General features: G+C 38.6%; 1 protein-coding gene across 2 annotated transcripts; it reads left to right on the forward strand.

Annotated features, from left to right (window-relative positions):
* The first annotated feature begins 3,894 nt into the window (after positions 1-3,894).
* Positions 3,895-33,210, forward strand: ZNF326 (zinc finger protein 326). 2 transcript variants are annotated; one of them, XM_082314281.1, is made up of 13 exons: positions 3,895-4,035; positions 4,522-4,596; positions 10,826-10,952; positions 13,027-13,432; positions 16,159-16,357; positions 18,120-18,154; positions 19,102-19,189; positions 21,126-21,240; positions 22,289-22,436; positions 22,760-22,859; positions 24,231-24,361; positions 25,328-25,423; positions 32,202-33,207. In XM_082314281.1, the coding sequence occupies exons 1-13, from the start codon at positions 4,020-4,022 to the stop codon at positions 32,364-32,366; spliced, it is 1,701 nt and encodes a 566-aa protein (XP_082170407.1). In that variant the 5' UTR covers positions 3,895-4,019; the 3' UTR covers positions 32,367-33,207. The 2 variants fall into 2 exon arrangements, with proteins under 2 accessions (XP_082170407.1, XP_082170408.1); XM_082314282.1 differs by lacking the exon at positions 4,522-4,596 and having other exon boundaries at positions 32,202-33,210.
* The last annotated feature ends 38,879 nt before the right edge of the window (positions 33,211-72,089 follow it).

Genomic DNA, 72,089 nt, shown 5'->3' on the forward strand with positions numbered 1-72,089 from the left:
CCATTTTGTTTTGCTTTGCTTAGCTTAGATTTTTTTCCTTTTTGGAGTCCTGCAGGGAGGAAAGAAGGAGCCTTTGTTTCAAAAAGCCTGAAACCAACAGTGGCCCATTGATCATAATTAAGTCTAAAATAATACGCTTTTGCTGACCTGTTTGTATTGAATCCAAAAAATTGTATGTTATACCTGCTGTAGCCTTGATCTGCCCCCAGATCCAGTTTCTTCTCCCTGAGCTTCTGGTTCTGGAACAATAACTTTAAATGCCCAAATATACCCGTGTGTTTGCAGGGCTGCATGTGAAAGCACCTCCTCTTCTGTCTGGTGCCTGAAGTGCTTGTTGGTATGAGAACAAATTTTTCAAAATCAGATATTCTCTTTGTCACGTACCCTCTTTTCTTTGACAGACTGCTGTCCCCATAACAACCACCTCTGTTGTCAATAACTTCCTCAGATCGTGCAACAACACACAGGATAGCAGCAATTCTCGTAATAACACTGGGGAGTTGCACACAAATTATAAGTAACCTTGCCATGATGTGCATGGGCCCAGTTCAGAGCTTCCTGAAATCTGTATGAATCTCTCTGCTGATTTCAGCGATCCTTGGTTTCTTCAGAGGCTGCTTCTAACCTTTTGAAGTCAGATTTTTAATATGACAAAATATAGAGGCTTAACCCTGTGACTCTTGGTAGTCTAGCATGCTCTAATGAGTAAATATGCTGACGGATTAGTCACCAAACAAGTGTGCTTTAGGAGAATAGTGGAGAGATTCACAAAAAGGATGCCTTTTTGGCATCAAGTCCTTTATCCTACAAACGAGGAGTGTTAGGTGCCTTGGTCTTGGTCCTGCTTCTGCCCATTCTCAGTCTGGGTTTTTACAGAGACCCACACACGCAGGTAGCGTGCATAGCCCGATCCTGGTTCTAAGGATGTGTGCTCAGGGAAAACCCCCTTCAAGGGTCTCCCAGTACCTGTCTCCCAGACTGCTCATTCGACTCACCAGCTAGTCTGGCTTGAAGTTCATGAGCAGATCACGTGCACAGACACAGAACAGAGAACACAATCACATGGGAAATAGTTAAAATCAGAATTTGAAAGGAAGATAGGACAGACAGTGGCAGTCACAGGGCTCAGCCACACAAACATTCTGACCAGTGTGCTTACATACCAACGGTCCTTTTTATTCCCCTTCTCCAATCCACCTCAATCTTTTTTGTTCTTCCCTGATCTACCTTTGTTCCTCCCTTCCTTGTCTTTGGGCGTTTCCCTAAACATCTCATAATGATCCTGTATCATCTTAACAGTCTCCTCTTCAATCCCAGTGTTTCCCTCTCAGGCACCTCACTATAAATCCTCTTCTCCTTTATGCAATAGTCCTCTTAGGTTGCATAGCCTACCAGAGAGTTTCATTTGTTGAATCTCTCAGTAGGTTTTGCACCAGGGCAACAGCTAAATCATTCATCTTTGATAGTCTTAGGAGGAGCTGATTCAGATGTTTTGCACCAGGGCAACAGCTAAAACATTCACCTTTGATAGTCTAAGGGGCAGCTGATTCAGATGAATCAGGTTTTCTGGATCTTTGTGTTTATTTTGAATAACCATTAGCCAGATATTGTTACAGTAATCACAAATCTATCTATTCTGCATGATTTCCTCCCTTCAGAGCTGCTTATTCACTAGCATTTTCATTAGCCATCTCATTTGGCCCAGCCAGATGCATTGGAAACGGGTGAGAATCCACTTAGCGCATTCCTCAGCAACTCATCCTGCAGCATGCATTGAGTTGTCAAGCAGAGATGATACTTTACAATTTTGACTGCTGCATGTTTCAGGCCACCTGGGAAAATCAGTTTATTCCCACCACATTTGTATTGAATTGCTACCTAGGATAGCCTCTGGCTTCTGTGCACGTATATGCCATTTTTTAATTCCTCACATTTTTTATTTTCCCTACAGCAAAATGCATAGAGCTGTGCCCATGCATTTTCTTGCACAGGAAAAATCTTCAAATATGTTTTTTTCTTGAGAAGAGACGTCTGTGCCAGGTTCCGGTGAAGTGGCAGGCAGGCCCTCGGCAGGCTTGCTGAAGCAGATGCCCAGTGGCACCCGCGGCGGGTGCCTTCCAGCGGGAGCCCCTCTGACCGTAGAGCCCATACGCTGGTCTGCTCCCATCTGCAGGGCAGCGTCATGCTGCTCCTTGCTCCTGTTCGCAAGCACAAGACTACAGATCAGGTTGAGCAGCGCTGCACACGGCAGTGCAGAAAAGGCTGCAGAAAAGAGGCTGCTGTGTTGCAAACATGAGGCATACAGCCCTGAAGGTATAGGAAAATGCCTATTGTATAAATCTCATGTTCAATGCAAGAAACTTGTCTGGTCTGCACGAGGGTGCATGTGTAAAGGGATGGGTGCACAAACAAGTCTGTATAAGGGCTATTTGGACTTTGAAATCACCGCTCTGCCCAAGCATAACGTATCTTTGGCTGCGAAGTCAGCGGTGAAGCCGAAGGAAAGATTCCCTTTGGCGGGGAATAACCATTTTCTCTGCCTGTATTTCTCCTGCGATGCTGGGGAGAGGAGGGCGCTGAGAGCTACCGGAGGAGAGCTGGTCAGGGAGAACTGCCAGCTGCGGGGCTTTTCCCTTGCTGTAGCTGAAGTCTGCGGTTCAAGTACATTCGCATCTGCTGCCATCCAGAGCTCGGGGAGGGAAACTGTCTGACTACTCTGCCAGGCTTAGGTTTTAGTTTAATAAAAAACTTGGACTCTGCACCTGGGTGAGTCAAATCTTCCTTTCCTGCAATGGGGTTTTTATTACTGTTCAGATGGGGAGAAATTGGACGTTTTTGATGCCATCCTGTCAGCCACCCAAGACCAAAAGAAGCCCTATTTCCCTGACAAGATCAAACCCCAGGAGACAGTGGCTTTGCCCACCCTTACAGCCTGAAAGTTCACCCACAGCCTGTCCTCAGAGACATATTCCCAGGTTTCTGTACCAGATCTGCTCGTGGCTCTGTCCCTCACATGCTCTCCCCCCCCCCCCTTTTGTTTCTTTCTTTCAGGGTTGTATAAAATGTTAAGAAACTATAAGGAATGAAATGCTTCTCTGCACATGATCTTCATGCAGGACTTTGGGGTTTTTTTTGCACGATGATGTGTCTAGGGTGAAGTCTGTTTCTTCCTCAAATCTTTGGCTGTGTAAAGCAGCACAGTGTTATCTCAGAACTAACTGAAAATGGAAGTCTGAGTTTACTGTTAGCCTGTTCCAGTGTTTCAATGCAGGCTGTTACAGATGCTAGAATACTTTTTCTTGGGATTGACAGATGAACCGGTGTCAATACATGTTAGGTTTGTCAAAGGGGAGCATTACAGAGGTGACACTGCTTAAATAAGCATTTTGTTTTGGAAAACCATTTGGTTTGCACAACCCAGCAGCAGCCCCCATTGGGAGGTGGCGGGGCCGCGGGACAGGGTTCCTCACGCCCAGGGCTGTGGAGTTGCGGGGACGCCACCCAGGGCTCACGCCCGCCAGGCACTGCCTGACTTCTAGCTCAGCATAAGGGCAGATTTTGGTAGTTGTTAACCGAGGGGAGTGTTTTCTGCAGTGGCCACTTCACCGGGCCCCAAGGGGGTGGGTGTGTGTGACGGTGAGGGTGCGGATGTTTCGCCACCGCTAATCCTGGGGCGGCTTCAAGCATGACAGGACCCGCCACCAGAACGCAAAATGGCGGCTGCCAGGGCCCAACATGGCCGCCGCGCAGCCTCCCTCGTGACACAGCCGAGGCGGGCAAGCTGCGCCAACGGTTCACGCGGCGCCGCCGCCGGTCCCGGGCCCCTTCTCCTTGCAGGCCGGCCTGCTCACGTGACGCGGCGCCCGGGCCAATCGCCGCGCTCCGTGGCCGCGCTGCCGCGCACGGGCCCCGCCTCGCCTCGTTGTGGTGGAAGGCGCCATTGAGAGAAGCCGGAGCCGCCGCCGCCTGGCTGCGGCCGTCAGCCGTCCGGGGGAGCAGGGCCCGCCGCCGCCGCCGCCATGGACTACGGGGAAGGTGAGGGCGCACCCCCAGAGCAAGGGTAGGGCCCGGCCGCCGCCAGCGCTGCCGCCGCGGTGCCCGGCCGCGTCTCAAAATGGCAGCGGCTGCTTTGTTCCGCGCAGGACGGAGTTCCCCCTCATCCACCTCCTCCTCCTCCTCCTCGCCGCTCCTCCCGGGTCGGGGGAGCTGCTGCGGCGGCGGCCGGCGGCGGGAGGGCTGCGCGGGAGGAGGGCCCTCCCGGGGGGCGGCGCGGGCGGGCGGGCGGTGCGGGCGGGGGCGGCCCTCCGCGGGGCGAGGGGCGAGCGGGGGGCGAGGGGGAGGCGGCGGGCGGGGGCGGCGCGGGCAGAGACGGGGGGAGCTCGGGGCGAGCTCCGTGAGGGGGTCGTGTCAGGAGACTGGAGATCCGACAGGAGAGAGAGCCGCCTCTTGTTGCGGCTCCCTGTCTCTCCCCTCCAGCTCTTGCTAAGCACTAAGTCATTCTCACTGACCCATCCTCTCCAGCTGAAGACAGAGATTGGAGATTCCCAGATACCCCCATGCATTGTGGTGTGAACATGCCCAGTGGGTCAGTCTCAGGTATGAGCTATAAATACGTCTAACCTGTAAAAAGCGTTGGGGCTGAGCAGTCAGTGTTGACAAAAACGAAAAGCAAACGGGTTATTAAAAGTACGTAACATAGTTTGACTGCACATGTTGTTTTCTGGAGGAGTTATAACTGGCTGGGAGTGAGACTTGATTTTCATCTTGGGCATGTCAACATGAGCTCCTGCACGTTCCAAATCAAAATTGTGAGATCAAGGAGTGGGGATGGGGGGGGAATACAGACTTTTCTTATGATGATGCTTTTTGCATAAATCAGTATTTTGTTTTCTTATGGACTACTGTATTTGGTTATTACTACTTCTGTTGAAAAGAAAGAGGATGTTTTCCCCTTTTATACAGACATGGAAAAAACAGAACCTGGGACTGCTTGATTTTTATTTTTGTTTTTATTTTCTTTTAAAGTTTACTTTAACTAAGAGTTTGGGAAGGAATATAGAAAGCATATAAAATAAATGTGATACAGCAAAAGCTAGCTCTTGTTTTTACACTATCAAAAATACCACATAGATACAACAAAAAGGAATGCACATATTTTTGTAAGATGGTTAAGGTTATGAGTTTAGTAAGACTCAAGAAATGATTTGACATCTCTTGCCAGCATGCAAGCAAGTACTAAAAGGATGTTAATATAAAAACTACCATAAACTGTACCCAAGCTTCATTTACAGATGTCATCAAGTAAGTGCTTGCTGTTGGATCTCTTGATACTCTTGCTGGCCGTTATACGGAAATAACACATTGGATTACAGATGCATCTTTGATTGCAGTATGATCATTTTTATGATGCATTCCTTGAGTCTTACCTTTTTTACCAATGATATTATTTTGCATTTATCTTTATTCATAGTAAAAGAAATAAATTAAAGCTATGGCCCTGTTTTTTAATCTTCTGTATTGATTCCTAATTAAATGTCCTTTAGATTTTTAGTAGAAAAGGTTATTTTTAAGTGGCGGTTGAAGTATCTTATTGGAATATTCACTTTAGCCATTAACCAGAACCTGCTTTTCTGAGATCTCATGATGGCAGTATTAAAATGAATCCAGGCTCATCCTATGGGAAATAACCAATCAAATGTATGTTGTACAATTAGATTGTTCCTTTCATGTACCTCTGTAATAATAGTTTTCATCGTGATAATTAAGCTTTCTATTATTCATAATTATTAAACAAGTTTAATTATGATGTATGCAGCTTGAAACGTTTAACGTTAATGTTTATGCATTGTATGTACATTAGTAAGGCATGCATAAAGCTTTGTCTTATCCCAATTCTGTACGGTGGGCTAAAGGCTATTTTGTAGGGGTCCAGTAGATGGCAATAGAGGATGGATGTTGAGAGTTCTCATCTTTGCCCAGTTTTCATTTGAGTTCTTGGCAAGGTTCTTCCTGTTGGAAACTTTTGGCCAGTGTGAAGCACTTTTCATTGGATGGCTGATGACCGCTCTAATTCCACTATTGTCCCTTGCTAATGACTTGGTTTGAGACAGAGATGACATGGCCTGTAGAATAAATTCTGTTAATATTATTAACAGAAATATTATTAACTCTTCATGTTAATATTATGATTACTGTAATTATTGTCCTTTTAATCTGGAAGGGGAAATAGCTTTTGCTGCTATTCCTAAAATTCATCTACATTGTTGGATTGGTTCCTTGTTTTGCCTGGGACTCCATGGTGTGTTAAAACTTCTGTATGACAAGGTTGTGATCTTAAAGGGGGCATGCTGTTATTAAAAATGTAATGTGCCTGGAAAAAATGTTGCTTACTATTGCACAATGGATCCTTAAGGTTGTTGTAGTCATGGTGCATTATGAAATTTAGCTTGTTTCAAGCCAGTACCTCTGGGTTTTTTTTATTGTTTAAAGGTTATTTTTATTTTACTGAAGTTTATTTTTTTCATTTATTATTTATTACTGCAAGATCTTTCTCCTTTCTCATCTTCCTAGCCTTTTTATGTGCTCCACGTGGAGAACACTATTGAAAATGATTTTGTTTCTTTGTGCTGTGAATATGATCTCAGTGTTCTCTGATCTTAAGCTTTTTCTTTTAAATCAAGTCCTTTGTACCAAGGGATTCTGAGTCTTATCTGCTACATGTTTAACTTCCTGGTTCTTTTCCTAAGGAAAATTTGATTTTTCTTTGCTGGCTATTGAGGTTTATTTTGCAGCTATTTTAAATGATCTCTCCACCAGTTGTGGCTTTCTTTAAGCTGAAGGAACACATATACATGAACATTTTAATTTGTAAATTGAACTTGTCTTTCAGTGTCCCATTCTTTATTTTAGAGGTAATGTATTTTTTCGCTTTTGACGTAACTCTTCTTCCCTCTCCCCTACTGCAGTAGACTTTAAGTATGATCTAGAAATGAAAAGTGACATTGTTCCGTGCAATACTATTTCTGTACTTCAGTTCAACAGCTCATTCATCCACACGGTATTTATGCAAGAGGCTGCAGATACCAAAAACTGATCTATTCCTTCAACAAACTCTTGTTTCAGGTACTTTGTCAGTGCCTTCATCAGTTCAGAGATTTACTCTTTCATTTTTAAACTTTAGGAGCAAATATGAACCACTTCTCTCTCCCCTCCCTCCCCCCCCCCCCCTTTCACTTTGTAGTATTCCTAGATACACAGATACAATATTTCTTCAAAGGTTTCTTTGATAAACAGTTACTATTTAAACCTAAAGGAAGTACTACACTTCTGCATTTTCAATTTGAGACATTGCGATACAATTCCTGGTGGTTTTTCTCTAGTGCTTAAGCACATGTTCTCTTAGCATGTGAAACAATTTCACATTTGGTCTGAATAGTTTGCACAGATGGGCAACTTCTGCATATCTTCACCGGCGGTGACAGCCAGAGCTAACATAACAGTGAACAGGGAGCAGGCTACAGGCAAATTGTTCTGTGCAGATACAGCTTTTTTCTAATGCTCCATGTCCATCTGTCTAGCTTTAGTTAGTAGAAGAAGAATCGGAAGTGTGAAAGTGGCCAGTGCAAATGGATTTTGATGTCTGTGGTTGTGAGGTTCGTCAACTAATAAGCAATTTACCTTGAGATTGTAATAATTAAAGCTGTGCAAGTGATTATTATTCAGCTGCTACATTCAAAAATCGAAATCCTTTTATTTTGGTTCACCTAAGTGAATATTTACTGTCTTCTTGTACGTTTTCCCCTTTTTAGGATAAAGCCGATCTGGAGAACAGACTTTCAAAGTAAAGCAAAGCTTAATGCCTGAAGAAATACTGCGCTTCTTAGTTTGAATGCACTATCTTTGTTGAGCTCTGGGCATGAGGCGTAAAATCTATAAATCTTTGGTAAAGTTTGCAGCTGACAAAATGACTGAACCAGGAGGCCAGTGGCTGGAATGATAGGTTAACTGCTCAGCAATCTGAAAGAGTTAATGAAATAGTTGGAAGGAGATCATAAGATCACCTTCATTAGGTCAGGTCAAAGATGCGTCTGTCCCACCTCACCAATATCCTGTATGTCACTGTCTGTTTGGAGATGTGGAAGGAATAATACAAGTACTCCTTTGGTATATTTATATGCCTTCACTGGTTTGCAGCTTGGGGACTTTCTGAACCAGAGACATAGTCTTTGTGTTTGACATCCTTTGAATTTCTTGTCAGGGGATTTATCCAATTTCTTTCTTAAATCCATGTAAATTTTTAGTAACTTCTTGTCACAGAGCCGTTCCAGGACTTAAGTATCTGTTTTGTGAAAAAGGATCCAATTAATTTTTTTAGCTTGTTATTTTTAACTTTCATTTGCTACCTCCAGTTTCTTGTGGCAGAAAATCATGCAAGTGATCATCCCTCTTCGCTTCTTTGTACCTTTTGTATCCCCTGTTAAACCTTTTCAAACATGAGTGTTTTGTAATGCAGGTAAATGCAATGCAGTGACTCTGGAAAGGATGAGTAAGTTGTTCACTGTTAGGGAGGAGGTGATGATGTCCGAAAGGCAGTGATTGGAGGATTTAGGGATGGGCATAGCTCTACAGCAAGACTGTTGATGTTAGGTAACATGAATCGTGGATGAGTAAGGAGAGTGTTGAGCAAAAGTGGATGTCAGAAGTTATTGTGTGATTGTAAAACATATTTTAGTATTTGCTTTCATGCTAAAAATTTTAAACTAAAAATTGATTTCAAAACTATGCTTCAAACCATTTTTTCAAAGAGTTCTTTTGCGTGTGAATGTTTTTGTGTTTTTCCCACTAACAAACTTCTGGCATATGGACAACACTGGTCACTACTTATTACACTGTAATAGAACTTGATTGTATTGTTGAATGATTTGACTCACCTCTTCAACTCTTAACCTAATTACTTTTGTGCCATCAGGAGGTCTGTAGATAATAGGGAGCAGGTGAAACTAAGATAAATTATTGGATGCTTTCAGGTCAGATATTTCAGTTTTCAGAATGTCAGTGTCTTTTGATTAGATATAGTGTATTTAAAAAAAAATACCTTGGATCTGAGATTGACCATGGGATCATCTAACCTTAACTTCTGTGAAACTGAGTTTATTTTATTTACTACCTTACTCTTTTTACTGGCCTGCATCTTTATGAACACAATCTTGAGGGTATTCCTCTGGATTAGGTGGTAGATCATTCAGTCACACTAGAGAGGAATATTAAATGCTTCTATCAGAAGGCTCAGCTGTTTCTTTAAAGAGTAACTTTTTGCAGTTTAAGTTGATGCTGTGTGTTGCTACATGATTAGTATTTTGAAAAGCTTTTTTTGTGCTTTGCTGCAGAATCTTTATTGTATGTTCGGAAAATGGAAAGGTGCAGTGTGACTTCCATGTTCAAAGTTTTCTTTGTTTCAGAAGTATCACCTTTAATTTTTTAGAAAGTACCTATGATTATTAGAAGAAAAAAATCATCAGATCTCAATTTGTTGGAGTGTCTATTCAAGCATGCTAAGAACAGCTGTGTAAAAGTGATACAGTCAGCTCAATACCATTTGCAGAATTCTTGTTGTTGACAGATGTAAGAAAGTCGATTACAATGGCTGCCTGGTGCTAACAAGAAGCAGGTACAAACAGGAAATAGTATGTATACTTATTTTCATCGCTACAGTTATTTTCATGAAATGATGTGCACAGAGAATTACTATGTTTCTTTAAACAGGAAAATTTCTTCGGACTTCAAGTGTGCTTATTGTCCTGTTGTCTTCTTGAAAAGTCAATCATTTAAACTTGGAGATTTTGAAATGTATAAAATACTCTCTCTTGCTAGACTGGACAAGTCTTTGTGTGTTGTATTTTTGTCCTTCCCGTGTTCCCTGTATTTTTCTTCTCTGAGTTACCTTTTTTGTGAGGCTTGACTTGCCAGGCTTTCTTTGTATTATCTAAATGTTAGTGTTGGTTCATACCGGGAGGCAGTTTTGGTCACTAGAATGCCAGTGAAGTGTAAATTGTGTATGCTACAGGAAGGCAGTGGATCATACTTGTTATGCAGATCTATGACAATTTTAGTGCTTTGAGTTTATGAGTGGTTATCTACCCAGAACTTTTACATAGGACTTCCAATGTTGAGAAAGAAGGTGGTTCTTTTGCCAGACTTCATTACAAGATAAAGATGTCATGAAGTGACATCAGTTCAGCTATGAAATACCAACATCTTAGTGCAGTTATTGAACTGCAACTCAGTGCTGATTTGGGTGGATTTTTGTTTGTGCCAGATGGGAGAAAATTTTTTTCTTTGACTGTAGCCTATATACAGTCTGCACTGCAGCGTGACAGCTTGTACCTTGACAAAGACCTTGGGTCAATGTGAGTGAAGGTTTCTTGTGGTGTTGGATAGAGAAAGCAGATGCCTGTGGGCTGTGTGTATTATTAAAGGGAGGGAAGTGGTCTTAATTCTCAATTAACTTCTGACATATTCTACATCAGGCTTCTTCATTTAATTCTCTTAATTTAACTTGCGTCCGAATTCCAGCTGATGGAACGATAACCCCGAGTTATCCACTACTGGGAAAAAATATGAACTGGATTTCAGTTAAGAGGTGCTCAGATAATGACAAAGACACATGGCTTCCCTAAGCACAGTGTCGAAATTGGTTTCCAACTCGCAGTTTTGTGTATAAGCACTGTGGCAAAGAGTAAACTTTTTACTTAAGAATTTGAACTAGATTACTTAATAAGACTTCTTGCTTGCTTTCTTTATAAACATTTTTCTGCTCTTTTTTTAGACATGGACCGTGATTATGGGCATGGAGGCTATGGTGGCCCACGATCCATGGACTCTTACCTTAACCAATCCTATGGGATGGAGAGTCATGGAGGTGGAGGCGGAGGAGGTGGTGGTGGTGGTAACAGGTAAAATAATCCTTCAGTTGTCCCAAGAATTCATCAAATCCAATTTAAGTTTAATTCATTCTGTCTTCTAACTTAAGTGTTCCTGAGGCATGTTGTTACGATTTTGTATGAACGCTTCTGTTCTGAGTCTTCATGTTTCATAAATACTAGCAAATACTAAACTGTAAGAGCTGGATTCTGGTAATAATCAGCATTTTTGTGGAAAAGTTTGACCGTGAAACAATGCGTCTTTGAATGAAAATGGAAAAAGTTTATTTTTCAGTAACGGCTAGCAATTTGTAGCTGATTGGCTTAATGTACCATTTCTGACATAGCAGACTAGACCTAACTGGTTTAGTGCCTTAGACTGAATCTATCAACATTCCGTTTTCAAGGAACATTTAGGGTATGTGTTCTTTGGTTTGAATGTGCAGTGCTCAAATGATCTTGGTATTGAATCTGAAAGTCATGTCCAGATTATTTCATTGGCAGGTACTGATTACACTCAAAACTGTGTGCATGTTCTGGGCTGCTTTGTAAGATGGATTGGTCTAAAAATAAAAATTCTGATGCAGTGGTCTTAAAGTTGTGTATTTAATGCTAGGATACTATTACTGTTGCTCTTTCAGATAAAAACAGTAGGGAGCAGCTGATTTGATTTAGGTCTTAATATCATATTCAAAGGAGCATGCTTTTCAGAGTAGTGATTCTATCTTGGAGGAAATAAAATGTGAAGAAAACTTAGATAATCTGATGGTTTTCTTGTGTGCGCCCTTGAATTGTTGTCTGGCTGTAGCCAGACTACTGTATGATTCTTGTCTGTAGTCACTGTGGTGCCACTGGGCAAGGACAGTACTAAGTAGGGAGGCTGGAGAAGTGTTGTGTTTTGCTGCACGGTTCTGTTAAACATTTTAGTTAAGTATAATTTGTTTAATGCTGAACATTAAGATTGACTTAAAAGTCTGAGCAGAGATTCAGGAATGAGCTGTACCTACCATATAGTAATCTGCATATGATTGAGGTTGAATGAATACTTGAACACCAAAATGTCTCTTGCCATGTAACGTTAATATTGTGCATGGGCTCTTTCTGTAGATAGTGTCATTTTCTGTGTAGCTTTGGGTCTTCTGAGACTAACATATTTTAAAATGAAGGCATTCAGTTTACTATAGATACAGTTAGTAATTTGAGTCTGTTCTAGTTTATATTTTATCAGTCAAGGGGTTGTCTTTCCCAACTCCTGCTGAATCACCCTATTATAACCCTGCAGGGACACTAAAGTGTTTCCCTTCCAAGTGGTTACAAATATTGATCATTTCTATCCTGACCCTCCCTCCCAGGTAAAGCAAACTCTTGGTAAATAACTAAAGATTTCAGCTCCTTGTTACTCTGCTCTGAAATTCCAAGGACTGTTTTTGTGTCCACTGTGCATGCATTGGGTAGACTTTCAAAATCCTGAGTTGCTAGACTTAATGGTCTGCAAGTGAAAGATGGATACACTGAAGATCATGAACTCTTTGTTTGGGAGACTGAATTTTACAGGGAAGAAAATTTCCAAAAAGTAAAAAATATGAGTGGAAGAGCACGTGTATTGTTCCTTTAAAATTAGAACTATGGGGTGTTTGAGACTCACAACTGTACCACTAAAAAAAAAAAAATTTTTTTTTTTTTTTCCTCAGTTCTGAACTAAGCCACCTTTTAACTGCTGTTTAACTGTTAGGATATGAGGGCATGATTTTGAAGAAAGGAGAGTTTGACTAGCCTATGAATGTCTGCAGGTGATTATTTTCGTGAGACTAGGGCTGGGCTCTAATAATGTTTTAGTAAATAAATGTTGCTGAAAATTTTAACTAAACAAAGTTCAGGCATACTGAACTTTAGAATTGTTTGTAGCAAAAATGGCTCAGATAGCTTTCTATCTGGTCATAGTGTGATTTGCCCAGCCCTAATCAAGATTAAACAATAACACAACTGTACGGACCAGTATAGTAATAAATTGATTTTAGTTGATAAATGTCAACTGATAACTTGTCTTTTGAAATGTATAACATTAGTAAGCTTACTTTTTTTTCTCCTCACTGTGCAACTTTTCCAGGTTTGGACCTTATGAGTCTTACGACTCCGGGTCTTCTCTGGGTGGGCGAGATCTGTACAGATCTGGCTATGGTTATAATGAACCCGAACAAAGCCGCTTCGGAGGTAGTTATGGTGGTCGATTTGACAACTCCTACCGGAATAGCCTTGACTCTTTCGGAGGTAGAAACCAGGGCGGGTCTAGCTGGGAAGCACCTTACTCCCGTTCAAAATTGAGGCCTGGGTTTATGGAGGACAGAGGAAGAGAGAGTTACTCTTCCTACAGCAGTTTTTCTTCACCCCATATGAAGCCTGCACCTGTAGGCTCTCGGGGGAGAGGAACGCCTGCTTATCCTGAAAGTGGATTTGGAAGCAGAAACTATGATGCTTTTGGAGGACCATCAACAGGCAGAGGCCGAGGCCGAGGAGTAAGTACAGAATCTTTTCAGATTCTTTTCACTAGACACTCTTTTAAACCCTTTCAAGACCACTGCTTTAAAATGAATGCACTGTTCAGTACAGTGTGGGGTTTTTGTCCAAGCAAACTATCATGGTTGACAATGTTGTTTATCCCCTTGAAGCTGTCTTCAAGTAGAACCCAGTCCCTCTTTCTGTTGAAAGTAATGAGTCATAGAAGACTAGTTGATAAGGTTTGTTAAATCTCTCCTTTTGTTTGAAAGGTGAAGATAAAAGTAGTAGGTTTGGTCTAAAAGGGATTAAAAGGACTTGCATTTTTCCTTGTAAACACCAGCATCTTTGCTGCTGGTGGGGAAATTCTTGAATATTGTAAAAGTTTTAATTCAAAGTCTTTTGAAGTTTTGAGTAGCTTAAAGGTGCAATGTATAAGCAAAAAATAAAACTCAGGTTGTGAATGCTAGAGTAGTTTTTGTTTCCTGTAAAGGTAAAAGTTTAGCTAATTGTTTAATATGTTGAACACATGCTTTATCGAACATCAAGTCGTCTTTTAAACTTAATTCTTACTCTGACTTGTGTATTAGAAGGGCGATGGGGAGGAAATGGCAAAGGTGGGTGGTTAGCAGTTACAGTGGTTCTTTTTCAAAATTAAAGCATGGTTAAAGGGGCATCATCAACTTGCAGTCAGGTCCTTTCACAGAGTTGAGATTAATTTCCAGGTAGTGTGCCTAGTCCTGTTACTTGTATTAATTCTGTTTTGAAGACTTACATGTTCTAACTCCTTTTCGGTGGATTCCTTTCCAGTGTAGGATGTAAAAACTGTATGTCCAAGAAACAGCAAGATTAACTGTACACAAAATAGTGGATCACAGTTTGGAGAAGTAATGCTTGATGTTAAATGAGCGGGGGGGGGGGGGAATAGAACAGAAGAGAATTAAAAAAAATCCTGACAGAAGAACTAACTTTAAGTTGATGGTGTCCCTTTATCTTGGTTTTATAATCCCAGTTCTGATTATGGTTTTTTTTTAAGCACAAAGAGTTCAGTGAACACTTTTCTGCCTATGCCTCTAGGTGTAACTTGCCTTTTAAAATTCTTAAGCATGCCATATTTCTTTGGGAAGCAATTCTTTAATACTAAATCATACAGCTTGTTTGTAGTTTGAAGTGTAGAGGAAGATTATTTTTTACTGGGTCTTTTAAATGCCTAATTGTGTGGTGGTTTTGTTCCAGAAAGTCTACTTTGCAGCATTCTTGAGTACTAGAGTTGCCATATTCAAATTTTAGCTCCGATTTGCACATGGCTGCTAGCTAGCATATAGCATGGTATGAGAAATAGATTGTGATCTTTATGTTTCTCTGCTTGTGAAGCTGAAAATGTTAGGTTCTTAAGCTCGGATGCCATCCTTTCAGAACTCATTTAGATCTGAAAGTTTTGTGCAGAGTTACAATCAAGTAGCCTTATTTCTTTTTTGTTTTGCTTTTGAAATTTATCTTTTTAGTCTTTTATGTAATAAAGGAGAATGTAAAGGCTAAACTACTTACCATATGTAAAATGCATTGCACCTTTAATAGATAGACTGTTTAAAAAAAAAAAGTACTTGAAATTATCCAAGTGCATACTTCATGTCAAATTTATATATGTACAGTGTAAATGTACATGCTGGGTATTTCTATAACTATTTTGACTAAATAAATTAACATGGAGATCTTGTGCATGGACTTCTGGTTAAGAAAAGTGCCTGTTTTGGTACATTCTGTCTGTCATTTAAAATTTACTTTTAAAAAAAAAAGTAATACTTTTCACGAAGTATGTTGAAGTTATTTTATGTTCTTTCAACTTTGATAGTGTAATACTAATTCTCTTCTCATCGCAATACAAATATTTCTGCTTATCCAAGTCACCCATCCAGTCAGTGGGGGCTCTCTTCTGCCCTTCATTAATCAAATAATTGAGTTAATATTAAGAAATATGTTAGTGCTTTTGAAAATATTGCAGCTACCTAATTCTCCCTCTTCAGATGGCTCATGTATTCCAGGCCTTCAGAGAGGTAACTTTCATTAAAAAACTGTCCTCAGATGGCTGTACAGCATGTTAGAAATAATAGAAAGGTTTAGTCTTTCAACTGAATTTTAATTCCTATTGCTGCCATGTTTTTGTATTGCTCTCTCCAGGCCCAACTTTTAAATTCTGAATTTATTGAATTCAGTGGAAAGATAAGTGAAAGAAAGAATGAGCTTCCTTTAATTAATCACTGTTCCACCCTGGACAACCTTCTTTACTCAGTTTTCAAATCACTGCTAATCATTTGGCATAAAGAAGCTTGCCTTTTTTTTTTTTTTTTTTTTTTTTTTTTTTTAAAATGACTGCTGTCTAAAGTGTCAAACTGGATTGGTTAGCTCTGTTTTTTCCCAGAGGGAGAAGTCATTCATCATCTAGAGAATCTGAAGAGAGGAGCCAAGATGTTAGGCTGAGATATGAACTCTGATAGACATGTTCATTGTCTGGACAATGGTTCTGAATAAGCAGAAACACAATTTATACATACATATTCATTCTACTGGACAAACACCCACAAAGCCATTGCACAACACAACATCAAACTGGGACCTTAAATTTTCCCTGCATTTTACTCTAGAATGCAGATTTTACTGAGTTCACAGTTTTATTATACCAAGTAATTGTTTTATTTCTATGGATTTCGTATACTAATACCTTTCTCTTGATTTCACAAATTTTCAGCATATGGGAGACTTTGGAGGAATGCACAGGCCTGGAATTGTTGTTGACTATCATAACAAACCCAGTCCTGCAGCAGTTGCTGCAAGAGGAATAAAAAGAAAAATGATACCACAGCCATATAACAAACCTGGTGGGACATTTATCAAGAAACCCAAAATGACAAAACCAATTTTGAAGCTAAGCCAGAAAAAATCACCTAGTAAGTAACAAGTGCCAAAATTCTTAAGTTAAAATTACTAATTTTTTTCTTAATTAGGAATTTTTTAGTTTTAATATTCAGAAAGAGGACTGTATGTGCTGTTTTGTAATTCTTCATTTTCTACCTTTGAAGGACTCCACAACAGATTTTAGAATTTACTCTTCTACTGCAAAGATAATTTGCTGAATGAAACTGCATACTTTGATGTGTTTAAATATGTACTGCTGAAGACTGTTTCACTCAGACTTTATAATGATACTTCTTGGAGGCAAATTTTCACCACTGAAAATAACTTCAAATCTTGGGTTACCTTAAGTGACAATGCCTGACAAATATTAAAATGTGTCCTTGCACAAGCCTGGGCTCTGCTGTCCAAATACTTTGACGGATATAAAAAGTAGGGCATCAGCTGCAATGCAGCTGAAATAAAGATATAAGGTGTGGGTGAAGAGGAGAGAGAAAGGGAGGCAAACTGAGAAAACACTGAAAATGGTTACAGAATAATTTATGAAAGGCAGAGAGAGATTGCTTCTTCTTGTAAATGAAATGCCATAATGAAGAGAACAACTAGAAATATGATAGATAAACTGGAAATATAAATCGCAAAGTATTAGTGGTGCTTGGTTTGTTTAGCTTCCCTAAAGATGTCCTACAACTCTAATAATTTTGATGTTGCAGGCAAAGCTGGAGAAAAAAATGGCTAAGGAGGTTTGAATAAATTACTTGCCTTGAGGGAATGTAAACTTGAGTATTAAATATTATGAATGGCATGTACAGCAGTCAAATTTTAGGTTTTTGTGCATGTAATTTTCTCAGTAATTTGGATCTGCAATGTTTTATATAGTTTGGTTTCAAATCACACCTGAAAGATGTTTAAAATTACTTTAGCTCAAAGCTTGCAAGGTATGTGCACAGACTTGGCAGAAACTTCCACGTGAAAATTTTATTTTTGAATTTGTAATTCTAATTACATTACTGTGTATTACAAAACTGTTCCCTTAACTTCAAGAGTACTGTAAAACTTTCAGGCACTGGGTGTATAGAACATGTTCCTCTGCCTTTTGTATAGGGAACGTTATTGCTGGACTCCAGGTACATCAAAGACTTGCATCTCAAAGGTCTCCCTCTTAGCTCTTCTTCTTTCAGTACTTTCTTAGGTTCTCTTTTTCTAAACTACCTTCAGACAGAGCACTTCTAGTTTATTGTCTGTTCCCCCTCAATGATTTCCACAATCCAAGGACCAATATACTACATAATATTGAAGTTACTTTAAGAAGTGGAGTAGATAGCACCTACTAGAATGCACCTCTAATCAACCTGTCATGTGGCTCTGAGATGGGAGGGGGAAGAAACTGTTGGGTGGCTTAATACAGTTTCCTGAGACTTGAACGGCAAGATGCACTAAGCAATATCATGTAGTTGAAAACTAAAAAGTGAGTAGCAACTAACAGAAAATTGGATGCAATCGGTATACAATATATGTATGAAAATATATCTCAAAATTATATTGTCCTTTCAGTCTTGACTTTCTTGTTTTGTGGAGTTAGATATAGGTGATTGCATGTAGAAGACTAGTTCATATTCCTAAGGATAACTGATTTTACATTTAGTATTATTACTAAAATAGGATAAATTGTAGATGTAGACTGTCCTCGCTGCATAACAAACTGAATTTTTTTCCTAAATGTCTTATTGCCTTAAAATGAATTGACAGTGACAATGCTTTTGCGTTATTTATTTGTTCCTCATTTTATGTTTATAGACATGAAGACATCTTTCCAGGATTCTACTATAGAGGTAAAGATTCCCAGAATTTGAAAATGTTTGTGATTCTTTCAGAAGTTTGTACAGTATACCTTAAAATGAATAATTATTAAGCTAGAGTTATAAAAATTAAGTACTTTAACTATATAAGCTTTTCTAAATTTAATTTTTTTCTTCACTTTATCTAATACTGTCTTATTTTGGTGGCAGTCTGAAATCCTTACTGATTTCTAGTGAAAGATATAGCTTGTGCAGATAGCCTGGAAAATGAATTTTAAAGTGTATTTGTAGGCCCTAGCTATTCTTGTAATGCATGGAGAGCTGTTGTATGAACACTTCTCATGTCATAGGTAGTCAGCTTGAATTCATACACCTATGACCTGCTTGGGTGGGTTGAGAAATTAAGTACAAAATGACAGGGAGATTACTAAACAGCAGTGAGGAAGAATGGATAAGACATAAGACACATAGAGGAGAGAAGGTAAATAAAAAAAGAACCAGTGTTAACAGATGTTCTCTGATAGGGTGCAAAGATTAGTTTCCACTTACAGAAGTATCAGTTGCAACAATATGTAAGAATGTGATCCGTAAGCTAAGTGTGGATCTATATCTTGGTTCCGTGTTGAAAGACTGGAATGATATTTTCCTTCTTTTTGAGTGGAGGTATTAACATATTCTCAACTAAGTATTTAAAAGTTTGAATTGGAAGTCAGAATATTTATGTAGAAGACTGATAATTTTGACTGTGAAACTAATTCACAAAGACTTCAAGGCATTAAGGAGAAATGCGTAGCTTGAAGTGTTTATACACTGAGTCTAACTAGATACTCAATTTGCTTTCTTCTATTATCATATTTGATAAAAATAGCAAGTAATGGATTATCGGAAATAAAATAAATTGCACTGTCTTTTTCTGGATTTAGAGTGGCATTGTTTTGTTGGGTTTTTTCTTACAAAATTTATGGATTTGACTTTATTAGGAAATCGAAGTGGACACAAGTGGTGCAGTTGTTATATATGAAGACTTTACAAGAGATGCTTATGATCTTGGATACCAGACTTTTGGAGGTAAGTCAGTTTGCTTTGTCAGGTCAGGTATTGTAGGTGTTGTATTTGTGTGACTTTGAGTGAATAGACTTAGTAAGCCTGTATGTATGACCTCTAATAGTTATTGAGTAGCATGACTTTTTTTTTTTTAAGAGTTTATAAATTTAGGCCATGGAGAAGGTGATTGTTTGTAGAAGCTATCCATCACTTGTTTTGTTCTTTACATGCTTATTGTCTCTCTGCTTCCTGAGCATCTCTGTATGTTGTTGTTTGACTTGTTTTAATTTCTGTGAAATTAATGTAAATGGTCTTATATACTTACTGCCATTCCATTGCTTAAATGTCGTTTATCCCACCAGTTCCTCACCCATATCCTATTATTTATCCCACTAGCTGATCAACCTCACCCTTAAATCCTAGGTGAGTCACTTTCATAGAAGTGGATTTAGTTAACTCAGAGAGCTGCTCTCAAGAACACGGGCTCTATTTCATGTGCAGTCTTAATGAAACAGGTTAATTATTAGTTTACATAAAATCAGTTAAAGTGTATATTAACCGTAGTGATTTCAAACACACACAGAAAGAAATCCAGTGTTAAGGCTGAAACTATTTTTAGTCCCCTTTCCCTTGTGTGCTGCCCTATTGCGTATGTAGTCTAATCTGATGGTAAGGAGTGCTGGAAATTTGCAGCCAACTGATCAGAGTTTCTTTTCTTAGAGTTTCAAAATCTTTTTGATAGGAGATTTTCAGATTTTCTCCTCTCTGGATCAGAGTAATTTTTGAAACTCTTTGTTACAAAATGAGAAACCTTGGGGTAATCAGGACTGAAGTGTAAGCTGTTAGTAGCAATGTTTTCAGTACTCAGTGACACTTCTAGACCCACAGAGCTTTTTGCAAGTCTTTTTTTGGGTTTTTTGTTTGTTTGTTTTTTTTCCATAATGCTGCTCTAGTTCCTTTCTGTTGCTGTTTGGATGGAGGCAGATTACATGGAGGCTGACCTCTCTCCTAAGGTTGAACTGCAAAAGAAAACTAAGTGATCCTCTTTGTCCTGCTCTAAAACTACGCACTGAATAATATTCTAATTGTTTCCCTTTGTCCATAGGCTTTTAAAGCAGACATAGGAAAGGCAAACATAAGTACGCTTATGCAAAAAGTCAATGTCCTTAGAAGTTTTTAGTGTTGCAAAACTAGTTTCTAGTCATTTATTTGTTTGCACTCTTACATGCCAGGTGATAATTTAATGAAATTCTTCTTTAAAGGTTTGGTTGGGTTTTTGTTGTGTGGTGTGGGTGGTTTTTGGTTTTTGATGTGTGTTCCCCCTCCCCGTCCTAGCTGGTTCTTCCTTCAGTGCTTTATTCCTTCAGCTGAAAATCTTTGGAACATTTTCTTGTGAAATCAAGTGAATTCTAGTGGGGAAAAATAATAAAGTTGTTGAAGTTCAGGTTGGGTACAATACCTTAATGAAACACTGCCTTGTCTCCTTTATGAGGACCTTTGCTTTTACTTTTGGAAACTGCCTTCTCAGCAGAAGAGAGTGGCTTTAGATAGTTTCTTTTTATGTAAGGGGATTGTAGCAACAGTTCTCTAAAACCATGGAGAGTTCTAAATAATGTGTTTCTTCCCATACACCCCAGTACCCTTTCCTGGTCACTTAATTGAAGAAGCCTTTAATAACTAGGCATAACAGGGTAGGGTTTGCTTTAACTCTGAATTTCCTTACTTTTGTGAGTGTAATCTAGAGTGTAACCCCTAAACTACTAAGTTTGCATTGTTGGAAGCAAATGTTTAAATTGGTTGTCTTTACAGGAGGAAGACAAAGCCAAACTTCTGTGGTGTTTAAATAAGCCTTTGAACCACTTTGGTATAGGGTCTTTCTCTGCATTTTGAGGTGCTTGTGGAGGAGACAGGGAAGACAGATACTTTTACTGCGTTTCTTTTTTTTTTTTTTTATGTTAAGATGGCAAAGGAGAAGTTAAAAGTGAAGAAGAAGAAAAGCGGCGAATTGAAGCCAGAAGAGAGAAGCAAAGGCGTAGAAGGGAAAAAAACAGTGAAAAATACGGTGATGGATACAGGTTTGTGCTATAACTTCTTCTGTCTTGTGTGCAATGTTTTAGTTCCCCTTTATCCTTCTGTCTGAATATGTCTTCTTTCCTGAAAGACCCTTTGGACTGATTTTAGGAAAATAAAATGTAATAAAGAAATGACCAAACCCCCTCCCCCTCACTGTCCCCCCAGGCTGAAACCAACTAACCCAAACAAACAAAAAAACCTCAAAACAAAACCCAGCACCCAAATCCTGTGGTTTAGAAGGCTGGATGTTTCACTGAACTTCTGCTGTATCAGACAGTAGACTATTTCCTAACACTTTCTCCCCCACAAGTGCATCAGCGCACACCTGAGAAGCAGCTTAGAATGGTTCTGCTGTTGAAGTATATATTTCAGCTAAATAAATATTCATGCTGACATAATAAGCTGTTAGAAATTGACTTTATTCTGGTTTTATGTGTATGGTGAGCTATTTTGTAGCAAAAATAAGTAGATAGTTCTGTAACTTTTTTTAGTCTTGCCACAGCCAAGCGGGCTAATGGCCAGCACTGTACAAAACTGTTCTATGTCAGTGCAGTATATGATCATAGCATTAATGCCTTTTCCTCATTGTACTGGGGAGGCCATATTTCCTTGTAAAGATTATATAGTTTTTGTATGGCAAAGGAACTTTAAATGAATCCTTTTGACTATTTGTAGTTAGGAAATCGTGGACTGGCTTGACTATGAGAATACTGCAGAAGGTGACAAAAACTAGAGAGCTGTGATAGATACACTCACAAAATAACGTGGCTTTTAAATGGCTAGCTTCTGATTTCAGCAGTTTTCATCTTCTGCATAGATAATTCATTACTCTGAGACTGGCCTGATTTATATTTGGTTCTTGTAGCAGTTACCCCTCATAATGGTAAAATACTGGAATTTTTTTCTTTTTTTCTTTTTCACTTAGGCTTCTTTAAAGAATGCTTTTCCCATTCCTTTTCTGATTAGCTTTGTCAAGTCCTCATAGTTTTGAGGAGAGAGGGAAGGACGTTTTTTTAATGGTAATATTATTTAATGTATTTCTCTTGATAGAATGGCATTTACTTGCTCATTTTGCAAATTTCGAACATTTGAAGAAAAAGAAATTGAGTCACATCTGGAGAGTGCAGCTCACCAGGAAACATTGGATCATATCCAGAAGCAAACCAAATTCGACAAAGTAGTGATGGAATTTCTTCACGTAAGACAACTGTTCCTTGATTTATATAATACTTTTACATTACAATGTAGTTACAATTTACTGTTTATCTTCAAAATATGCTTAAGTTATTATGGTTATTCCTTTTGCAGGTGACTTTTGACACAGCACATGTTACTAAAAGTTGAAGCAAATTCAGAGTTTGTAAAATAGTGTTACTTTTACAATTAGTGCCTTAAGAAGTAACAGCAATTGCTATTTGTTACAGAGCTATTCTGAGTAATATTTTTAAGTATAGGTGCCTGTTGGAATATAAATAATCGTACATCAAATGTGTTACAATTTTTTTTTCTGATTCTCTGTAGGAGTGTATGGTGAATAAATTCAAGAAGACAGCTATGCGTAAGCAACAGACAAGTAACCAAACGGAAAATGCTCAAGCTGCTGAAAAAGATATAATGGAAGGTAAGTAATCCTTTTTATGTGAAAGTGCATACTGTGGAGCTCTGCTTGTCCTTTTCTCCTTTCATTCTTCTTTGAATTTGATAAAATGTTTGGAATAAAATGATTAGTTTTCAGACCTTTTCTGTATCTGGTTGGGATTCCTTGCTTCATTTCTGATATAATGTGGAATGTAAGAACAGTGGGAGATAGATAGCAAACCTTATTAATCTTGGCTATCCAGGTAGCCTTGTCAGAAAGTAAAATAACATTGTGCTAGGTACTTGACAAACAGAATTATGTGGGCTTTGCCACAGTCTTATTCAGTATAATGCATGAGGAGCAGCAACAGGTGGATGCAGATAGATCGAAAGAGAGGATGTAATAAAGCGGTAAGGTGATAATCATCAAATATGATGGTAAGGATCTGGATAATGTAAGGAATAGTTGCTGTGGTTTTGAGGGACACTGACAAAAGGAGGAGTTTGAGCACTTTCTTGGCTACCCAAGATGCATCTTGGCCTGAATTTTTTTTTTCCCCTTGGCTGCCCTAGAGACAGTTTTCTAGAGCATTTTCTGTGTCCCTGCCTTGCTGTGCCATATCCTTCCACTTTATCCTTTGCTTGAGGACTTTCAAAAGATGTGCTAGAGCCAGACGGGACATCTTTTGAGTACCTTTACTTTAGGCAGTAACTGTATTTGAATATTACCTTACTTCGAATTTAAATGCTAAAAGCCACTTAAAAATGGATATAGCCAACATCTTAACAATCTCCCAAATTCTTTTTGTGTACTTAAGTACTGGAGGACCCGTTTGTCTTTATGATCAGAATGTTCTGTTGGTAAACTAATACGTAAATTTGCAAGAGAAATTGGATTCATGTGCTGCTTCTGGTGGTGAGGGGCGGCAAGGGAATAAATGAGTTATTCTTATGAGGGGTAAGGTAAATCCAGCTGCTTTGGTGAAGCTGTTTGTTTCTTGGATCAAAATGTGTATTATTAAGGATATTAGTTATTGTTGATTTTAAACAGATGACATTTTTGTACATTAAATAGTTCAATTTGATTGTTGTACCATTTTTATTTCCCTCTATTTAGGCAGGTAGGTGTTCATATATGATAACCTTAGGCAGCAAACATAATTGACTGGGTCTCATATATAGTCTGTGGAGAGAAGGAGGTGGAATATCCAAGTGAAAAACATCCTCCTTCAACATTGCCTTCAGAGAGCCTAATATTGATGCCTGAATTTGGGTGAATATTCCCCTGTGGTTCCGTTTGACATGTTTAACAACTGAGAGCTCTAATTTTCCAGTATAAAACAACCAATCCTGTCTTCCACTTTGCTAGAATAACCCATTTTGTGTTAATCACTTGTTGTATCTTCTTTGGCAGGGGTTACTGCTGATGACCATATGATGAAAGTTGAGACTGTTCACTGCAGTGCTTGCAGTGTGTATGTTCCCGCATTACACAGTTCTGTTCAGCAGCACTTAAAATCTCCTGATCACACAAAAGGAAAACAAGTAAGATATGACATATTATTTAAAAAAAAAAAAAAAAAAAAAAAGCAAGCATAATCTAATAATAGGTGAGAAGTGCTATGGTACTTTGTGCAAGTAATTTCTAAGTTCTTGTTGGTATTGTTCTCTAGAAAGCTGGAATGTCCTTGTTACGCTTTGTGAACATAGTGTCTCATGAAGTGGCCAGTGCTTAAGCACCCCCAGTTAATGAAATGTTGGTATGCTTAATAGCTGACAGTAGTAAGTTCTGAGAAGGTTGCTAGGAATGGATTTTTTATTTTATTGGAGGTTTTTTTTACTGCCATTAAGTGTTGGAAAGGTTTTGTTATTCATATTGCAAAACGTATACATATGTTTCCAGCAAGATAATAAACCTCTTTTTTGCTTGGCTATTATCTTTTTAATTTGAAGAAAAGTGAGAGCAGTTAAGGATTAGTAGTAGTATGGAATTGGTCCCTGTTACAATTTATAATGATACACTTTTAAGGTTGGTAGAAGGGTTGAAAGAGTAGCATGAGTGGAAAAAATCACAGTTGTCATAGTAAGCAAGATTGCCTAAGTACTGTTTTAGAATGGTTTGGGTTGGAAGGCACCTTTAAAGGTCATCTAGTTCAACCCCCCTGCAATGAGCAGGGACATCTTCAACAATATGTTAGGCTGTGATGGAAAAGCATGTATGTTATCTGTAGATGAGAACAGGTAACCGTGGTTGTAGACAGGTGTGTGGTTGTAGTTCATTATATAAGCAAGATGTGAATGTGTCTTTTGATAAAGCTAAAGCAACAAACTATAAACACTACCGAACTTAATTGAGCTTATTGTGTGGTTTGGACTTAAATGCTAATGATGAGCATTTTGTGCTGCAATACGTTCATTGTTTTCCTTACAGAAACTGACGATGAATTCAAATTTGTGTGACAATTGGAATTAGGTGTATGATAATTATTCACTATGAAATTTGTTTCGTAGGCCTACAGAGAACAAATAAAAAGGGAGAGTGTTCTTACTGCCACCAGTATCTTGAATAATCCTATAGTCAAGGCACGATACGAGCTGTATGTGAAGGTAAGATGCAAATCTGTAACGTTTGCTATACCACTATTTCCTCCATGCTGATGGAGTTTAACCTTAGTGCTCTGTCTTCTGTTTCTGTCTTCTAAGTAGCTTACAGATTAGTATACTTTTAACATATTTTGCCAGTCTTGGGTCATTGCCTCAGATAACTTTGCAGAGAAAATTACCGCCTTCGGATTTACCAGCTTTTGTTTTTTGTTTGCCATTTATGTGTATATCTAGTCAATTCTTAGTTAGATGCTCTTATTAAAAAAAAAAAAAATCAAGCTTTAGGAAAGCATCAACATTGTCTTTGACTCTATATGTAACACTAACTGTAGGGCACAGAACACTTTACAAATTAGTCAGTCTTTATGTTTAGAAGCAAAGGCTCCAGTAGCAGACAAAAAATGAAAGCTTACAACAGTTAGTTGTCATGGTCAGAGAATTTAAAAGGCATGGTAGCCTATGTTTCAGATACATGGCCTGAGAAACATATGTGAATTCATTTTAGCAAAATTTTTTTTTTTTTTTTCCCCTCTTTTGGGCCAGCAAAGTGACTTCTTCTGTAGTACCATTGGTTGTTTCTGGTAGTTACTTTTAATTGATTTATAATTTTGGCTGTGCCTAAACAATAGACTCTTTCAGACAAAGCAATACTGTGTTGCAGAAATATGACAAGGTATGAGCCAATGCAGAAGTTAATTGTGATTTAAAATGTCAAATTAGTCATGTCCTGCAAGATTATATATGGTCGGGTGTGTGAATCAGTTTCAGACAACTGTTCTGTATCTGTTAAGAAAAGGTAGCAAAGGACCAGATACTGCAGCTTGGAATATCTGCCTGTATTGCCAGCCATCTCTTCTGGTGTTCCTTATGGCCTGGTATGCGTGTGCGTTGTCCTGTACAGCCCCCTAGTGGGGGATTGGTAAAAGAGGGAATGGAAGTTTGCTGTTCATCAGTTGGAGTACTGGGGAAGGTAAAATTTGCAAGATTGTCTTCGCAAGGAGACCACTGACGTTTTCAGAATGCGTAGCACTGGTATTTCCTGCGGTTGATTGAGCTTAATACACTTTCAGCAGCACCTGCTCAGTGAGATATATCTGGCTTCTGGTTATGCAAATCCCTCTCATCTTTATCCAAATGTATAATCAACTGCAGACTGAAGTAGTCCAGTTTTATTATACAGCATGTGATGAATCGGAGCATGTGATGCACGCGTTTGGTGTCTGCAGTCTTCCAGGAGAGTGGGAAATCCTTCTTACAGCCCAAAATAGCTTGCTTTGCGATGACAGGCAGACTGGCTTGGGGAAACACCCCTTCCTACCCCCCAACCAAAAAACCCCAAACAAACAAAAAACCCAAACCCAACATTGTTTTAGAAAGTGTTGTCTATCCCACATATGCAGCATGGAAGGGGTACATTCAGAGCAGGGAAGGCCTGCAAGGCTGTTGCATAGATTTGTACCAAGTTCCAAAGGCAGCTCATCAACATCACAAATGGCTTTGACAAAAGGAGAACAAAATTGCAGGTCAGCAACTCCTGATTTGTATGCATCCCTATTGATATGGTTTGACATGAGCAAAAAAGATAAAAGATTTTTTTTTTTTCTTTCCTATTGCACAGCTGGATTTCTCTGTGTGCATTGGGAATTTTGTTCTTTTAAGGTGTGGCCTAGAAGAGGTGCATATCCCAAATAGAGTTGAATTAGGGAAAGCTCTTTCTCTCTTGAGGCCAGTACTGCCTTGTAGAACCACACCCTGCTGAGAGTAGTAGTCATCCACCCATTTACCACAACTGGTAATTTGGGACCCACCTTCCCTCATTGTGGTTTTGTGTGAAAAATTCTGTGTCAGCCGTTTTGATTGCCCCATGGAGCTGCTAAGTGACTGCTTGGAGGATGACAATGAAATGTAAATTGGGTTGATTGTCTGGCTGACACCTGGCAGCAGGTGATCATATAAGATATAAAACTTTCAAGGTTGCAGGCTCTGGCTAATGCTTGACTGAAAATGAGGGAGTGGATCATGACTTCTGGTCTAGAGTAAGCTATTGACAAGCAATAACAACTGCTGTTTTGCTTGGGACACCTTGGCCAATTCTTTTGAGTAAAATGCCATTCTGTGTGTGACTTATTCCTCTACCCAATGTTTAATGGAAAATCTCTTTTGCCCTTTGATTTAATCTTCTCTCCAACTAGAGACCGCTTCACAGTTTGTTTGCTGTATGTGCAGAAGGACAGAAAGCAAATAGATGCATCCATTTTAAACAAACTCACATCTTCAAATGTGTCGTTCTACAAACATTCAACTTCCATTTTTCTTTAACTACATGTTTCTAGTTTGCACTGTGAAAAGGAAAGCAGAAAGAAATTTTTTTGGCTGTAACCATTTTCAGATATTTTCATATTTAACCTTTTAATTATGAAGTCAGTTTTAGATTTTCAAATTTCACAGAAAATCTTCTTTTTAAGAAATAAGTGCAAACTTTGTAATATTTACTTGTATATGCTAAATAAGTATGCATACTTGAACTTGAATTTTTCAGCTAGTTCTATAAGCTTGGACACATCAGCTGTAGCAAAGGTGTAAAGGTTAAATCACCCCGGTAATTTTCACTGAGTTAAGCTATTTTTTTAATTTTTTTTTTTTAACATGGTAAAGGTGCCTGTGATGTCTACTGAAAATGAAAGGATCTATATGGAGTTAGCCTAAAATAATCCTTCATGTCTTGTGTGTGGGTTTTTTGGTTGTTTCAAACCATTTGCAATTAATGTCCCAGCTCCATGGAAGACAGCTTCAGTAAATTAGATGATGTGACTTTAGAAGAGCTCTTGGTGTTGTATAAAGGCTCTGATCTTCGTTACGCTTCTGGTCAGGGACTAGAGTTATGAATGGAAAGAAAAAAACAAAGGTCCAGATAGGGCTTGACAGCGGTCGTTAGTGCCACAGCTGATGCTGAGAGCAACAAGAATTATAATGGTGGAGAATAGCATTTCTTCAAGGTGGCCTTCTTAATTTACTAGTGCAGCTTCCTTGGATCTATTAGTATTGGAATAACTCTGTCATGTGTACTGTTCTTCCAGTCTTCTGCTGGACCCCACTGTTAGGACTATCATTTTCTGTATCATGTCTTCTGTCACAAAGTGCTGCTTCTGTTCCCTGTGCTGCTGCTGCTTTGGAGCTGGTGTCTGCAATGTTGGAAATTGCTCCATTCAGTTTCCAGAAAACTACTGTACCAGAACTGAGGTTTCCAACTGTCAAAACTTGCATGTGATCTTTATGATCCTGATGGTACTGGTGACCATCTTTTACACTATCTTCATGATTTTTTTTTCAATTCCTATACTTCAAAATCCAATTCAGTGCTTAAATTAACAGCATATTGTTTGCATCCTGTCCTTTGCATGCAAGGAACTCTTCCTCTTAATCTCATTTGATATCTTCATCATAGATATTTTAATCAAAGAACCTTGAAAGGATTGTTTCTTACCTTTTAAAGAGCCCTCTGTTTCCCCAGTGTTGGTCTTATGTGGTACCCTTTTGTGCTTCCAATGTACTCTTTGTATGCTTTTTTTAAAGTTCTTCATTTCTCCTTATTCTCCTACATCCATATTTTAAAGAGGAGGGGAGGGGGGGAAATCCACCACAACCCACCTGCAGGCCACTCTGAAACAATCATCTTAGAAGTTTTATGAACCTGTAGCAAGTCCCTTTATAATAAGTAGGAAAAAAAGACCATCGTGTTTCTCAAGCAAAAAGTTATCACTTGATGAAGTCACAAGTATCTAATTTTGGGCCATTTAGAACTTCTTAGACAGAATGATGTCTGTGATTAAAAGCTGCTTGGATGTTGCTCAAGAGAAGCATCATAGAAGTTGATGTTGTCTATCACTATGTCCCAGGACTGTTTGATCGTGTGTATTAGTGAAGGCATTCTAAAGTTTACCAGTTAGGTGGGCAGAGTTTGATATCTTTTTGGGTCAGGTTTTGAGACCTGTTATAAATAGATATATAGAGTGGTTTCTGGGGGCATTTGAATCCCAAAGCTTTGGTTGTAAATACCAGTTCACCAGTTCAGTCTTAAGCTTTCTCTGCAATTGAAATATTCTAGAGACAAGGAACCCAGAGAATGCATCTCTTGGGAATATACTACTTATCTGCTTGTGTTTTTATGCTCTGTAGGCATCATAAAGTCTTTCTGCAGCAGTGCAGTGGTGCGCCTGTGTTCCTGTTTTCTGTTTTGGTTTTTTTTTGTTGTTGTTGTGGTGTTTTTCTTTCTTTCTTTCTTTCTTTCTTTTTTTTTTTTTGTTGTTGTTTATTAAAGCCATCTGGGAAGATGTGTGGCTGTCAAAATCAACTAGCATCAAAATTGGCTCTGCCTGCTGTGCTGGATGCCTCCGATGCTACATCACTGGAAAAGAGCACAGTCGTTAGGATCTTCCCCTTGAGGGCAGTAACTTTTTCCTTAGTTTGAGAACTCGAAAAGTGCATTTTTCTCTGAAAAAACAGTTGGGGAAAGCAACTTAATTTTTTTTTTTTTGTTATTATTGTATAGAGATCTATTCAGCCAGAAGTAGTGTGCTGAATCCAGCTCTGCTAGGTTAGCCAGAAGCAACATACTGTCTGCACAGGAATGAAGTGTAATGGTTTTCTGTAGCTTGTCCCCAAGAGTCAGGGAGAGTCAGAAGCTGTCTGCAGGAGTGTGGAAGTGGTCCTTTTAGAAGCGCGTTCTTTAGCTACAGTTCATCGTTATGCCTAGCCTAGAGATGAGAGGATTTTAATCTTTCCTTTTGTATCAGACCTATAAAAGGGCTTCTGAGATCCTTGTGAATCATTTACAGAGAAAGGCCACCTTTTGTTTTCTTTTTCTCTCCATTAGGCCATATGAAACTTAATATACCTGTCTTCCCTCTGTAGTGTCTACTGATGAGCATGTATTTGAAGCTAACCAGGTGGAGTATTCTTAACTCAGTAATTAGCTTATTTCTGTCTGTCTTTGGAAATCCTTGTACCTGTACCCAAATGTGATTGAAAATATTTGGCTGAACCCAAGAAAAATGGCACTAGAGGCCTTGCAGTCAGGAGGTCTTTCGCACTTCTAGCCAAAAAGGAAAATAGATCGAGTACAATTTTGGGGAGTTGCCCTAATCCTTAGTGAATTAAGGTTTGGATGCTCGGCCTTTTTATTTCACAATGCTTTCCATTGATGTTGGAATTGAATTGGTTTCTGCACTCGCTCTTCCGTATTTTTTGTTTTCATGAAATGGTTTACTGAACTAATAAATATCTTTAGTATTTCAGTGTTGGACACTGTTACCTATTCAGTGAAATACTCCTTAGTATTCTGTAGCCCCATGGTGCTTGACAGTAACAGTGGGTCATCTAAAAGTGGCATGAGTTTTAACTCAGATGTGGGGTTTTCTTGTTTTCACAGGGCTCAGATAAGTTATGACACTAGCTTTCTAGTTACTTGACCCTTACCTATGAGAATCTACTTCTAAAAAAGCCACACTTAGTATCGTAAAGAAGTTTAAATACTACCTTATTCATGGTTTTTTTATGTGGCAGCTATGTCTTTGATTAGGCTATGAGTTGATTGGGCTCAACAGACACTACCATCTAAGTGCTGTAGGCTGGCCGTTACGAAGTGTGTGCATAAAATTATCCTGGGACTTGGAATAACGTGGTGTCAAAGAATTCTGCTTTCTTTGGGTTACTCTTTAAATCTGATTTTATGATTTTTCTTGATTTCAGAATAACAATGAAGCCAAGTTTTTGTGTAGTGGCATTTGCTACATGTTTTTATAGCTTTCTAATTTTTCAGTGATTTGTAGGCTACCTGGAAGACCCTACCTGAAAAATGTAACTGAAGTAAAAATATTTATATTTCTTTTTATGAGTAAGCAAAAAAGGACAAGGGGCCTAGAACTCAATTTTTCTTTTGGATCATCTTTCAAACAATATTCTTGAAATCCCAATCCTAGTGTAGTTAGTGATTGGTGTCATATGTTCAGATGAGACTTGCTGTGTCAGATGTTTGAACATGAAGGGAGCTTTAGCGAAGAAACTCCTAATACTTCATGTTGTTATTCTTTATTGATTATTCATAGTTCTTATATATCTGAAACAAGTGAAAACTGAGGTATGTCTTGTAGTGAATTATTTTATGAAATAAAGTGTGAAACTAGAATGCCAACGTACTTAAAATACTGTCTGAGAAATCTGCTTGATAATTTTCCTAGATCAGCAATGGAATGAATTTCAGGCTAGTCAATGTAATTAATTCTAGATTTCTTTTTCATTTGCTGAAGAGTTTGCCTTTTTGATAGAATTACTCAGAGTGAATAAAGACTGTAAATAAGGAAAAGCAGAATGAAAGTCTTCTGTTCAGATTTGGTTTTAATTGGGGAGAAAAAGGAAGCAGCTGTAGTTCTTAATAAAAACATATTGAAACTTAACCATGTAATTTTAATTTACTGAATGTTGAAGTTAAACAGAAGTTTGTGTGTAGCATACTTTGGCTTTCAATGCCATTTCTGCTTTCATTAAAACAGTTTATTGGAATCCCAGTTTCCAGTGTGCATAAAAATGAGGTGTTGCTAGTTTTAAATCAAATCTGTTTTGATTTTCTTGCAAAAAAAAAAACAAACCCACCTATTAAAAAGCTGTATAAAATACCATAGCATTTCTTAGTGGCCTCCCTTTTCATTCACTGAAATGATGAGTATTATTTTATTTTTTGTTTGAAGTAAATACCAAAGTGTTTGTTTTCAATCTTCTGCTTCAGGGTGAAAATCCTTTTGAAATTAATGACCAGGCTCAGGAGCAGCAGACGGAAGAAGAGGACAAAGCTGATGAGCCAGCTGAGGGTGAGGAAGAAGAGGAGGAAGAAGAGGAAGAAGAAACTGAAGAACAAACTGATTTCACTTTAGACCACACTGAAGATAACTAAGTGCAAGAAAATGAAAATATATTGGGGGGGGCAAAACAGCTTTTTATTTCTGCTCTAAAGTGGCTAAGACTTTTTAATAGTCTCAAATGAAGTTGTTGAAGATTCCCCACCGTATGCATGCATTCCATTCCCCGGAGAACTTGTTTATATAATTCCTCTGTGTTTCTGATTTTGTTTAAAATGAAATTAAGACTATTTTAGTTGAGCTTTTTATAGCAAACTGACTGTTAAAGCTGATTAAAACATTGTGTTGTATATTTTTTTAAGCATCCTATTTTTTTGATGTGTGTATTGAAAGTTGGATATAATAATAATTTTTGGTCTAATCAGTTGAAAAGAAAGGCGGGTCTGTGGGGTAAATATATTAAATGCTGTATGGCATAAGCTTATCATATTTACCTCTTAGTACAGAAAGAGTAACTTCAAAAATTGTGCTGTTGAGTGTGGCTGTTTTGGGGACTGCATTGCACTCTGTATAATAGAGTATGTGTTATAATATGCCTTGTAGCTTTTTGTGATAAGATGTACCAGTTTGTAGCAATAAAACACTTCAGAAATGTTACTGTTTAAAGTGTCTATAGTTAAGTATTTCAAGTATTTCCCCATGCTGACTACCAAATTGGTTTCAAATCAAATCTTGATTGATACTATGATTGCAATTATTTAAAATTTGTAGTTGCATCTTAGTGACTCATGTTATTTATTGCTGATTTTTGATGTGTTCAGACTCCACCTGCCAGGACAGATAAGCACTTTTGTCTTAATAGTGTGCCTAGGGGAAGCGTGCTTTCAGTATGTTTACATGCTGTGCACTGTAGTCTGTCTTAGAAAGTATATGTAAGTACACTTGTTTTTTTCCACAGTTCCTTCTAATCTAGCTTTTGACTAATGAGAACTGGAAGTGTCTGATTTAACTATTTCTAAGTACAGCTAAGTAATTTGCATCATTTTTCCCTAAATGTGGTAACTTAACAGAAGTAACTGTACAATCTCTTGTGGTAATTACGGGGAATTTTTTTCAAAATCTCATCATATATGTAATTTGTGCACCCTTCTGTTGGAGAACCTTTGTGTTAATTTGTAGCCATCACTGTATACAGGTGGTATAAGCAGAGAGTGGTCAGAGGTTAGATAGAATTAAAATATTTCTAACCTCAAATGTGAACCAATTGGCTTTTTCAGTGATCCACTGTAGAACTTGGGAAAGTGTGCAAGTATTATGGGGGAATACTTGATTTAGATATTAGGCCACCAGAAAGTCTAGTAGAAGTCAACTCTGAAGAATGCTGTGTATTGTAGTCATTTAGCTGTTGCCTTTTAGCATAACTTGGAGAATAGAAAATACAACATTGTGAGGAAAGAGAGAGGAAACTCAGTTTGGTGCATTCACCTCTTGTTTTCTATATGGCTTATATTTTTTGCATTTTAAAAAAACCAGCATGATGCAGATTTGATTGTTGTACCTGTAAGTGGGTTAGCTTGGAGCTAAAAATTAGCATGGGTTGGTTGAAAGATATGTTAAGCCTGCAGCTGGTTGAACAGTATCCCTTGGATATGTAAGCTTGAAATAACAAAGTACTCCCTACATCTCTAAACACTCATTCACCTATTCTCCATCTTAAGGCTAGGGTTAAGATTCATATTTGCATTACTTTTAAGGTGTAATCTCCCCTTCTGCCTTACAAGCTGGTCACTCAACTATTTGTGTTCTATTTGTAGATCTCTTGCCTTACAAGAGGAAGATGCTGATCTCTTCCCAGACAACTTAACAGGAACTGTATCAGTGTTCTAGAAACTGGCGAGAGCTTTAGCATGAGAACTTGTTTGCAGTAGTTAAGAGAACTGAGATGCTGCCCAAATTTCTGCAAGTGGTGGGTTTTTTGTCTTTGTCTATGGCTCCTTTACTAGTTGGAGAGAATTAAGTTGCTTCTAAGCGGCTAAGATAAGCCCTTCTACCTCAATATCAGTACGTTATTTCCATTCCATTTATGCAGTGTGATCTCAGGATCTTTGAACTCTAAGCATTCGTGACTTCACTGGTAATCTAAAATACATAATCGATGACTTCTGTATACTGACAACTGCTGATTATAATGGACAAAATTACCCTTTTCTGTAGGCTTAGAAGGAACTTTTAATGGAGTCCCCGGGTCCCTTTTGTAGCTAATGTTTCATCAAATTAATTTAATTTCCTACATCAATAACGAAATATGGAAATAATTTTAGAGGGAATGATGGCTGCCCATTCCAGATGACAGATTCCTGGTAAGCTGTGCTCCCCGCCCCCCCCCCCCCCCCCCCCAGTTATTCCAAACTCAGTGGAGACTGCATTTGTTTGTTTCAGAATCTCAGAAATAAAGTCCACAGTTTTAGGCAGTTCCGGATGAAGGCGCCTGCCAGAATATACAGGTATATTTATTTACACATCCCTCCTAAGAGACCTTTCCAGTTTCCTTTGCATTTACCAAAGAGCAGCTATGTGCTGTCAACTTCCTGACTGTTTGTAAGTGTTGGTTGCAGTAACATATGCCTTTTCCTATTTATAAAGAACCTTCTTGGAATGTTCACTACTTTGAGTGATATGGTTTATAAAACCGCAAACAATTTGGGAGCATAGTTGTATCCCCCATCCCTAAAGACCAGGTTAACTAAATGAAAGATCAGTGGAAAACTGGGCTTGAAATATAGTTGTTGATGGCTCACACTCTGGATGATGACTGGTTACTAATGGTGGTTCTTGAAGAGTCAGTTGATTAGGGAGAAGCAACTGGATGGAGTTTAGGCAGCTGGTGGATATAGGTCCTATCTATCCTGGAACCAATATTGAGAGGTTTGATAAGGAATTTTGTGGTGGTAAAAAGTGGCATCAGGTGATGTTAAGTATTTCAGGATGTTTAAAACCATCTGTTGGGGAATAAAAAGGCTGTCCTGTATTACAGGCAATATCTTTCTCTAATCCTGTTCCAGTGCATGAGCTGTAGAACTCTTTTTAGTGTCTTGAGTGGAATCAACAGAGAAGGTGTGGTACCTCTGATCTGAGTAGCCAAAACTGCATGGAATGTTTCAGGTGAGGATTTACTTTGCACAAGAATTGCAAGGATTTGACTTGCACGGTGTTACTAATGCTATTTTATTTCTGTTGGAAACACCTTGCTGCATGTTTAATCTTTTACAGGACATTGCTTAATGGTGTGTTAGTTCACAGTTGTGCTGAAGAAATAATACATGTAACTTGTTTCATGTTCTACCTCCCTCTTTCTGGAGCTAGAACTTAAATCTTTTTGCTCTGAGAAATGTTGAAAAAATATTCTGTGGTTTTTTGGTTTTTTTTGTTTCATTTGTTTAGAGTTGAACTTGCAAGGTATCAGTGCAGTACAGTACAGTACAAAGAAATATGAGCACTAATCCTTGCAACTTACACATACTGATTAATTACCATATGTGTGTGTTCTTATGTGTACTGCAGCCCAAATGCACTAGGCTTTTAAAATACAGTTATTTTTTGCTACACGGTGTAATTGTAGAACAATTAGTATCACATCCATGTAATATTTCGCTTGTTTTCATGCTACGTAAAGGATTGAAATCTTGAAATGAGCCTGTAGCTTCTCTTGCTTTGGCTTTTCCTGTACAGCTTACAGTTAAGAATGAATCAAATCAGTTTTCAGCTTGCTGAAATATTAACTATACACTTTCTTGCTGTCTTCTGCCAACAGACTTCTAAAAAAAAAAAAAAAAAAGTTTTTCTTTAAATGCCAATCTAATCTTCCAATATTTTTCAGATGCTGGAATGCCTCCTGCTCTTTTTAGGCAGCACTGAAATAGAGGATCCAGAGCTTTTCTTCAATTGGTTTTATCCTCCCACTAAATGACGTCCTCACCCACTCAGTTTTTAGGATTGTAGGGAGAAACTTTATTGTAAGGAATGCCCATAATCATCAGAGAGTTGGGTCTGTCCTAGATGCTTCCTCTCAACTTAAAGCAAGGAAAGGCTTGGTAAGTCCCACATATTCATGGGTCTAAAGCCTGCAATGAAGTCCCTCAAACCATTTGAGAGGATTGAAATTTTACATCGGGTTTGTTAGGAATGAAGGTTTGTTCTGAGTTAAGTATAAAAATATATCATCTGTTCAATTTGTTTTTAAGTTCATTTCTAAAATTGTCCTAAGTTTTTAGGCTTACAGTATTGTACTTGCTTTTAAAATAACTCTAACTGTACTAAGTCCTGCAGCTCAATTCAGCTGTCTTTAAACGGATTTGACTGGTTTTTAAATACAGCTAGCCAATGAATAAACCTTTCTGTATAAATAAAAATGTGTATAAACTGAAGTCCAACATCTAAAACAAAAGAGCTTCTGATCTTATTCTACAAATCTAAGCTTTCCTCATCCCATCCTTTGGTACTTCAAAGCTGATGCCCACAGGAAAAGGAATAAATACCTAGAGGGTGAACTGGAACATCAAAATCTGCTGAGGCAAAAACATAAAAGCGAATGTTTTTTAACAAGACCCCAAGACCCCCTACTATCTTGTGGTTCTGATTTAAAACAAAGTTCTGCCTGTATGCAGAAGCGTGGTTATTTTTCCCTTTTTTTTTCTTTTTTTTTTTTTTTTTTTTCAGGATTGAAGAATACCAAGTGTTAGGGGAGAACAAGGAATAAATAACCTGCTTGCCTTTGTGGTCCCCTGCAGGTCAAACATTTGAGTCTTCACACCAAATATGCCTGTTCTTTTTATGGAGACTTGCCATCTTCACTCGTCTTTACCCCATATATCTTCCTTGTGGACTCTAGAACATGTGCATTCCAAACTGTTTCTGTGTTTGTAGGGTTCTCTCTATACCCAAAGCTGTGAAGGTAAGTCAAGAATGTTGGGATCTTTTGTGGGGTACCAAAAAAGAATAGATAATATGGTGGCAGGAGGAATGCATATATTGTGAATGAGCACAACCTACTGCATATTTAAGTGAATATTTGTCAAAGATTGTTAAGAGTAGAACAGCTGTATGGACTTAAGAAAAGAGCCACAAGTGTCGATGTGCTGCACTTAAACAAGAGTATCTTGGTCAAGGTACAATCCTTTTCAATCTTCTTACTTCAGAAAAGTCATAAGATAGATGTCCTTCATCACCAGCTAATAACACTGTGGTCCAGGTCCTTTTTATTTTCTTTTTGTTATCAGTCTGTAAGGTTGCTGTATCATTAAACCATCAATTGGTGAGGTTCCTTCAAGAGTACCTGTAAATCAGTCTTCCTCTTTTCACACTGAGGTGACTTGAAACATGTTGGAGCCTGTTTGAATTTCCCAGGACATAGCTAAGAGAAGCATGTAGCTACTACACATGTGGCCCTGGACAATTTACAGTTGCCTTAAGATCTAAATGTTCTTTATATTGTCTGAATATTTTACTCTGTGTCAAAGGCATCCATCTGGAAGCTAATTACTGTGAGGGTGGGGACTGTGATGGCAGATCAGCAATTTGTTTAGCATGCAGTCACTGTTTGCCTGGAGTACAGTGGCATACTCTATTAAGGCTATAGATTTATAAGGCTGGAGAGGATCACTGTTGTGTAGCCATCCTAGCTATTGTCAGCTGTGTTTTGCTTGCTGATCAAATGTCTTTTCATTGGGCTAGAATATGTATTTTAGAAAGAGGACTTATTTTAACTGTTATTATTCAGACAAGGGTGAATCTTATGCAATCTCTACCGCATTTTATTTTAAAAGCCTAAAACTGATTTTATTGGTATTGTGTGGGGCTCCATATGGTATTGCCTTGTTTTTCAGCCTTTGTGTCTATCGCTGTAACTTTTTGTTTCCTTTAGTGATAAATAACACACTTGTTAAGCACCACAGAGAACAACTTAAAAAGGGGGGGGGGGGGGGGGGGGGGGAGGAACAATCCTATTGACTGCTAAGCAATCTGTGATGCTACGTGGGCATCTCCTTCCTCAAAAGACAGGTGAAACTATAAACAGTTATGAGACCTGAGTTCTCTGGCAGACTCAACCATAGGTTTCCCACCATGTGTGTCTTTTATGTGTTTTCCTTTGGAAAAAGTGAATAGTCAGTTCAGGTGGTGTGAGGCTAAGTCAGTGATCAAGAAGTGCAGTTGACTCTGGAAGGAAAGAGCTTTCCAATTTAATTATTGGTAGTAGTGACTACCAAGTGTTCAATATTGGACAGATGTAGTTGCCTTCCTTAGCTGTGAAGGTTTGTCTCATAATGAGCGTGGTGCCCTTCCCAGAAGGAGGGATACTTTGTCTTGTGTTGTGCTAGTTTTCTGTGTGGAAATGTACAGAATGTGAGGTGGGGTCAAGCCGGGCTGAAGGTCTTGCTGGTTTACTCCTTAGAGCTTCTCGTCTGGTCCTATTCTGCATAGGTATCATGGGGGCTACTGGAGTTATTGGGATGCAATAATCTCTATGGCCTGTCCTTCTTCTAGCTCTGCAGACATCTGCTGAGTGTCTAGAACATATCGGCAGATTTTGTATTTCTTCCTGGGTTTCCTTAGGACTATGTATAGGAATTAGGGTCAGGTCAGGTTGCAGGCCAATGTTGTAGCAGTTCCTAGTGAAAAGACTACACAGGATCTCTAGAGTGTCCCAGTGCCGAATCTGACTGGTCCACGCTCTTGGTAAAAAAATGATTGTTGTGTGAAATAGGTACATGTAAAGGATGTTAGCCTTCCTGCTTGTGTGCCCAGTCCTTAAATACGTTATAAATGTTTTTCAGTGAAGGGTTTATTTCTGCCACTGAAATTCCTTTGCACCTTTTGAAGACTGTCAATAGCATGATGTTAAATAATGTCATAAGTGTTTTTTATGTACAGCAATTACGATTTTAAAAATACACCTCATTCCATCTACTGCTTATCTGAAGGTAAAACCTTCTGTAGGCTGTACTGTTACAGTGTGCGGCAGTCCTAATGCTGGAGTTCTCAACCCACCGTGTACCAAGGGGTTAACTTGTTTCCATCACTGGGGATTTGAATTGCTCGTCAGTGCTGAGGTCACTGTCACTGTTAAATGACAGATGTCTTTCTGAAAATCCCTTGCATCTTTCCTTGTGATGTAAAGTTCAGTGACTGCAATAACAGGGTGTTGTTCTCTAATAACTGTTAAATTTATTCTTTAGAGAATTTACAAAGATGTCCTATTGCTCTGGGAGAGCTCCCTTGATGCCAAACTCTGCATTTTCTTTTTGCATAATGCCTACAGATTTAGAGCCACTGTACTCCCAGTTGTATAGCTTCTGTATCCCTGGTTCAGTGCTGCTGAAATACTCGTAAATCTCCTTTCTTCTAGTGGCTTTGTGCAGCAGCTGGGGTATGACAATAAGGTCCCTGATCTATAATTCCAGACAGCCCCTGAGGGTGAACAGATCGACCAATCCTCATCCCCAACGTAAGCCCGGGGAACTTGCTGTCCCTGGGAGGTAGTCATCTAATGCTTTCTATTTGTATTCTGCTTGAAACTCTTCTTGATGCTGGACTGTTGTTCACTTAGAGAATTATCCAGTGCACAGTATATAAACTCCCACTAGAGATTGAATGCATGTAAATAAAGCATGCCTTAAGTCTAGCATAATGTAACTTTAAGTGAGAAGAAATAGACTCAATCTAAGCACCTTGTAAGGCTGCATTCACTGCTCAGATCTGCACAATGCAGTCACAATCTGCATTTCTGTGTCACATGGATAAGAGGTAAGGAGGACAGCTGTATAGGTTTTCTAATTCCAGGGATTTCCTGGCTTTTTATTGAATTTGATGAGAGTACAACACTGACTTTTTAAAATAACAGCTGGTTTTGAAATACTCTTGTGAAATAGGAAGAACATTCATGTTGTAACAGAAAGAAACATAGTTTGAAAAATGCGATTGATTGATTGATTGAATGACCTTTATGCTACACAGGCCTCATGAAAATGTTACTTTATACGCAGTGTTTTCACACCACCCAAAAGCCTGGCAGGCATTTCAGAGTACAGAGAGAAGATGATCCCTGCCCTACAGACTTTGCAATCTCCTTGTAATCTCTAGCTATATTCACTTCAGCTATATTATTTTTGCAACTTTCATGTCTGTATAGCAGCGTTGACATGTGCTTTAACTATAAATTATTTAGAAAGGATCTGCTTGAAAGCTAGTACTCATTTTCTCATAAACCTCCATCATCTGTTTTAAACCTTAAGATTAATGAAGTATAAAGGGCTATTTTTAAATGCAAGGTGTTACGCATATGCTATCAGCCTTTGATTACATTTGGCTTATCCAGGCAGTTTTAATGCTGACACAATTGTCAGACTAATTTTATTTTCTGCAGCAGCTTTAAAGGAGATTAAACTGCTTTGGTTTAGTGATTTGCTATTTGCCAGAAAAATATACTCAGTATATGGAAAACAACAGTCACATGTTTGATAGAAGTAGTATGCTCTGTGTGAAGTCCCCAGTGCATTGAGGCCAATGGCAAAGTTTCCATTGACAGCAACGCAGCCAGGGCAGCACCCAGCCTGTTTTAGTAAGATCGAGTGTTGGACACTTCATCAACACTGCTCTTACAAAACTGATAGTTCTTCTGATATTCTGGAAATGTAATTCCATACATGCTCTGTGAAAGCTAATCCATGAAGAAAAGACGGAACCTTAGTGGAACAAAACTATTATACTTTTCATCTATAATTTCACATAAGTTTCTTGTGCATATTTTTAAGAACTGGTAGTCTTCTGTCCAGCTCCTCCAGAAGAGTAATGGGACACTGGTCTGTCAGAAGAAACAAGAATAGCTTACTTACAGAGGACAAACCAATGGAAGTTCGAACTTGTATTTGACTTGTATTTCAGTCTCCTTTGTAACGATAGCTCTGCATTTATGGCCTTTAGCCTGTCCTTCCTCAGATGGGAATTCAGGATGGCAGAGAGAAAATCCGGTTTAAAGCTTAAGTGTCTGTGTCCACAGAGACTCTATTTTTTATTTTAAACAAAGAAAGAATTCAGTTGCCCAAAGTGAATATGGAAGCGTGTAAGTTCATCCCTAATAAACTTGGATTTGTACTGAAAGAGTTAAAGATCATTAAACTGTAGTAGGCTGTTTGAATTAAGGTGTTTTTTGTTATCAGATGATCTACAAAAGGCGTATTTCAGGCTCTGAAAGTAAATGTAAAATAATAATCTCTTTAATTTTGCATAATTACAGCAAAACTTGGTAAGCACAGAGTCCTAGTGAATGTAAGAATGTGTACATAAGATAATGTTCAGAGCATGCAAAGTTTTGTGCCAAAGCACTGCAGTTTGCTGATTACTTTTACGTGAGAGCCAAGTACTGTGCTTGTTGAGAAGATGGACGTTAGTAGCTTTCCAATATTTACGTAAGTGCGTGATGTAATTAATGCAGCTGGAGATACATGACAGTATGATTTTGGGGATGTTAAATATGCAAAAAATAAGAAGAGACCTTCAGCAAACAGAACTAGGTTGCTTCCATTTCACAGATTTTTCAAACAATCAGATTTTCATTTTGTGTTTCTTATAAAATATGCTCACAAAGACTTTATCAAACTAACTTAATAATGTTCTAAACATTTTTCTTTATGGTTCAGAATGGTTTTCAAAAAAGCCAACAAGCGTTTCAAAATGAGATGTTTAAAATATAAAAGATACCAGTTAACACAGGAAGTTTTAAATGTGGCAGGATTTTTTTGTGAAAGCTTTATTCTTGCAAAGAGGCGTTACTTCAAGCAGAAACCAACAACTTCCTGCTTTACAGAAGTTGTAGCTGTCAGAATGTGAATTTTGCCTGATATTTTTGTGGATGCTGTAGCCTTTACTTCTGCCTCTCCTCCATATCATAAATATTTACTTAATTTCCCTGGACGTATGCTGAAGGAACATGGCAAAATCAGAGGCAGCTAAATTCTACGTCTTTGATAGGATATTATCTTTTTACTTCCTCTTTTGCTCTATTCTGACTGTGTTTTGCTCTATTCAGAATCTTTTGTGTCTCGAGCCTGTGGAGGGTGCGATAGTGGTACCCCTATTGTGGTAATTGTTCTTTCTACATATTAGCTGTGTTAACCAAATGTTAATTCTTAGGTTGATGTCAGTATTGTAAATCAAGATTGACTTTCCCTTCTGCCTCTCTGATTCCTCCTTCACCTATCACATTTGTTTTACCACTTATGGTCTCCAATTTCTCATCAAAGTGTTAAGGATATTTTATACAGGACCGATTTCTTATTCTCCCCCTCCCCCCAGTTGTTCATTCACTATTTTTTCCAACCTTTTAATCAATGATAAATGTTGCTGGAAGCTCAATTATGGACAGAGAGGCAAGTATTAATCTTCGAAAGAACATACAAAAGGACTTATCCATTCTTCAGCTCCTCAAACTTTTCCTAGTATTTTTTTAATGTAGAAACTATATTTAAATCCAGATGCAATTATAGTACTGAACACTTAAGTCCAGACAGATCCAACTTCAGTGTGCCTTTCATATTACAGAAACTAAAGTGCCTGAGACTTTAAGTGACTAAAATAAGACACTCAAAATGCAAAACAATGATGCAAGGCTGCGTAAACACTTTCATTTTATTTCAGACCCCTACACACTTCCTGTAAGAGAAGTTTAACTGTTTGGTTCCTGGGACCCATGTTGTCTTTCCAAATGGAGCTTGGCCATAATTTCATTTTTCCAAGATTATTGTGGAGTTCTTTTTCCTAACTTAAGAAAAATAATCCTAATTACTTAGGCTTGACTTTTTTATTTTTTCCTAAGTTTAAGTCAATGTCCGTCTTTTGTAAAATTCCTTTGGACTTTATTGGCAGACTATCATAAACCCAAGCTGATTAGCCTATTTTAACGTTACAGTAAAAGTATACAAATGCGGAATGTTTGTAAGATGTTTCTCTAGTGATATTCCCTAGTAACATTACATTTCTACTTTTAGTTTTGTTGAACTTGCATGATGGAGTACAGTTGTGATGATATTACTATAAAATCTGTAACTGTGCTCATAAAACTCCTTGTATTTCTTCCTTTCCTCTGAGTGGGTCAGAAAACATCATAAGCCCTTCACAGGAGAAGAGACTTCTGGTTGCTCTGATTGTATCAGTGGAGATAAATACCTTCTTAAAATCATAGGCATTAGGTCCTTTACATTGACCTCTCAATTTGGAGAGTTTCTATGGATTGGGAAAGGATTGCTTCAGAGAGTTTTTGTTGTGGTACTTCTAGTTTCTTGTTTGTTTGACTGCTGTCTGGGAGCACTGGTAGTTAAGAAGACCCCAAACCAAACAAGAAAACCCCAAACCAAACAAAAAACCTCAAACCAAACCCCCAAAACCTCCTTGAATATATATGGTGGTACAAGAGGAAAGTATTGCTTTAGAAGTAACTGAGTAGAGGTCGAGGATTCTCTGCTTGTATTTAGCTCTTCCAAAGACTTCTGATGTCTTGTAGAAATTCATTTAGTAATGGTTTAACTTCTCACTTGGATAAGGAAATTATAGAAGCTCATAAAGCAGCTGAAAGTAGTCTGAGATTCCAAGAGAGAGCCTACCACAGAATCACGTATTTTGTTGCTACCATGACTTGATTACCCCAGGACTTCTGTTTGAATAAAATGCTGGCTTTGTACCTGTGTTCTTTTGTTGCAGAAGGTGCTTTCATTTAACTCCTTTTCCATGAGCAAAGGAGGTGCTTGTGCGGTGTTTCAGTCCTTGTATTTCCAAAGTGGCTCTCCATGTTTTCCATTCAAAAATTGTTATTTTGTGGCATGTGAAACTCATCTGGTTTTCAGTTCCTTTTGAAAGCCTTGCTTGCTTCCCGCTCCCCCCCCCCCCCCCCCCCCCCCCCCCGGGAAGTTCACAGAAAAAGGAGTTGTTTTGTTGTTCTTCAAAACAAACTCAAGATTAGAAAAAAAAAACAAAACAACAAAAAACAAAACAACAAAGTCCAAATTGCCGAGTCTGTCTGGATATCTGTCTTAAGGCTTTATAATGGAGCCCACTGGTGTAGTCTCTGTGCAGCAGTGTGCTTAATAAAATGAGATCCCGAGTGAACTTCTTGGAGGCTTTTTATCCTCTGTGGTGGTAGGCAGCAGAGCCTGGTGTAATCCTGAGATGATTAGTGTTGATTTGTTAGCTTTGCCAGAGAGTAGAACCTAGACCGTGACCGAGAAAAGGCCTCCTCGCTCCCTATCGCTCTCCGGATAGTGTATGCTCTTCTTACATCTTTATAAGCTGTCTGGAGCGGGAGCTGTCTCTCTTCCTGCCAAGCTTTTCAGAAGTTTTGCTATTAACCGTAACAAAAGATAACTTCTTCTCTCCATGCAACATCCTTTATTTTAGTAACAGTCAGAGCTGAAGGGTTGTTAATGTTACTGGAATAAAACATGCTGTTAATGTTACTGGAATAAATCACGTTGGAACAACCATAGATGGGATCTCCTGTGTGAAGGAGGGCTTTTCTCAGAAGAAAGGAGTAAATCAAGGGTATATCTAAAAAGGTATACTCTTGTTGTTTTCCTTTATACTGGCTTTCAAAGTCAGAGTAGAATTAACAAATTGGATCTTGCTTGTGTGTTTATATTCCCTAGATGCAAAAACTTCATAATGTTTTACAGTTAATGACACACTCTAGATGTTTGACCTGGTGTGCTATAGCGTGCAGCACAAGTAGCCCAAGGAATCTGTCTTACTTAGGCCCTCATTAAAGTGCAGCGGACCTTCATTGTGTTCCATGTATGCCTGCTTTTGGCTGTTGGCTTCATTTACCAAAAGGGGAGGTGGCAGAGTGTCTCTCCTTAGGTTTTAATTTCATATAAGCAAAAGTCGGTTTATAATTTATTTTTTTTTTAAATGATCACGATACTAAGATTGTCTCGGTCTCCCTATTTTGTAGAACTAACTGGGGACATGGGAAGTATTCACTGGAAGCTCTAACCACTGTTCAATGAGAGGATAAGATGGGTAGGCTGCTGGGGATTCAAAGAGGGTTCTTTTTTTCTCTGGTGTTTTAATTAAGTGGGCATTAAGAGAAACCAATGAACAAACTACAGGTTTAAAAAGGAGGGGTAAAAGTGTTGCCATCTAAATAACAGTGTTGACTTGAGTGCTGTAATGGTTGCAGTGATCCTGTAGTCACCACAAGTGTTTAGTGCAAATGCAACTTGAATTTCTGATGGAAGAAGGAAAGTAAGGAAGAGAGGTTTTCTTTTGTTTCAGTGATTGCAATCATGGATGTTCAGCACTCTTTAGTGCAACAGAAAGAAAATCTGCTGAAGCAGTGACTCAGGCTGATTCCTTCTAATTTCTTTTGCAGGTCTTGCCTTTAATAACAGAGCAAAACAAACACAGAGTGTTTGAAGAATATAGTCTATAAAAGGAAAGGGACTGTGCACCCCCATGAGAGAAAGCAGAGGTAGAAACATGACTGTTGTCTTGTCCTGCATGTACTGAACAAAATACTTAAAAGAAATGCAGTGGCTTTGGCCTGAGGGAGGCCATGCTGGTAGCCCCAGTAATGGATGATTGAGTGAGTGAGTGATTTTGGGGCAGTGTCTTCCAGCTGAATATAATTAAAAGTCTTTAGAAATAATTTTTCCCATGATGGTTGTGCACTCCATGTTTAATCATAAGCAAAAGAGCTGGTTGGCTGGTTTTTTGTATTTTCCAAATAGTTTTACAGCATTCCCTCATTTAAACTCAATAAATGGGGACAATAATTGTGACTTTGGTATTCTGCTTGATCAAGACAGATCATGTAATTATAGCTGAATTCTGAGCTCTTTTTAGTATGCTGTGAAAAGTCGGGGGCTTTTTTTTCTGGTTCTGATTTTTCTGTCTTCTCCCACAGTCTGGAAATTGACAGGTAGAGGGCAGCAAAGTTCTATTTTTTTTTTAAATAAAGTGCAAACCCTTTTTTATTGAAGTGTGTGTTTTTTTTTTTTTTTTTTTTAATCAAGCTAAATAATGATTATGTCAGTTTAATGCATTGGTTGATGCTCTTTCTGAATTATTCAAAATTAATACAAAATTTTCAATTAAGAAAAAAATAGTTACTAAAATACAAATAAATTTAAAAGAACCTTGCCTGCAGTACGGTTTAACTAGTTGTGAAGTAGCTGCAATACAAGAAAAAAAATCATTTGCAAAACCAATTGAAGGACAGCTTTTCAACATCAATAGCGAGAAGCTTGTGCTGGTTTGTGCCAAAATCTATAATTACAGGTTGCATGCTGAATTGTATAAATGGAAACAAAATGAAATCACACACAGATATCTCCCACTTCACTTAAGGAAGAAAAAATGAAAGGGAGTCTTGCCTGCGGCTCTGGATTGATTTTTGGATAAATGCCCTATCTTTGCCTCATTTATCTCACAATGTGAAATTATTCGTGTTACTCAGTGGTGACACTCTATTCCCCTGTGATTCCTTAAGTGTAGTTATGAAATGATGGCATTGAGTTTGAAATCAGTTATTTCTCCAGCATCAGTGTGTGAGCTGTAAACATTTCAGAAGAGGAACAGGAAAAGCATTAAAGCAAAAATGCAAGTGTAAGTGAAAGTTAATTCTTACGAATTCATCCAAAAGGGAATACCCCATGCAGTGCCTTAGCCATTAATAATGAATGTTGATCATTAACGCAGAAAGTAGAATTTACTTCGTTAAATACATTGGAACATATATTTTATCTTTTACAGTGATTATAATGTTGTACCACTTAGCTAGCACTGTTACCTGCTACTAGTATTGCATATTACTGTACAATGTGTATGCAGTGAGTTTAGGGGACAGTTTGAGATCAAAGATAAGGAAGATCAGGGTCTGAAGCTGGCAACAGTCATGCTTTACTGTGACTTTCTGTTCTGAAACATATCTACCAAAAACAAAACTAAAAACCTCTATTCTGGCCCATTTTCAGAGTTAACTTTCATATCATGTAGATTCACTGAGGACGGGGAATTGCATAGGTGTGTAAGGACTTGTAGCGGCTCACCAGCTCTGAAATGTTCAGATTTTGTGCAGCCCGATCGAAGCTGTCAGATAGGGGTAGTTCCTCAGTCGTGTCCTCTTTGCCCTCTGTATACATACTTGAAACCCACACTTTCAGCCATGTGCAAGTTTCTTTCAGTTACACCTCAGGTAGCTATTAATTTGGCTTCTTTGTTCATAGTGGATTAATAAAATGCAGGGGCAAAGTTTACAAAATGGAGAAATGAGGTGTAAGTTTGAAGGTAGTAAATAGAAAGGTGCTGTCTGTCCTTTGCTTATTTCAGAGATGCAAAATATTTTGCAGGTTTAAATTGGGAGACAATATTAAAATTCCTCTTAATTTTTTTTGTTATTTTTGTAGGTTTCTGTCCAAGCTCTAATATCGTATTATACATATTGCATAAATTTTATCTCGTATATGTGCTGGGGCGTTCACTGCTGTCAACAGGTGCCCTTTTTGAATGCCATGGAAAGCACAATTTGGCTTCCACGTTCTTAAGTCTTACTGTGGTTTAGCATTTGGGTTGTGTTTTGTTTTCCCTCAGTTATTTGTTCATTCGTTACATTAGATTTTCATTGTCCTTCCTTTGTATATCATTACTCTTGCCGCTCTCCCAGACAAAATCTTGAAATGCTTATTCTGGCTGAAACTGTGACCCCAAATTATTGCAGACATTTTGAAATATCTCCTGCTTTATTATCTAAACCAAGTTTTCAGGCATGTTACTTTGAACCCCATCACATCTGGATAAATGAGTCTTAAGTTGTGTCTAGGTAATGTTTTTATTTTAGGTTTCAAAATCTCATTGTTTATTTATGGGAACAACTTCATTTAAGTTTTTAGAATTATCAAAAATGAATACCTATTTGTAAATGCTGTATTGTCACCTGATGATCTAAATGTTAGAGTAGTAAGTATTTAAGTACTGGAATAGTGAGTATTTAAGTATTAAAATATTTATTGCATGTTAATTCTTAATATAAGTGACAAATATTTGGATCTGCAAAAGAAATCATAAGAAATGTAGTAATTTTGTACATGATGCAGTCATTAAAAAACAATCCATAAATCGGAAAAATAACAGTACCTACTGGGTTGCATTGTAGTGTGAAGTTACAGATATGTCGTGTGAAGTTACAGATATCTGAAACTTGAACCTTTATGCTGTAACAGCATAAAGCAGCTCTAAGCCAAGTTGGCTGTTTTAATTTCTGCATGGCTAACATTTAGGAAATAAGATTAATGAATTTTTAATGCATGTGGGTTTTTTGGTGGTTTTGGGGTGGTTTTTTGTTTTTTTGGTTTTCAGAAGAGAGTGAGGAGGTTAAAGCAAGACTTTAAGCATTGCTGCTTTGAATCCAAGGTAGGTCTGAGACACACATTTTTGTGATCAAATTGTATCATCTAAAAATAAGCTAAATTGAAAGACTGAAACACCCTTTACTATGTAGCGTCACAAAAGCATAGCTACTATAATGTGCAAAATATTGCATTTTTCATTGGCAAGCTAAGTCTCTAGTGCTGCTGGTAAAAAACAGATTGACATTTGGTCATTATTTCTTATCAAGGGTGTTTTACTTGTAATGCTATTTGACAGCTATATTCTAGGTCTGACAGCATTGAACCAGCTTAATTCCCACTGAACTGCTCTAAATACGTGGTATTGCAATCAGTTTAACAACCCCTGGAGGCAATAAAATCTCTCCTTTGAACACACACAAGGGGAAGAAATCTAAGATTTATAAAGGGCAGCAAGTATTCAAGATAGGGGCAAAGTTTATGTGTGAGCCTATAATTGATGTTTCCTTTGTTGGAAAAGAAAGCTTGAGGATGCTTTAAGAATTAATCTTTAACAAGTTCTAATCTGCACTAACAAGATCTGCTCAAGATGAGTGAGAGAGAGATATGATACCAAGAGTTTTGTCAGATTCAGCCAACGATGAAAATTCAAAGGTACTGTGTAGTTCAGGAACATTTTTGAGCAGATAAGGAAACTTCACAATTAGATGTGAAATCTGCTAGAGCTCTCTGCCGCAGGTGGTTGAGTGCAGAACTTGTAACCTAGGCTGCCTGTTCTCTGCCATGTATCCAGGTGAGGCTTCCTATGACTGCAAGCACTTTGCATTATCTACTGAACATACAGAATAGGTCGGAAGGTACTTTAAGTTTATCTGCTCCTTTCATTCTTGCAACATGTAATTTGGCAGATCAGGCAGTGACAAAACAAGAGTAGATGCTGATGAGCTTATTAAATAGTATCTTACTTTCCAAGGGATACCCAGTGCTTTAAAAAATATTGTGTTGGATGTCACCCATCAATAAAGCGTAGCTGCCTCTAGGATGAAAGATGGTGTCTCCCTAAGAGGATGCACTGACAGTCAGGGTTTAGGAATAGGAATATAAAAACATTTTATTTAATTGCAATTGGCAAATATCCTTTATATCTTTGTTCTGCTTTATGTCCAAAAGACATCATGAGAAATTTCTTAAAAGGCAAGTTGCAGCATTGCTGCAGAAAGATGATGGCCTTCTCTGGATTAACCAATACTTCTTTCAGTATCCCCTGGGAGACAGAGGTCTCTCGTGTGAACATTGCTCCCCTCGGTCTGCTTAATTTATAAGATCTGAAGCAAGGTGTCAGGGTGAAGGCCTGATCATGGTCCTTACATAAAGGGAAGGAGAGATGGGGCCAGCGGAGGAGGCTGACAGGGCAAGAATGTGGATTACTGTACTTCAGTAACTCTCGCAGTCCATCCAAAGAAATAAGAGTATTATGCAAAAACATAAATCCTGACATCGTCATGTAATTTAATAAGATACTATTAATGCCATAGGAATACATCATTAAAATGTATACAAGAATCTTTTCCTTGCATATGTAGAAAAAGCATTATGGGAAAAGGTTTTCAGAGCCTTCCTGGCATCCATTTGCAGAACTACACAGTGCAGGTTAAAACATGACTGTGTAAGAGAAGTCTTTGTGTTCCAGGTTACCACTTGACTGCTACTTTTGTATCTGTAAAGCATCAGTAGATACGGGGAGCTGGGGGATAGTCTCCCTAGTGAGGGGGGAAATAGCTGTGTTATTGAAGAGGGCAGGAAATCTCAGGTTATCCTAACTTGTGAGAAGTACTCTAAGTATGGAGAAAATGAGCGCGTTTTCTCTGATACCAGAAAAAGTGGATGCTATCATACAACATTGAGTTGTGGAATTGTATGTTAGGCGGTATCCACTATTACTGTGACAGGCAGTGGAAACTGGCACGGGTAGCTGTCAGACTTGCCAGGCAAAGATTGAAGCAGTGTGCAGTGGTACGGTGGACAGTGTTCTAGCAGGAACAGCTAGTTCCTGAATCTGCGCTTTTCCTTGGTCAGTGCTGCCATAGATTGATGCAGACAAGATGAGGTTCCAGTAATTTTCCATCTGATTTTTTTTTTTTTCCAGATGTTATAGAAAACTTACCTGAAGTAATTTGTCTGTCAAAAATCTTTCCTTCTAGCTCTGGTGTAAAGATCATCTTGTTTAAGTAATCATGTCCTGTAGCATTTTTGTTGCGATAATTGAGATTTGGGGCTGTCAGTCTGCGTCTGTACTGGTTCATTTTCCTCCAGAAATGAAGGTGGCCTTCTTTTTAAGCGTTACATCAGCTGGCACTTGCATTCCTGTACAAATTCAATTGCGTATTTGAAATAGCACGATAGCTGGTTGCAGGTTTGATGCTGTAATTGTTTGCATTTAATTTTTCTAATCAACTATAAATCTGATAGTCCAAAGAAAGGGGCCTTACAGTATTACAGAGAGAGGCCACTTCAGTATCTGAGCACTAGCTTCTGTTTTGATATGGAAAAGGGGAAGAAGCAAAATCCCCCTTGCCTGTGGTGAATAGGTATAAGGCAGCATTTCTCTACAATTAAAACTCTAATGTAACAAAGTACTAGTAAGATGCTACAAACAGCTGGGCATATCTTCTAGGAATATGAAAATTATCTTTGCTCCAACTGATGTTAATAGAACTCGTTAGAGTTTTCATCAGATGGGAGACTATCAGGTGTTGATATCTTTTTCATGTTCAGTTACATTTAACAGGTATTGTCAGAAAATATTGCATTCAAAGGTTTGACCGCATTCCGGCATGCCCTTATCTACTGTATTGCTTCCACTTGAAAAGCTTCTTTTCCTCTACTATAATTTTTGGTTTTGCAGACCTTTAAGTGGGTTGGTTAGGGGAGCGTTTGCATTTAGCTCATATGCCTGTTACTGGGTGTGGGGCTCCCATGTAAGCCCAGCTGTAGAGCAGTCTTGATCAAATCATTACCATGATTATCAAATACACTGTAACACAGTTGATTTTATTTGGCAAAACAGGCTACCTCTTTGCCTTTCTGACTCCTTTTTTAGTGCTTGTGTTCTACTTTCTGTGAATAATTTAGTAGTGTGGTTCTATTCATAAGCCCGTTCATTATTATAAAATTTGTTAGATTATTTTCTTCTCTTTCTCTTTATGAAACATTTCAAATAGTAAATAATTGAGACCTAGGAGAATTGGTCTTTAGTCAAGTGCAGTGCCTTTGCTTTTCAAGTTGTTATTCTGGTCAAAAGACGAGGATCTTTTAAAATCCATTGATTCAGTGTTTATTGCTAATAGAGACAAACTTTAAAACTCCTGCTAATACAGAGTAGTTTTAAAGAAAGAAGCTTCACTGCCCCCTTCTCTAATATTACAGTAGAAGTTCAGTTGTCCCTTTCGTGCCCAGTAGCTTTGCTTTATCTGCACACAGACTACAGGACTAGACTGTTTCTTTCTGCTTGACAGTAAACTGTATTAGCAAAGAGCAACTGTGGTACTGATATAAAATTTACTGTAAGGTACTTATTTTTATAATGCAACACTTGTGTTATTCCGGAAGATTTTGTAATCTTTTACTACTTCCACATAGTCAAAAAATAATAATAATAAATAAATAAATAAATAAATAAAACCCAACAAAACAAACAAACAAACCAACCCAGATTTTGGACAGGTCTCTACTCATTAATGTGAATGAGGAAGCTTCTATCCTAAGTCATTAAGAACAAATTAAGTGGAGGCACTAAATCTTTGTCTCATAAATGAAGGTTTCAGTAGGGTGAAATTGCATCTCATTGGTCATTGAATGAATTATAAATGAGCCAGTGAATCTAGTGGATCATTTCAAATGACTAATCTTAGTCAACCAGGTAAGCGAAGATGGCTATAAATTGGATTAATTACTGTAGCTTGAGTTTTAGCTCAACAGCTCTTAATTTCAGCTTTCAAAGGCTACACAAATCAATTTTGTACTCTTAGATTATAATGAGCAGTCTTTATTCTTTAATCAGTTCATCCAGTATCTGGCTGTCTACTGTAACATTCCTTTGAAGTCTAGAAAGATCTAACATAATTGAAGAAATGTCGAACTACTTGACTCTCTCTTTTTTAATATAAAGGAATTAAACATTAATCAGACTTGTGCATCTCAATTAAGCCAATTAAAATTATCACAGAATGTAGTGCACAGAGCAATAGGTAGCTTTAATGTTTGAATACATTATCAACTTTTACCTAATGTTCCTTATTTAAGATGTTTGTTACTCAAAGGAAATGCACGCGATCCATTAAAGAACACTAGCATTGTTTAAAAGGAGTTTGACTAACTTCATTCACTTAGTGTAATTGCCTACATTTATGCACAAGATATGTTAAAATTTGTTGCGTTTAGTTAAAAGTAATACCATGGATTACTTTAGGTCTTCCTACGCCAATCTAATTTCCATATTTTTTGTGCTGATTGGGTTTTTTGTAAAGAAAATATTATACACTATATCTGAATTCATTTCTGTCACAGGGAAGTATGGCTTAGTCTTTACTGGCTGACGTATATACGCAAAGTCCATATAATTACTAATAATTTGTAACAAGTGTTAATTGATAAACAACTCCCTCTGGTAGCTTAATTAAAGCTGTAGGATAGCAAGGCGATTTACAACTGGGATTGATCTCAATTAGTCAACAAAATCTGTGTAGTCTGTTCAAAGAAGAAGGAAGAAATTTAGCCTAGCAAGGCTTTGGGGATTTTGTCTTGTCTTTTTTTTTTTTTTTTTTTTTTTTAAACAGGAGAAATAAAATCACAAAGTATAGTAATGTTTTCTGCAGTGATCTACCTACTGTATACTATGCTTATCTTTTACGCCACCCTGCATTTGTTCTTTCATTTGTTTGTTCGTTGTCAGGTTACAGAACAATATTCAAACATTTCTTTTCATTATACACAATGCGATAAAAAAGTCATTTCATACAGAGATGTACATTTTAGAATAACACCCCCAGGAGACCACAAACTAGAGAATGAAAAACATTTAAAATATGTCAGTTTTTGATCTTACTTAGAGATTTGTTTATAAACTGGCATTATGCAGCCTTAATTAAAAGATAACACAGGAAAGATGGCATTAGGGAATAACTGGATATGTGGAAGCACACTGATCTTATAAAGTCAGCTATGCTGTTTCAGGATTCACTACTCTTTTATCATTTGGACTGATAGTAAGAATATAATCTATGAGTACTTGAAATTGCCCCTGTGGAATAAAAAAAAGTGTCATCTCTGTTTAAACTAGATCACAGACTGGCTGCAAACAGCTGCTGAAACATTAATTAATTTGTTTGCAAATAAATCATGTATATGTACTAGCTGAAAATACTGATATAAACAAGCATGAATGTTGTGCTTCTTAGATTACCTATGGATCCCTGGCTTGCCTTCATTTTTTAAGATAACTTTATATGCACCAGCAAAACCAACACAGAGACCAAATAATCTGGAAGAGCTGAGCCTTTTTATTGAACTTGTCCTATAGATACCTCAGTGTGCTGAAATGCAAATGCGTTTCAGTGCTTTAAAAAACACACATCCATTTTACATTTGTGTAGGACTGAACCTCATTTAGAAAGATTGAAATATTTTGGTGGAGGCAAATGAATGTGGGTTTAACAAGTCTGCAGCTAAAAATATGGCATGATGGTTTCAGCTGTGCAATTTATGTTCCTCTGTATCTTGAATGCTCTTTTGGTAGCTGTGTAGCATTCCTCTATAAATTCTGCATTACTTGGTATGAAAAACATCTGCTTTTCATATACCATCAGGGATGCTGTTTAATGTCTATGGATTGTTTAAAGAAATAGGCTAAATGCTAGCCTTGTAGCTTTGCTGACCTAGAGCCCGGGCAGATGTGCCCAAACTTGCACTCGTGACAACACATGCGCGTCCTTGGGGCTAGCCTTATAGCTGTTACGGTGCTTCTCGTTGTAAGGGCAAATCCTTGACTCTTTCCAGTGCTGCCCTAGGCTGTGCATATGGTAGGCAGAGAGGAGGAAGATGACACCGCAGGCTTTGCCCCCTTGACATAAGCTTTATTTTCAAAAGTGGCAAAAATAAAGGTTAGATTCTGCCAAAGGATGAGACTTGCATATGTAATATGAACAATACAGAGAGGCCTTTGGATACTCATAACTAACCTTCAAGTGGCAGGCTGCTCTGTAACAAAACAGATGTGTTTGTGGAGGTTGGAGGACATGGCCAGGGAAGATTTCATGGCCTAAATTCTGCATTCTCAGAGACTGTTGTCTGCATCACAGAGTTGCTGGGGCTGGCTGTCTTATATAGCTTTTTCTCTGCTTTTTTAAAAGGTTTTGTTTTGAGTCTTTTCTAACATGGTGAGTGTCCTTTTTAGTCTTTGGAAAATTAAGTGCTTGCTAACAAGAAAAATCACAATCTAACATGAAAAAATAAAACCAAAACCCTAGGGGAAAAAAACAAAACTATTTTATAGAGGACCTAATGCTGTGACTTGATGATGATGTGAATTCAAATTCCCTCCTCCTTCTAGGGTCTGTATTTTTTTGTACACTAGCTGAACTGTCATATAAAAGCTTCTATTCCAAGGCAAATCCCACTATCCAGATGTTCTTGTCGGTGGCTGATAATTATTTGAGCAATATTGATCTTTGGGTAATGACACTGCATCATGCCTTAAGACTACTCTTCTGTAGATAGTGCAAGCTCTAGTGTTGGTTCCAAGAGCAGTCTTTGACTTCAGGGAAGGTATTCCTGCAAAGCACTCGGGACCTACCGTTAGCACCCAGATGCCTGCTTCGTGCCTACTTTCATCGCGATAGAGAAAGCTTCAGATCATTTGATGTTTGTAGTTAACTAGAGTTTTGCCCTTTGCTTGGGCTCTCGGAAAGCACTGGCTAGAGCGAGTTCTTTCCAGATTTGAAGCCTGTTAGGGTTTTTCAGAGGTTAACGTGACGACTGCAGAAAGTATCACAGTCATGTTTGTTTGCCACCCCTGCCCCAAGGTTCACCCACCAGCTGCTCCAAGTTAAGCTATTCAGCTTCTTGTGGCATAGTATTTCCACTAGCCTGACTCTTCAGTGATGGTATCTGTCTAGAAGTTTGACTTCCATATGTTTAAGGAAAGGAGGAGAAACTTTTACTTTATTTCCACCACCAGCTTAGCTCTCTTTTTGTGGAAGATCTGAACCTTTGGATTTTCTTTTGTGGAGTGAGGGAGGAAGTGTTTGTCCTACCCGAGGGTAGCTGTGTGCTCTTACAAGTTATGTTTTTACATGAAGTGTGGTGATGGCTTCAGGAAGCCAATTTATGATCCCCGGCCAAACTGCTATGTTAGAGCAGGCAGAGTCTGGAGAGAAACGTTTCGCTGATGGTTCTGTTAGGAGAGATTTTATTAATACTTCTGTATTTCCAACTGGAAACTCCAACAAAAGTTGTAACTGTCACAGTTTCTGATCAAATTAGGGAGGCATAGATTTTGAGAAAGGTCTTTTTTGTTCCTGTATTCTTCAAGAAAGTGGAATTTTCCTTTTTTCTTTTTTTTTATGGTCTACTTTTGAACTTCTACTGTATATACAATCATTTTGGATAAAATTTAAGCCCACTTGTGCTCAGAACAGTTAATGAAGTCAGTGGGCAGCCAGGGATGAGCAGGGTCCTCAGCACCACTAGCACAGAGAATTTTGACTTGCTTGTTTGGCATTCCTGTTTATGGTGCACCATTAGAGTTTTTGGCTGTTATGGTGACTGGATTCAGATATAATGTCTCCTAACCTAAATATAACATACTGTTTGTGTGGTACAAACTGTTGTGGGGGTGGAACTTCACCATGTGCTTGCCATTTGAACTCTCCAAGCTGTCAGCCCACTTATGGGATGGGGTCGAACTGTTCAGTTTACCATGTTACCTTGCCACAGTCCTGAATAAGGCTCCAATGTATAGCTTGCACGAAGGAGGCTCTGTTTTTACTGTCTTAGATTTTAGCATTTAAAGTAACCAAGAAACAGAAACAAGCCGTGATATTTTGGGAAGGCGTAATACCGGAGTAATAACCAAGTAAAAATCCTGCTCGCTGGAATGACTGTATCTCCCTTGAGTTCTGGTGCTGAAGTTCCTAGTGCCTGTGGCACTAATTATTCAAGCTTCTTTCCACTCTGGTTCGTGCTGAAGATACTTATTGGGCTCCTGTATCATCTTGTTCTCTGCAAGGTCATAATTTAAGGTATAGCTTGGTACATCTTGGGTTAAAATTGTGTTATCTTCTCAGAATTGACCCATCTGTGAGTCTCTCAGGGCTGCTTTCTTGTATTTTGTTGTTTTGGGTTTTTGGTTGTGGTTATTTCCCCCCCCCCCGCCTTTTCCCCAGTTTGAATTGCTGTATGTATGAATTGACTTAAGGAGACTTCAGGCGAAGCTGAAGCAAGAGTTGGGGGTTCAAGTTACTCTGGGCTGCTAGTTTCTTTGAGAGCTTAGTCACCTCTGTGATCCGCTTTAAAATGCTTTATTTATGTACTTGTTTCCAGCCAGTGTCCCCAGCTCCACTCTCTTTTCTTTGTAGGAGTACAAGAGTCCCCCTGTCAGCATGACCCACAAGCTGTGTGGAGGGTGTTACTTGGGGGCAGGCAACAAGGCGGGGGCTCTTGAGCATGCTGCCAGACCACGAGGATCTGTACTTAGGACCTGAACGCAGCCCTCCCTCTGGGTTTGGCTGCTCGTTGCAGCTAATTATAATTGTAAATTTGCCCTTAAAATCAAATTCTGTTTAAAGAGCAACTTTTGCCTTGGGGCAGCCTTGTAAGCGGAAAATACTTATCCAAAAAGCAGTTTACTTGGCTTATGATTTCCTGTAATCCCTATATTGTTCTCTAAGATATTTGTATGAGAGTGAATAACTGCTTTCCGCAGCCCACCCTCTCCCCTCCTCTTTGTGCCTGATCTTGTACAGAAATCATTGCCTTTTGTTTTATGGTATCGCAACCAGTTCCCATAGAAATGGCTGGATGCTCCTAACCTTTATGTCTCCCAGCAGGGTTTGCCTTTCAAGCTACCACTTCCGCAGAGGAATGGTTGGGGCACGTGTCCTCAGGAATTTAGGCACTTGGTTGTTTCAGCATAGGACACTTTAGATAGAATCACTTTGCCCACGACTATGGCTTATTCTGGGCTAAAACATAAAACGTATTTAACCTTGTGGCCACGCTACTCAACAATTTAATATAAGGAAGAAATTCCTTACTATGAGGGTGGTGAGGCACTGGAACAGGTTGCCCAGGGAAGTTGTGGATGCCCCATCCCTGGAAGTGTTCAAGGCCAGGCTGGATGGGGCTTTGACCAACCTGGTCTAGTGGAAGGTGTCTCTGCCCATGGCAGGGGGTTTGAAACCAGATGATCTTTAAGTTCCCTTCCAGCCCAAACCATTCTATGAGTTTGGGGTCAAGAAGCAGAGCAGCATCATGCTTAACTGAGGTGTGCCCTAATCACTTGACTGTCTGAAGTCCGGTTCACTATCTGAAGTTGGGACAGGATTATTTGCCCAGTGATATAAAGTCCTGTGGTTCTTTGGGAGATTTAAATAAATCTGAATGCATGAAGCTATTTTGTGCAAAATAGGCCATGGAATAATTGAGTACAGCAGGTGCAACCACCAGTCCTCCAGCAGGTCTGGAAGACGGGGCTTCGAGCTGCATGGGTTCTTGCTGGGGAATGAGCCACACAGCTATTGGCACTCATCAGGAGGAAGTACAAGGAATAACTAAGCTTAGCTAACCCTCCTCATTATCCCATCTCTTTCTGATTCATAAAGAATGAGTTTCTGAACAGTTTTGGCTCAGTTTATATCTTTGGTTCTTGATTAATAAGCTAAAGATCAACTGTTTCAGGGTCAGTCAGAAAAATGAAACTGCTGGGATTCAACCACAGGTCATTTGGTATCAATTTAAGTGTAGCGGATTAAAACTTATGTGAGCTAAAAAAAGAATCACTTACGTAAGTGTGAAAGTGTACATAGATGGCAGTTCAGTGCAAGATTTGGATGGAAGCAAGCTGAGAATAAGAAAAACATAATTAAAAAATAAAAAGGCCCCCAGAATGCCTTTATGTTCCAGAATGCCATATGGTCAATTGCTTGGCATCATCTTCCTGAGTATGCTAGCAATACTCTACAGGTTGCTTAACATCAGTGCCCAGACAGGAGGCAAGGGCTGAAATAGCGTGATGTAAAAAAGGGAGCAGCTTGAATGCTTCCATCCACGAATTAGCAGTCAGGCAGCATTGGATTGTCGTTGCTTCAGAATCTGATGGTTGTGTTGGATCTTGCTTCAGCAAGAGTTCAGTAGGAATTGTTTGGATGTAAGTGATGGAATGATGTTTTAACACTGTCCTTCTTAGTTTGGGTGGCAGAATTTCAAGAAAAAATCTGTTAAGGTTTCTTTTTTCTATCTTATTACTTATTTGCACAATGAATAATTATCATTCTTGTCATGGGGGCCAAAACATACATCAAGTTACTTAAGGGTAAGGAGTAAACAAGACTTGTTGAGTTACGACACATACTCAGAATAATGCAGGGAAACAATGAGGGATATTACTGAAGCAAAACTAATTTCTGTTCTTGTATAACATTCTGACCAGAACAGTGAAGGACATCACAAATCCATTCATTTATTTCAAAATTTGCAAAACAAATCCCTTCTTACACGTAGTATTTGTACAACATGAAATTATTATTCAATAAGTTGACATTTTAAACCTATTACCGCCTAAACCCATCTATTACTGAGCTATTCAGAGCACTAAGTTAACATTTACCAGAACATTCATCCTCACATCATGGGGAGATCAAGCTCAAATCCTTTATTTCATATTCAGATCTTGTTGGGTCAGGATTGAAAACTGCTACCTTTCTGATACTTTACCGAAAAGCCACTCTGAAATCCACAAAAGAATTATTATCAAGTTACTGCAGTTATTCCGCTAGATGTTGACTTTGATATGTCAACTCTCTGATCTTTAATAGAAAATTGATGGTCTTGCCCTGAGGGTCAGTCATATGCATGACCAGGATAGGCCAAAGTTTGCATTAAATTACACCCAGCCTTGCATTCTCATTCTCTGGCAGGCAAAGTCAAACAAAGCCAAATAGATCCCTTGTTGGTTTTGTTTTCTTCATTGTTTTGTGTTGGCATATGGATTTAATTCTGTAATGGGTGACTGCTGGGCACAATCTGCTTTATTGATTTTCTGGGGAAAGTTTTTGTGAGAGCACCCAGAAGTATAATAACATAAAAGCAACTGGTGCGATTTTTGTTCTTGTTGCAGTATGTGTCTATTATAGCACTTATTCCACAATTGACTGTGTCACAAGAAATCAGCTTAAATTTCTGTTTCCAGAACTTGCTTCTTCCAGCCATGGGCTGAAGTTGTCAATCCCACTGTGGCTGTTTTGGTTCCTATAAATTTTGTACCTGTGGTGACTGCAATGAATCATTCAAACTTTGGCCCCTTTCAGTGCTGTTGGTTGTCAGTTCATACGAAGTTGCATTTTCAACTTGTCTGAGGAAGCAGCACTGTAGAGAAAAACTAGGACATTCATGGTCTGGGACTGCGTTTCGGATCCCAGCTTCTAAAGTGTCGGCTGAAGCCACAGGGGGTTGGGTGAGCTACTGCTCCATGCATAATTTCTTTGATGGCTGCAAATGAATATTTTGTGTGGCAGCAACTAAAGGAAATGAAAGAAAGGGAATACATTTTCCATTAAAAAAAAAAAATACTGTTCTTTAACTTCTGTTTCCTAGAACTGCTGTTACCTAAACACTACATCAGATATGCCTACAGAGACTTGGATGGCACAGCAGCATCTTCTGGTCTTATCTGTAGCTTCCTGCAAGGTACTTAGGTTTACTGTTCAATTCATGCTGTTCAAAGTAATGACAGAAGACGAACATACTTGCTTTCTTAGAATGAAGCAAAATTTTCATACCAAATCATCATAGAAGATGACAGACAAGTTTGGACATACGTCTCTGGATAATGGCAGCAAAGAAAGTTCCCATTCCTTTCTGAGTGTAAGTTGGCCAATACAGTGGCCAATGAAGTGGGCCTTATCTGGGCTGTCACAGGACATCTGTGCATTAACTAGAGTGTCCCTTTCCTCTCATGAAATCTAGAGAGGGTCCTGGATAGAGGGAAATCACTTTCTAGAGATCTTACCATTTTCTAAGTAGGCTGATCACAGAAAGACTCCGTTTATGCAACTTGTGTCTACTATTTGTGTTAATTTTGTGGCAGTGTTATTTTGTTGGCTAGATTTTTCAAAGCCTTAGCTGGGAGGCAGCCAGCTCTCACTGAAATGCAATAGGATCTAATGTTAGAAGACCTAACTGATTCAGGAAGACAGGTCTCATTGACTTTCGGTAGGACTTACATGCTTAAGTCTCTTAAATGCTTCTGAAAATGCCGACCTTCGATTCCAAACATACATGCTAAGCACTTTCACAGAAGCAGACTGTTCACAGTACATGCTGCGGGACCGAGTTGTTTCACAACAGATGCATGTAAGGCATTTAGCTGTTAGAGAGAAAGGGTGTCAACCTTCAGATTTGAAGGAGAATGCAATGCACAGCCTAATGTATTAATACAGCTCTTAATGCCAAGTTAAGAACATCAGTGAATATATAGGAATGATTTTTAGGAATAGTCCTTGTTACTGCTTTGATGTGAATCTCCTTCATCAAACTCAGAATTAACTTTGCTGAAGTCAATAGACTTTTGCACCCTTGTAAGTGACTGCAGTCAGGCAGCCCTCTAACTGTATATGCTATTATAGAGCAAAACATACAGATTATAAATAACATCAGAGGGAGACTGGGTCCACTTTATCTCTGCAGTAATTCTTCTGATATGCTTTGAGTTACATCAGGATAAATTTGGCCCACTGAGATTAGTGTAAAAAAGCAGACAGCGTTTCTTAGCTAGAAAGGTGCATATAAATCCCTGTAACTCTAACTTTGATCAGCTTAACACTCAGCTTTCTGTGCGAATCCTTTACCTTCTTTCTTATTTCAGAGCAGCTAATGCTGGCAAATGCCTATTGGACCTACAGAATTACAGTGCTGTACAGCAGAGGTGCTGTGAAACTCCCAGAGCATAGAAGTGACGCTCAGATCAAACTGTCTTTCTCCTCCTCCTAGTGTAAGAAATTGTGCGGATGACTCCTTCAAATCTCTCTTTCATTTTAGAGCCTGATCCTGTGACCTGCTGATTCCTCTTATCTCCCTTTAAAGCTAATGAGAGTCAAAAGTGCTCATCACCATTCATGGTGCAGGATTAGGCCCTTAATTATCCTTGGAAATAGTCATTCCCTTCTGGGTGATGAAACAGTGGTGTATCAACCTTACCTGGTGATGGTAATATCTCTTCGTGTTTGTCTAAGATGCCTAGCTATAGATCTCGCTTTGTCAAGACAAGGAAGATTTCTGTCCCCCCCTGCAACATCATACACATTATACAGCAATATATGGCATCAGCCTGTTTTCCGTTTGTCCCTTAGGAAAGAAAAGACTGTATCCACTCTTTAAAATAGCTCATCATTTAATACTTTTCTGTATAATTAGGAAATGATGTTCATCTGACAAAGTACATTCATTAAATAATTTCAAAATAAGCCAGAGGCATTGTTTAAACCTAGTGTCAACATAAACTGTAAAAAATGTGCAGAATAGTTAAATTTTAGCCAAAAGTGTATGTTAATGGAGCAAGAACACTAAATGTTTTTTCTGCTTTTTAAGGCATCGAACTATCTTTTAGTGCAAGTTCTGCCTCACAGCCAGATCTGGCCCCTTCTTCACCCTAGCCCTTTCATCTCCCTTTGTTCCATGCCTATGCTGAGACTGAGATTTTCCCACCTCTCTCAGTCTTACTGTGGCTCTGAAAGATGATTGCCTTCCGGTGAAGCCCTTTCCCCTTCTTCTGTACCCAAGCTCCATGTTCAATGAACATCAAAAAGCCTTATCATACCCTGATGGTTTAAATCTTTAAACAGAGAGTAACAGCCTGAGTACATCCAGACCCCTCACATCCTATAGTCTTGTCACTATGTGTTCCTGCAACAATTACCAGGAGAGGGAGGCTGCGGAGTGAATCAAGTAGCGTGTGTTGTCTCCCTGGACTCCATGCTGATGCTCTGATCAGGACTTCAGCAAAATTCTGTTTGAAATGAGAATAGACTAATTTTCATCAGACTCTTCTCAGAGGAATCCCATGTGGGCTAGCATGCCAAGGGTCATCATTAGAAAACTGCCTTCAAAAGAGCTGAGGTTTCTTGTGGCAAAGCTTTCTCCCTTCACTAAATTTATAAACATTTATGTAAAAATGTATACGTTAATTGTTCAGCTTCCTTGTATGCCTGCAAAGTAATGCCCAAAAACATACTTGAAGAAACACACTTGTAAAAATAGCCCAAGTAAGGACAAAAATGTCCTCATTTTGACTGAAAATTCAGAATACTGTGATCAAAGGATGCTGTAACTCCCAGCTGTTCAAAGGGACTTATATTAAAAAAAAATCAGATGTGACCAAGAATAGAAAATAACTCATTAAGAGCTTAACTAGATGATGACAGGTGAAGCCATCAGTTGCTTAAACGGTGTAATGTTTTTCTAAGCAGTTTCTGTTATTTTTCTTTCTCCTCCCCGCCCCGAAACAATTTATACTTTCTAGAAATAATTATGAGATCAAGTAAAGTTTGTCTGCTATGGAAAATAAACACATACACAGGCCACTGGGCCATGGAGTAATTAAGACATCACTTTACTGCAGTTGCATTTTTGTAAGCATAGAGAAATTATTGAATTTATTTTACACTTCCCATTTATCAATTTTCTTCTGAAGTAGTTGCAATTCTTAGAAGGCAAAAGAAGGGTAATGGGAAGTCTGTAAGAAAAAGAATGATCTCTGGAAGTTTTAAGCCTTCAGACGTAAAGAAAAGGTCTTTTCTCTGTCTTTTGAGACTTACAAGCAATGAATAGTAGGTGGATATGATTTTCTCTTCATTTTTATAGCTATTGTTTAGCTACTACAGTGTTTGTAAAATACATTAAAAAAACCTTTATAATTCTCTTAAGCAGCTTAAATCCCTTTTCACTTTCCCCAGGCAAAACCTGATTCACTTGCATGTTTTTGGGCTCTGACCTTCACAATGCTGATCTCCCAACAGTAGTAGCCAGTTTCTTATTCTTTAAGTGCTAGAGGAATCATGAAAAATTCAGACACTGGGTTTCCCTGAGACCAATCTGGTGGCTTTGTCTTTGTGCTAACTGCTGCTTTCTATGCATCATTCAAAAGGTACATACTGTTGTCAGCCCCTGAACTGCTACTTGGTGTTAAACATGAATATTTGTAGCTTAGCAAGGGACTAAATTTAAAAAAATTAATATTTGACAACCTTTGAGAAGGCATTACTGGCATGAAACTATACAAATGAAAGACTGTATTTGTGAAAAATGAAAACTTTCTTCACTGGGGCAATTCTAAACATTACGAGATTTGTTTTGAAACGGTTCTGATTGCTGGACTTTTTTCTGGATACATAGATTATGATTGTACCAAAGAAAAAACTATAGCGAAGTTGTTTTTTCCTGTATACTGCAGGGGAAAATTCATTCTGTGCATGTGCCACTAATCCTATCTGACCAGAAAGCAGAGGAAGATGGTGTATGGCTTATTCCGGCTACATATCAGAGATACATCCAATGGTAAAATTGTCTTTTTCCACATTTCTTAATTAGAAATAGAATCGGCTTCAACTAATAGAATCTCTTATTAGTAACAAAAAGAATTGCTAGCTCTCTAGTTCAAGTGGCATATCTGCATAACTTATAGCCTTAAGAGCTTATGGAGTCACTCACACTCCTGGCAGAATGCCTTTTACTCTCCCATATTAATGAGTTGTTCTAAATTTAGTCTGCTGTGACAAACTAATATTAATACAGTATTTTATGGCCCAGAGCATTGTTAATGCATAAGAATGAAACACTGAATCAAAGGAAGGGGAGAGGAGGCAAGATTACTTAGTATGATTGTCAAGATATAAGATAATCCAACTATGTAGATATTAAGACTTAAATATAATACTCTGCTTATAGATTTATATTATGTGAAACACTTTCTATTATTTTAAATCCTTGCAGTATTAGTTTCCTATTTTCAAGGGTTTATAACTCGGCCATAAAAATTCGCTCTGGGCTGAAACTTGGCATACAAGGTCTTAACCTCAGAGCATTTTTTTAAGTAAATTTTCAAACAAATCTGTATTTGTCTTTGGTAAAAGTGAGACAGGAGTCAATATATGGCTATTGGCTTTAAAAACTTTCATTTTCATGACAGGTCTCAGAAAACAATGGGGACTAATAAGCAAAGCAGAGTCTGTAAAAAAATTTAATTGCTCTTTTCATATTATTTTAATTTTTTTTGATTGCAAAATATTAATAGGAGCACATATTTGACAGGCAATGGCTCTTTAGATGTCAGAGTTTCTTCCACTGAAATCAAGGGGAGTTTTGTCACTCTTTCAAGGGGAAGTAGGATTGGGTGCTCTACTAGGTAGTTATTTTACAGTGATGATTTTACTACCTTAGTATTTACCTAAATAGATATTTGCATGACTATTATTTAGATATCCTTTTGCAGGAGAAAAAGACTTTCCGCAGGATTTTTATATGACTTAAATTGCTGTGTATTATAAACAGGCACATGCGTACGTATGTACAAATACATTTCATCTGTGCAACCGAAAGCCAAGTCTGAATAGAGTTGATCCATCTATTTGTGTAAATTAAGATGAAGAAAACCATATGACCCTAACTGATGGGAGGAGCTCTGCTCCAAACTACGCCAAGTATGTACGATGCGTGCCAGAATGCTGCCAGTTGTGAGGTGTAGCATGGATTTGCATTGTAAACACTAGGCAACAGACAGCAGCTGAGCAGATGCGGAAGCGTAAGGTCAGCAATGAATTGTATAAGGTGCCTGCCTACACGTGCCCTAACTGAAAATCCACCATGTATGAGGAGGGGTGATAAAGTCTTTTGGCTAGCTAATAGCATAATGGATTTTTTTACAAACAAACTTTGGAAATGGTATACAAAAAGTAATTTTTTATGTACTTTGGATCTCTGGCCCAAATATTTGGGAGATAGAATTTAACCCCTGATTTGGCCTCTCTTTTCTCAGATTTGTGTAGTTTAGGAAGTTTTATCTGCAGTGTTTACAGGGATAAACAGATTGGTTAGGGAGTCTTGAGTAGGTATGAAACTCAAAAGGTCTGGGATGTGCAACTGAGGTGCACAGTAGGTCTTGGAGGAAGACAGTTCTCTCAACCTCCATCTGGGTCGTGCCGCAGAGCTGTCGGGATGGAAGTTGTCTTTGTGCAGGTGGAGAAATGTTCCAGTTAGCACTTCTCAAGGAAATGTTTAGAAAAATGAATTTACTTTATGGCTGCTGGTGTGAATTTAACCCAGGTTAGTTAAACTGCATCCAGCGCTGCTGCGATGTGCTCCTTCGAAACATGCAAAGCGCCTGAAAGCTTGGTTGTGGGATAGGAACTTCCTCTGTGAACTCTCATTAGTGTTTCTGTGAGCAGTGACATAACTCGCAATTGGTGTCATTCAGGAAGGAAAAAATCTCTCTAAATCCAGTGAAGTTTCTGTGCACAGGGAGATTATGGAATCAGCAGGTGTCTAGCTAGCACAGAAGCCCAGCACAAACTGGGTTTTTAACTTTTGTGCTAGTCAGATAGGAAACAGAAAGTGTGCAGAAAAGAGCAGAGGAATGAGGAGCCCTGGCTCTCCAGCCCTTTCTGCAGCTCTCCGCGCTCTAGGAGGAGGGTGGGTATCAGAGTTGGGTGCACGGTTCTGCCCAGGGCCCCGCTATCAAACTAATGACAATAAGTTTTGTGGATGGTGGCAGATCCATGCCTGACTGGGCAGGGGGGAACAGCAGAAGTTATGTGTAAGTCGCACAGCTTGGGTAACAGAGAGAGCAGTGGTAGGGGGCTGGAGCTCGCTGGAGGCAGATTTTAATGAGCTACTTCACAAACTGGGAGAATCATTTCCAGCACAGCCCTTGTTTCGGCACAGATTCAGTCTCCGTAAGACCCCTACGTGTTGACAGGGAACCACAGGCTAGAATTTATCTAAAACTAATGTAATTTGAAATAAAATCACAAGAACTGGCACTAGGGATTAGTTACCTTGCATATTGCGTTGCTCAAGTTGTACCCAGCTGCTAAGGTGGGTAAGATGCAGTTAGGACTGGTTGCATCCCATCCCATAGCATTGAGGATCTTTCTGCAAGAGCAAAGCCCTGTTTATTCAGATTTGCTTCATTGTGCAGGATGCCAGTACTTTCCACATTACACAAATTATGGAGTTCATTAATCTTCATATGCCATAATTAAGTCTGTTTAAGTCTACAGTGCAGTCTATGGATTCCTTTTAGTGGGTGTTTGGGGAGCAATGGATCAGTGTTTTCCTCACTCTCCCTGCCAGCACTAGGTCTTTACCAAGCAGAGCTAATGATCCATCCAGCCATCTTTGTCCCTTGAATCCTGGTCATATACATGTTCACTGGAGAGTGAGCAAACTGTCATTTTGGGGAACGAATGTTACTGAACGCTGTCTTGTTGCCTAGAAGGCGGGATGAAAGGAAGGCAAATGCAATCTTCTGTCAAAACTGAAAATGATTCCTGCGCCTGCTTTGCACTCTTACAGAAACATAAAATAGATTATTGAAATTTTCTGTATTTGGATAGTATTTTGGTCTGTCTTTTCTCCTTTATCTCCTGCTGGTTTTAATTCCAGTCATGCAGCTGTGTTCCTGCATACTCCCGTGAAAAATCCCCTTAACAGAGTCATGTCAGAGGTCTAAGGACTGAGTGGCCCATGCAGGTTATGAATGAACAGTCACTGTCAGCGCAGCATTTCTGCACAGCACCTTCAACAGCTATTTGCATGGCATAAAGCCCTGATTTTGACGCACCTAGAAGATAATTCTACATGGTAGTGTTTTATATTCTGCGTTAAATAATTTGAACCAAAACTTAAATTTTCCATTTTCTTAAATATCATCTTCCCTTTTTCTCCTCCCCCTCCCCCTGATTTCTGGCTTTTCCAGATTTACGTATAAAGATAAAAACAAAGGACTAGCAGTTTCAAAAACGTGCCCTGGCACCAGGCATCTCTGTTGTGTAGTGTTTCATTTGAGAAGCTTGAAAGGAGACTAGTTTTTAAGAGGTAAGTGCCAAGCATTTTCCAAAAGCCAGGCCTCTCAAAGCTGTATGAGGGTAGCCACCCAGAACTGGATGCCCTTAGATTTGCCAGCTCTTCTGAAGTCTTGCCATTCTTTGGCATTGTTTTCCTTCACAGTGAAAATCTGCAGGTGTGTTGGTAGCGTGGAAGAAAAAAAAAATTCCAGCAGCTGTCAAGATCTGCCTGTTTCCCATGCATAGAATGCTGATACCTCCCATCTTATGAATTGATATGTTACTAAGATGGATTGAAGGGTGAGGCTTCAAACTAATTCATTTGACTGCCTACCCGCTGTAGCGGGCAGAATGTCTATTTGGTAGCAGTGACTGTAAAAGTAATTTTTAATGTTATGTGTTTTATTTCATATACCTTCAATCAAACATAAGTGTTCTATTTTTTAAGAAAATACTGGGGGGCACAGCCTTAAAGAAGTGTTTCCTTATGACCGCATTACACACAGTCTTTTGGACTGCAGTGATAAGTGGTGGGTTATTCTTTTATTGCCGAAAGAATTTGTTTAGCATATGCAAAAGGAGGAAAGCTGAGCGTTAGAGCATATTACCAGTGTGCACTTACAAGAAAATTATCCCATGAAAAACAAACCCCTCTACTTAAATGCTACTCATAAACTATAAGGCAACTAATTCTACCTTAATGGGTGAAATTGCTACTTGATGGAGAAATAAAACCAATACTATTAAAATATTGAGATAGTGTAAACATTAACAGGTTGGAATCTATTAAATGCATGCTATTGTGGGAGCTGAAGAGGCTTAGTTTGTGTTGGGTTTTTTAATTATACCTGTGGTTTATGAGAATTTCCATGCTTTTTTCTGAGTCTGTTTGTCAGAGCAGTTCTTTTCATCAATGGGTACGAAGCAGAAGCTTAAATTTTGTGTAAGCAAGTGAAGCATGGGAGATATCCCTTTCATGGGAAAAGGAGAAAGAATAGTATGAATCAAGCATGGTGGTAGACATTTTTCACTGCTCTTTTCTTCCCTTACACATTTTCAGATATCTATACAATGCCATTGAACTCTGTTATCTTGCAGGCTAATTTAACATTCAGAATTTAATTCTGAACAGGCTACCTATATGATGATGGAGAGTCTCAAGAATGGTGGAACATATCATTAAAATTTGACCATGTGAAATATAAATGTCTGATGGAGGTTTACAATATGGAAAGATGCTGGAGATGTGGAGGATACAGAATACATTGTAATGGCTATATGCACTGAATTCAGAGGCTTATAAAATAGTAGGGGGGAAAAAACATCACCAGCAATAATATAACAATGTAAGAATTGCTGCTAATGATCCAGACATCTCATTCGACTCCTTTGTCTCAATTGGTATGTACTTCAATTATTTTAGTTAAGTTTTTCATTGAGACCATGCAATTGTTGTAGTCTATGCCTGTTCATCTGAAAGCCATCTGTTCGCTAGAGGGCAGCATTTGATAAAATGTTTAAAAAAGGGCTTTTTCCACAGAAGCGAAGAAAATACATGCAGATCACTTTAATAACACTTTTATCAGTGTTCTCTGACAAAAGTTTTCAGTTCTATTTGTTGGGTTGGAACCTGAACATTGTTTAGCTTGATGAGACTTTTTGAAAGAATTTTAAGGATTTATTCCACTAATAAATATGAATTGGTTTTAGATGGATATATTATTTCAGGTTTGTAGAAATCACACCCTGCAGCCTCTGTCTTCTATCCTTAGCCTTTTAAATGTACATAAATTAATATTTTAAATTCTTATATTATTGTAAAAGAATAAAACATGAATAGGTTCACTTGTCTATTAGCCCTTCTCTTTTATTTTTTTTTTTTTATATTACTACTGCTTTCAAGCAGTCCTGTCAGCATTATTACTTTATTCAGCAAAAATCCCGGTTGCTGCAGAGTCTCAGTAGGTCTGTATGACCGGGCACCTGTGGAGTCCCGTCATGGTACTAGAGGCAAAACCTTCTCTTGTGCTGGTGTTGATTCTTCGATGGTAGCTGGTTTGCAAGGCTTTGCTGGGACTTCCAGCCATCTTGAACAGGCTAGTAGCTCCATGCAGCCTCCTCAGGGCCAGGGATGCAGATGGCCAGGAGACAGCCTACCTGGACTGACTGACCAGACAGGAACCCTTAAAGAGGTGTGATTTGGCATTTAGGGTTAGATAAGCAGGTGTTTTCTGATTCATTACTAGCCAAGAAACGCCATTTTGCTTCTCTGAACTAGGTGCATCAAATGAAAAGTGACTCCTGCCACCAAGCATTAAGGATCTATCTGAGGAGACTACGTCACCCTTGGCTTTCTCTCTAGTTGTGGGGGAGGGAGAGATTGTTAAAAAGGGCAGTTTAACTGACCTAAGACTTGAAATGCCTTCTGGAGGTGCACATCCTCTAGAGAAAGCATTTGAGTGATGAGACATCTAGTTCGTATGTGTCTAAAATTAAGTGGCATAACCTGGCCTCCACAGCCACGTATGTTACTTTTAACAGTTATTCCAGTGCGTTTCCCTGGTGAACAAGAAGCAGATATGACCAGGGTTTGTACTGGAACCATTACGTGTGCTGGGAAATACTCTGGTGATTTAACAGACTTCACTTTCTTACCATGTTAAGCAGCGTTGACTTAGGTGAACTCTCTGTAAATGACATCTTTGCTGCGATTGCTAGCTGCGTGGGCAAGGCAAGAGCTGGATCCTGAGGATACGTGTATCCAGCCTGCAACAAACATGCCAGGGACACACCCAGCTCAGAAGCTGAGCTGTGGTTAGTCGTGTTGTGCCTCTCATAGTTCACATGCTGGCTGCCAAGTGGGTGAAATTATTTCCTATTTTAAGCTGTTAGTCTCCAGTGCTGACTGCAGCTTTATGGTTAAGGATATTCCTGTGTAGTTAGCAAAACAGAAGGATTAATTTGGATGACAGGAGATGTATAAATGGAATATTGTTATCATTATCTATCTTCAGAATTACATCTTTCACATGCCAGGTAAATCCAGGAGGCAGTTAAACATTTTTCCCCTATGACATCATCACAAATGTCATTTGGTGCTTCAAGACTATTTAAGCAAAATAAATCCACCAGTGAAACTGGAGAATGATGTTTGTATTGTCATATATATGTTATTTTTTTTCTGGAATAGATTGTCACAACCTAGACTTTATTCAGTAAGTCTTCTTTTTTTTTTTTTTTTTTTTTTTAATTGTTATTAAATACCTCTCTTAGTGTGTACCTGTTTGTCTTGAAGCTTTGCAGGTGGGCAGGCCGACAACTGGTTTGGAGATGTTTGGGGAACTCTCCTGATTTATGCGCAGTGTAAGATACCTGCTTCTTCTGTCCTAATTGCACGTTTCTAGATAGTGAAGTGATGTCTCTGCTCAAGATGTGCTGCTATAAAGGCAGAGGAAGGAACCATCTGTAACAGCCCTGGTAACTATAACTTCCTGGGATCATTCAACAAAATGTTCAGTCCCTTTTTGTATATCCTGACTGGTTAAACTATTGCTGGCTGGCGAGTGAACCACTGCAGTGCCACTGAAGAGCACAGTCAACTCAATGCTTGTATGGTCTTCATGCAACAGTAGAAAGAAAACAAACTATTTGCTTTACATTTTAATCTTGGTAAGAGCATACAAGAATGTCTGTTTCATGGTGCTAGGAGAGAGTAGTTTCTACATGTACACCAAAGGCACAGGCACACAGCCCTGTGCCTTCATTTCATTTTAAATGGTTCATCTACCTCACTCTGAAGCCTGAAGTTGAACCTCCACAAAGATCAATGCTTACTGATAAGGTATAGGGCAGAGCTGTTCTACTAGCACAGGAAGACTGAAGTTTTATGCCATCTTATCTTCAGCGCTTCCTGAGGAGCACTATGCCTTCTCTGTGAATGCTACCAAAATGAACTGTACTAAAATACAACCAGCTCACAGTACTGGTGCTAGCATGGTTGGTTGGTGTAACTGAAAGAGCAGTGTGGCCAAAGGAAACTCTTCCCAGAGAAAAGAGCTAAAGCCAGATCTCTCAAGACCAAAGATGATGTGAACTAAAT

Source organism: Platalea leucorodia (assembly GCF_965183815.1).
Source record: "Platalea leucorodia genome assembly, chromosome: 5".
Taxonomy (NCBI): Eukaryota; Metazoa; Chordata; class Aves; order Pelecaniformes; family Threskiornithidae; genus Platalea; species Platalea leucorodia.

What these genes read in the sequence shown, in the direction of transcription:
- ZNF326 (XM_082314281.1), top strand. An exon ending in TCCAGGATTCTACTATAGAG is followed by an intron (nt 18,155 to 19,101) that starts GTAAAGATTCCC and finishes TGACTTTATTAG; the next exon opens with GAAATCGAAGTGGACACAAG. An exon ending in TGGATACCAGACTTTTGGAG is followed by an intron (nt 19,190 to 21,125) that starts GTAAGTCAGTTT and finishes TTTTATGTTAAG; the next exon opens with ATGGCAAAGGAGAAGTTAAA.